At 45.3% G+C, this 72089-nt stretch overlaps 1 protein-coding gene and 1 long non-coding RNA gene across 3 annotated transcripts; both read left to right on the top strand.

Annotated features, from left to right (window-relative positions):
* Positions 1-21500: 21500 nt before the first annotated feature.
* Positions 21501-26252, top strand: LOC100125713 (probable protein phosphatase 2C 6). Its single transcript, XM_044484431.1, has 4 exons — positions 21501-22575; positions 22690-23061; positions 23166-23271; positions 25669-26252. The coding sequence occupies exons 1-4, from the start codon at positions 21955-21957 to the stop codon at positions 26007-26009; spliced, it is 1440 nt and encodes a 479-aa protein (XP_044340366.1). The 5' UTR covers positions 21501-21954; the 3' UTR covers positions 26010-26252.
* Positions 26253-37495: 11243 nt separating this feature from the next.
* LOC123058351 (uncharacterized) lies at positions 37496-39880 on the top strand. 2 transcript variants are annotated; one of them, XR_006427172.1, is made up of 4 exons: positions 37496-37655; positions 37757-37977; positions 38447-39051; positions 39144-39880. It is a non-coding gene; the product is annotated as an uncharacterized lncRNA (long non-coding RNA). The 2 variants fall into 2 exon arrangements; XR_006427171.1 differs by having other exon boundaries at positions 37503-37655; positions 38447-39880.
* Positions 39881-72089: the final 32209 nt, after the last annotated feature.

Genomic DNA, 72089 nt, shown 5'->3' with positions numbered 1-72089 from the left:
TAGGCAAAAAACAACAATTCTGGGCTGGGCCTCCGGTCAATAGGTTAGTCCCAAAAATAATATAAAAGTGGATAATAAAGCCCAACAATGTCCAAAACAGTAGATAATATAGCATGGAGCAATCAAAAATTATAGATACGTTGGAGACGTATCAAGCATCCCCAAGCTTAATTCCTGCTCCTCCTCGAGTAGGTAAATGATAAAAAAAGATAATTTTGATGCGGAGTGCTGCTTGGCATAATTTTAATGTAATTCTTCTTAATTGTGGTTTGAATATTCAGATTCGAAAGATTCAAGATAAAAGTTCATATTGACATAAAAATAATAATAATACTTCAATCATACTAACTAAGCAATTATGTCTTCTCAAAATAACATGGCCAAAGAAAGTTCATCCCTACAAAATCATATAGTTTAGTCATGCTCCATTTTCGTCACACAAGAATGCTCTCATCATGCACAACCCCGATGACAAGCCAAGCAATTGTTTCATACTTTAGTAATCTCAAACCTATAAACTTTCACGCAATATATGAGCGCGAGCCATGGACATAGCACTATGGGTGGAATAGAATATGATGATGGGGGTTATGTGGAGAAGATAAAAAGGGAGAAAGTCTCACATCAACGAGGCTAATCAATGGTCTATGGAGATGCCCATCAATTGATGTTAATGCAAGGAGTAGGGATTGCCATGCAATGGATGCATTGGAGCTATAAATGTATGAAAGCTCAACAAAAGAAACTAAGTGGATGTGCATCCAACTTGCTTCCTCACGAAGACCTAGGGCACTTGAGGAGGCCCATTGTTGGAATATACAAGCCAAGTTCTATAATGAAAAATTCTCACTAGTATATGAAAGTAACAAAACAAAAGACTCTCTATCATGAAGATTATGGTGCTACTTTGAAGCACAAGTGTGGCAAAGGATAGTAGCATTGTCCCTTCTCTCTTTCTCTCTCTTTTTTTGGGCCTTCTTTTCTTTTTTATGGCCTTTCTCTCCCTTTTTTTTAATTCCTCACTTGGGACAATGCTCTAGAAAACGATGATCATCACACTTATATTTATTTACAACTCAATGATTACAACTCGATGCTAGAACAAAAGATGACTCTATATGAATGCCTCCGGCGGTGTACCGGGATATGCAATGAACCAAGAGTGACATGTATGAAAGAATTGTGAACGGTGGCTTTGCCACAAATACTATGTCAACTACATGATCATGCTAAGCAATATGACAATGATGAATATGTCAAGATAAATGGAATGGTGGAAAGTTGCATGGCAATATATCTCGGAATGACTATGGAAATGCCATAATAGGTAGGTATGGTGGTTGTTTTGAGGAAGATATAAGGAGGTTTATGTGTGAAAGAGCGTATCATATCACGGGGTTTGGATGCACCGGCAAAGTTTGCACAAACTCTCAATGTGAGAAAGGGCAATGCACAGTACTAAAGAGGCTAGCAATGATGGAACGGTGAGAGTGTGTATAATCCATGGACTCAACATTAGTCATAAAGAACTCACATACTCATTGCAAAAATCTACTGAAGGAAATATGCCCTAGAGGCAATAATAAAGTTATTATTTATTTCCTTATATCATGATAAATGTTTATTATTCATGCTAGAATTGTATTAACCGGAAACATAATACATGTGTGAATACATAGACAAATAGAGTGTCACTAGTATGCCTCTACTTGACTAGCTCGTTGATAAAAGATGGTTATGTTTCCTAACCATAGACATGAGTTGTCATTTGATTAACGGGATCACATCATTAGGAGAATGGTGTGATTGACTTGACCCATTCCGTTAGCTTAGCACTTGATCGTTTAGTTTGTTGCTATTGCTTTCTTCATGACTTATACATGTTCCTATGACTATGAGATTATGCAACTCCCGTTTACCGAAGGAACACTTTGTGTGCCACCAAACGTCACAACGTAACTGGATGATTATAAAGGTGCTCTACAGGTGTCTCCGAAGGTACTTGTTGGGTTGGCGTATTTCGAGATTGTCGGAGAGGTATCTCTGGGCCCACTCGGTAATGCACATCACTATAAGCCTTGCAAGCATTGCAGCTAATGAGTTAGTTGCGGGATGATGTATTACAGAACGAGTAAAGAGACTTGCCGGTAACGAGATTGAACTAGGTATTGAGATACCGATGATCGAATCTCGGGCAAGTAACATACCGATGACAAAGGGAACAATGTATGTTGTTATGCGGTTTGACCGATAAAGATCTTCGTAGAATATGTGGGAACCAATATGAGCATCCAGGTTCCGCTATTGGTTATTGACCGGAGACGTGTCTCGGTCATGTCTACATAGTTCTCGAACCCGTAGGGTCCGCACGCTTAAAGTTCGATGACGGTTATATTATGAGTTTATGTGTATTGATGTACCAAAGGTAGTTCAGAGTCCCGGATGAGATTGGGGACATGACGAGGAGTCTCGAAATGGTCGAGACGTAAAGATCGATATATTGGACGACTATATTCGGACATCAGAAAGGTTCCGAGTGATTCAGGTATTTTTCGGAGTACCGGAGAGTTACGGGAATTCTCCTGGGAGTATATGGGCCTTATTGGGCTTTAGGGGAAAGAGAGAGGAGAGGTTGGGCGCCCCCCCCCAAGGCCTAGTCCGAATTGTACTAGGGGGAGGAGCTGCGCCCCCTCCTTCCTTCTCTTCTCTCTTCCCTTGCCTTGACTCCTACTCCTACTACTTGGAAGGGGGGAATCCTACTCCCGGTGGGAGTAGGACTCCTCCAGGGTGCGCCATAGGGGCCAGCCCTCTCCCCCCTCCTCCACTCCTTTATATACGTGGCCAGGGGCACCCCATAGACACAACAATTGATCTCTTGATCTCTTAGCCGTGTGCGGTGCCCCCCTCCACCATAATCCACCTCGGTCATATCGTAGCGGTGCTTAGGCGAAGCCCTACGTCGGTAGAACATCATCATCGTCACCACGCCGTCGTGCTGACGAAACTCTCCCTCAACACTCGGCTGGATCGGAGTTTGAGGAACGTCATCGAGTTGAACGTGTGCAGAACTCGGAGGTGCCGTGCGTTCGGTACTTGATCGGTCGGATCGTGAAGACATACGACTACATCAACCGCGTTGTGCTAACGCTTCCGCTTTCGGTCTACGAGGGTACGTGGACAACACTCTCCCCTCTCGTTGCTATGCATCACCATGATCTTGCATGTGCATAGGAAATTTTTGAAATTACTATGTTCCCCAACATCTACAAGTCATCAAAAACCAAGCACTACGCGCATGCTCCTAGGGGATAGATTGGTAGGAAAAGACCATCGCTCGTCCCCGACCGCCACTCATAAGGAGGACAATCAAAGAACATCTCATGTTTCAAATTTGTTACATAACGTTTACCATACGTGCATGCTACGGGACTTGCAAACTTCAGCACAAGCATTTCTCAAATTCACAACTACTCAACTAGCATGATTTTGATATTATTACCTCCATATCTCAAAACAATCATCAAGCATCAAACTTCTCTTAGTATTCAAAACACTTATAAGATTTTTTTTACTAATCTTGAATACCTAGCATATTAGGATTATTTAAGAAAATTACCATGCTATTTAAGACTCTAAAAATAATCTAAATGAAGAATGAGAGATCAATAGTTTCTATAAAACAAATCCACCACCGTGCTCTAAAAGATATAAGTGAAGTACTAGAGCAAAACTATATAACTCAAAAGATATAAGTGAAGCACATAGAGTATTCTAACAAATTCCAAATCATGTATGGCTCTCTCAAAAGGTGTGTACAGGAAGGATGATTATGGTAAACTAAAAAGCAAAGACTCAAATCATACAAGACGCTCCAAGCAAAACATATATCATGTGGTGAATAAAAATATAGCTCCAAGTAAAGTTACCGATGGAAGTAGACGAAAGAGGGGATGCCTTCCAGGGCATACCCAAGCTTTGGCTTTTAGGTGTCCTTAGATTATCTTGGGGGTGTCATGGGCATCCACAATCTTAGGCTCTTGCCACTCCTTGTTCCATAATCCATCAAATCTTTACCCAAAACTTGAAAACTTCACAACACAAAACTTAAAGTAGAAAATCTCGTGAGCTCCGTTAGCGAAAGAAAACAAAAGACCACTTCAAGGTACTGTAATGAACTCATTATTTATTTATATTGGTGTTAAACCTACTGTATTCCAACTTCTCTATGGTTTATAAACTATTTTACTAGTCATAGATTCATCAAAATAAGCAAATAACACAGGAAAAACAGAATCTGTCAAAAACAGAACAGTCTGTAGTAATCTGTAACTAGCGCAAGATCTGAACCCCAAAAATTCTAAAATAAATTTCTGGACGTGAGGAATTTATCTATTAATCATCTTCAAAAATAATTAACTAAATAGCACTTTCCAAATAAAAATGGCAGCAGTTCTCGTGAGCGCTAAAGTTTCTGTTTTTTACAGCAAGATATCAAGACTTTCCCCAAGTCTTCCCAACGGTTCTACTTGGCACAAACACTAATTAAGCACAAAAAATACAACCAAAACAGAGGCTAGGTAAATTATTTATTACTAAACAGTAGCAAAAAGCAAGGAATAAAAATAAAATTGGGTTGCCTCCCAACAAGCGCTATTGTTTAACGCATCTAGCTAGGCACAAAAAGCAAGGATAGATCTAGGTATTGCCATCTTTGGTAGGCAATCCATAAGTGGATCTCATAATAGATTCATAAGGTAATTTAATTTTATTTCTAGGAAAGTGTTCCATGCCTTTCCTTAACGAAAATTGGAATCTAATATTTCCTTCCTTCATATCAATAATTGCACCAATCGTTCTAAGGAAAGGTCTACCAAGGATAATAGGACATGAAGGATTGCAATCTATGTCAAGAACAATAAAATCTACGAGCACATAATCCTATTTGCGACAATAAGAACATCATTGATTCTTCTCATTGGTTTCTTAATAGTGGAATCCGCAAGGTGCAAGTTTAAAGAGCAATCATCAAAGTCACGGAAACCTAACAAATCAACGAAGCTATTTAGATGGGTAGCGGCATCTTCACTAGGAAGGCCGGAAAACGGATCTTTCATGACAAGATTCAGCAAAGCGGTATTAATTTCACAAGATTCAGCATCAGTAAGAGGAGCAATGAGAGTGCTAATAAAATCATTATTGTTGGTATAGGTAAAGTCACACAATTTAGTGTTATCTTGAGCCATCGTGACAAGCAGGCAATCCAACACACAAGCAAACAAAAAGCAAGTGGGCAAAAAAGGCAAATAGAGAAAGAGAGGGAGGATAGAAAGAGAGAGGGCAAATAAAACGTCAAGGGTGAAGTGGGGGAGAGGAAAGCGAGAGCAAATGGCAAATAATGTAATGCGGGAGATAAGGGTTGTGATGGGTACTTGGTATGTTGGCTTTTGCGCAGACTCCCCGACAACGGCGCCAGAAATGGCTCATTGTCGGGAGTCAAATCTTGACTTGCACGAACCTCCCCGGCAACGGCGCCAGAAATCTTCTTGCTACCTCTTGAGCACTGCGTTGGATTTCCTTGAAGAGGAAAGGATGATGCAGCAAAGTAGCGTAAGTATTTCCCTCAGTTTTTGAGAACCAAGGTATCAATCCAGTAGAAGGCTACACGCGAGTCCCTCATACCTACATGAAACAAATAACTCCTTGCAACCAACGCGATAAGGGGTTGTCAATCCCTTCACGGTCACTTACGAGAGTGAGATCTGATAGATATGATAGGATAATATTTTCGGTATTTTTGTGATAAAGATGCAAAGTAAAATAAAAGCAAAGTAAAAAAGCAAAGGAAGATTAATATGATGAAGATAAACCCAGGGGCCATAGGTTTCACTAGTGGCTTCTCTCAAGAGCATAAGTATTTTACGGTGGGTGAACGAATTACTGTCGAGCAATTGACAGAATTAAGCATAGTTATGAGAATATCTAGGTATGATCATGTATATAGGCATCACGTCCGAGACAAGTAGACCGACTCATGCCTGCATCTACTACTATTACTCCACTCATCGACCGCTATCCAACATGCATCTAGAGTATTAAGTTCATGAAAACAAAGTAACGCCTTAAGCAAGATGACATGATGTAGAGGGATAAATGAAGGAAATATGCCCTAGAGGCAATAATAATGTTATTGTTTTATTTCCTTATATCATGATAAATGTTTATTATTCATGCTAGAATTGTATTATCCGGAAACATAATACTTGTGTGAATACATAGACAAACTAAACGTCACTAGTATGCCTCTACTTGACTAGCTCATTAATCAAAGATGGTTATGTTTCCTAACCATAGACATGTGTTGTCATTTGATTAACGGGATCACATTATTAGGAGAATGATGTGATTGACATGACCCATTCCATTAGCTTAGCACCCGATCGTTTAGTATGTTGCTATTGCTTTCTTCATGACTTATACATGTTCCTATGACTATGAGATTATGCAACTCCCGTTTGCCGGAGGAACACTTTGTGTGCTACCAAACATCACAACGTAACTGGGTGATTATAAAGGAGCTCTACAGGTGTCTTCGAAGATAAATGTTGGGTTGGCATATTTCGAGATTAGGATTTGTCACTCCGATTGTCGGAGAGGTATCTCTGGGCCCTCTCGGTAATGCACATCACATAAGCCTTGCAAGCATTGCAACTAATGAGTTAGTTGCGAGATGATGTATTACGAAACGAGTAAAGAGACTTGCCGGTAACGAGTTTGAACTAGGTATTGAGATACCGACGATCGAATCTCGGGCAAGTAACATACCGATGATAAAGGGAACAACATATGTTGTTATGCAGTCTGACCGATAAAGATCTTCGTAGAATATGTAGGAGCCAATATGAGCATCCAGGTTCCGCTATTGGTTATTGATCGGATACATGTCTCGGTCATGTCTACATTGTCCTCGAACCCGTAGGGTCCGCACGCTTAAGGTTTCGATGATAGTTATATTATGAGTTTATGAGTTTTGATGTACCGAAGTTAGTTTGGAGTCCCGGATGTGATCACGGACATAACGAGGAGTCTCGAAATGGTCGAGACATAAAGATTGATATATTGGACGGCTATATTCGGACACCGGAAGTGTTCCGGGTGATTTCGAAGAAAACTGGAGTACCGGAGGGTTACCGGACCCCCCGGGAGAAGTAATGGGCCATATGGGCCTTAGTGGAGAAAGAGAAGGGCAGCCAGGGTGGGCCGCGCGCCTCCTCCCCCCTGGTCCGAATTGGACTAGGAGAGGGGGGCGGCGCCCCCCTTTCCTTCTCCCTCCCCACTTCCTTCCCCCTCCTAGTAGGAGTCCTACTCCTACTAGGAGGAGGACTCCTCCTTGGCGCGCCTATAGGGCCGGCCGGCCTCCTCCCCTTGCTCCTTTATATACGGGGGCAGGGGCACCCCTAGACACACAAGTTAATCCACGTGATCATTTTCTTAGCTGTGTGCGGTGGCCCCTTCCACCATAATCCTCGATAATATTTGTAGCGGTGCTTAGGCGAAGCCCTACGACGGTAGAACATCAAGATCGTCACCACGCCGTCGTGCTGACGGAACTCTTCCCCGACACATTGCTGGATCGGAGTCCGGGGATCGTCATCGAGCTGAACGTGTGCTAAAACTCGGAGGTGCCGTAGTTTCGGTGCTTGATCGGTCGGGCCATGAAGACGTACGACTACATCAACCGCGTTGTCATAACGCTTCCGCTGTCGGTCTACAAGGGTACGTAGATCACACTCTCCCCTCTCGTTGCTATGCATCACCATGATCTTGCGTGTGCGTAGGAATTTTTTGAAATTACTACGTTCCCCAACAATGGTATCAGAGCCTAGGTTTTATGTGTTGATGTTATATGCACGAGTAGAACACAAGTGAGTTGTGGGCGATATAAGTCATATTGCTTACCAGCATGTCATACTTTGGTTCGGCGGTATTGTTGGACGAAGCGGCCCGGACCGACATTACGCGTACGCTTACGCGAGACCGGTTCTCCCGACGTGCTTTGCACAAAGGTGGCTAGCGGGTGTCAGTTTCTCCAACTTTAGTTGAACCGAGTGTGGCTACGCCCGGTCCTTGCGAAGGTTAAAATAGCACCAACTTGACAAACTATCGTTGTGGTTTTGATGCGTAGGTAAGATTGGTTCTTGCTTAAGCCCGTAGCAGCCACGTAAAACATGCAACAACAAAGTAGAGGACGTCTAACTTGTTTTTGCAGGGCATGTTGTGATGTGATATGGTCAAGACATGATGCTAAATTTTATTGTATGAGATGATCATGTTTTGTAACCAAGTTATCGGCAACTGGCAGGAGCCATATGGTTGTCGCTTTATTGTATGCAATGCAATTGCGCTGTAATGCTTTACTTTATCACTAAGCGGTAGCGATAGTCATGGAAGCATAAGATTGGCGAGACGACAACGATGCTACGATGGTGATCAAGGTGTCACGCCCGTGACGATGGTGATCACGACGGTGCTTCAAAGATGAAGATCACAAGCACAAGATGATGATGGCCATATCATATCACTTATATTGATTGCATGTGATGTTTATCTTTTATGCATCTTATCTTGCTTTGATTGACGGTAGCATTTTAAGATGATCTCTCACTAATTATCAAGAAGTGTTCTCCCTGAGTATGCACCGTTGCGAAAGTTCTTCGTGCTGAGACACCACGTGATGATCGGGTGTGATAGGCTCTACGTTCAAATACAACGGGTGCAAAACAGTTGCACACGCGGAATACTCAGGTTATACTTGACGAGCCAAGCATATACAGATATGGCCTCGGAACACGGAGACCGAAAGGTCGAGCGTGAACCATATAGTAGATATGATCAACATAGTGATGTTCACCAATGAAACTACTCCATCTCACGTGATGATCGGACATGGTTTAGTTGATTTGGATCACGTAATCACTTAGAGGATTAGAGGGATGTCTATCTAAGTGGGAGTTATTTAGTAATATGATTAATTGAACCTAAATTTATCATGAACTTAGTACCTGATAGTATCTTGCTTGTTTATGTTTGATTGTAGATAGATGGCCCGTGTTGTTGTTCCGTTGAATTTTAATGCGTTCCTTGAGAAAGCAAAGTTGAAAGATGATGGTAGCAATTACACAGGCTGGGTCCGTAACTTGAGGATTATCCTCATTGCTGCACAGAAGAATTACGTCCTAGAAGCACCGCTGGGTGCCAGGCCTGCTGCTGGAGCAACACCAGATGTTATGAACGTCTGGCAGAGCAAAGCTGATGACTACTCGATAGTTCAGTATGCCATGCTTTACGGCTTAGAATCGGGACTTCAACGACGTTTTGAGCATCATGGAGCATATGAGATGTTCCAGGAGTTGAAGTTAATATTTCAAGCAAATGCCCGGATTGAGAGATATGAAGTCTCCAATAAGTTCTATAGCTGCAAGATGGAGGGAAACAGTTCTGTCAGTGAGCATATACTCAAAATGTCTGGGTATAATAATCACTTGATTCAATTGGGAGTTAATCTTCCAGATGATTGCGTCATTGACAGAATTCTCCAATCACTGCCACCAAGCTACAAGAGCTTCGTGATGAACTATAATATGCAAAGGATGAATAAGACTATTCCCGAGCTCTTCGCAATGCTGAAAGCTGCGGAGGTAGAAATCAAGAAGGAGCATCAAGTGTTGATGGTCAACAAGACCACTAGTTTCAAGAAAAATGGCAAAGGAAAGAAGAAGGGGAACTTCAAAAAGAACAGCAAGCAAGTTGCTACTCAAGAGAAGAAACCCAAACCTGGACCTAAGCCTGAAACTGAGTGCTTCTACTGCAAGCAGACTGGTCACTCGAAGCGGAACTGCCCCAAGTATTTGGCGGATAAGAAGGATGGCAAGGTGAACAAAGGTATATGTGATATACATGTTATTGATGTGTACCTTACTAATGCTCGCAGTAGCACCTGGGTATTTGATACTAGTTCTGTTGCTAACATTTGCAACTCGAAACAGGGACTACGGATTAAGCGAAGATTGGCTAAGGACGAGGTGACGATGCGCGTGGGAAATGGTTCCAAAGTCGATGTGATCGCGGTCGGCACGCTACCTCTACATCTACCGTCGGGATTAGTATTAGACCTAAATAATTGTTATTTGGTGCCAGCGTTAAGCATGAACATTATATCTGGATCTTGTTTGATGCGAGACGGTTATTCATTTAAATCAAAGAATAATGGTTGTTCTATTTATATGAGTAATATCTTTTATGGTCATGCACCCTTAAAGAGTGGTCTATTCTTATTAAATCTCGATAGTAGTGACACACATATTCATAATGTTGAAGCCAAAAGATGCAGAGTTGATAATGATAGTGCAACTTATTTGTGGCACTGCCGTTTGGGTCATATCGGTGTAAAGCGCATGAAGAAACTCCATACTGATGGACTTTTGGAACCACTTGATTATGAATCACTTGGTACTTGCGAACCGTGCCTTATGGGTAAGATGAAAAAACACCATTCTCCGGTACTATGGAGAGAGCAACAGATTTGTTGGAAATCATACATATAGATGTATGTGGTCTGATGAATGTTGAGGCTCGTGGCGGATATCGTTATTTTCTCACCTTCACAGATGACTTAAGCAGATATGGGTATATCTACTTAATGAAACATAAGTCTGAAATGTTTGAAAAGTTCAAAGAATTTCAGAGTGAAGTTGAAAATCATCGTAACAAGAAAATAAAATTCCTACGATCTGATCGTGGAGGAGAATATTTGAGTTACGGGTTTGGTGTACATTTGAAACAATGTGGAATAGTTTCACAACCCACGCCACCCGAAACACCACAGCGTAATGGTGTGTCCGAACGTCGTAATCGTACTTTACTAGATATGTTGCGATCTATGATGTCTCTTACTGATTTACCGCTATCGTTTTGGGGATATGCTCTAGAGACGGCCGCATTCACGTTAAATAGGGCACCATCAAAATCCGTTGAGACGACGCCTTATGAACTGTGGTTTAGCAAGAAACCAAAGTTGTCGTTTCTGAAAGTTTGGGGCGGTGATGCTTCTGTGAAAAAGCTTCAACCTGATAAGCTCGAACCCAAATCGGAGAAATGTGTCTTCATAGGATATCCAAAGGAAACTATTGGATACACCTTCTATCACAGATCCGAAGGCAAGACTTTTGTTGCTAAATTCGGAAACTTTCTAGAGAAGGAGTTTCTCTCAGAAGTGAGTGGGAGGAAAGTAGAACTTGACGAGGTAACTGTACCTGCTCCCTTATTGGAAAGTAGTACATCACAGAAACCAGTTTCTGTGACACCTACACCAATTAGTGAGGAAGCTAATGATGATGATCATGAAACTTCAGAACAAGATACTGCTGAACCTCGTAGATCAACCAGAGTAAGATCCGCACCAGAGTGGTACGGTAATCCTGTTCTGGAAGTCATGCTACTAGATCATGATGAACCTACAAACTATGAAGAAGCGATGGTGAGCCCAGATTCCGCAAAATGGCTTGAAGCCATGAAATCTGAGATGGGATCCATGTATGAGAACAAAGTATGGACTTTGGTTGACTTGCCCAATGATCAGCAAGCAATTGAGAATAAATAGATCTTCAAGAAGAAGACTGACGCTGACGGTAATATTACTGTCTACAAAGCTCAACTTGTCGCAAAAGTTTTTCGACAAGTTCAAGGGATTGACTACGATGAGACCTTCTCACCCGTAGTGATGCTTAAGTCTGTCCGAATCATGTTAGAAATTGCCGCATTTTATAATTATGAAATTTGGCAGATGGATGTCAAAACTGCATTCCCGAATGGATTTCTGGAATAAGAGTTGTATATGATGCAACCGAAAGGTTTTGTCGATCCAAAGGGAGCTAACAAAGTATGCAAGCTCCAGCGATCCATTTATGGACTGGTGCAAGCTTCTCGGAGTTGGAATAAATGCTTTGATAGTGTGATCAAAGCATTTGGTTTTGTACAGACTTTTGGAGAACCCTGTATTTACAAGAAAGTGAGTGGGAGCTCCGTAGCATTTCTGATATTATATGTAGATGACATATTACTAATCGGAAATGATATAGAATTTCTGAATAGCATAAAGGGATACTTGAATAAGAGTTTTTCAATGAAAGACCTTTGTGAAGCTGCTTACATATTGGGCATTAAGATCTATAGAGATAGATCAAGACGCTTAATTGGACTTTCACAAAGCACATACCTTGACAAAATTTTGAAGAAGTTCAAAATGGATCAAGCAAAGAAAGGATTCTTGCCTATGTTACAAGGTGTGAAATTGAGTGAGACTCAATGCCCGACCAATGTAGAAGATAGAGAGAAAATGAAAGATGTTCCCTATGCTTCAGCCATAGGCTCTATCATGTATGCAATGCTGTGTACCAGACCTGATGTGTGTCTTGCTATAAGTCTAGCAGGGAGGTACCAAAGTAATCCAGGAGTGGATCACTGGACAGCGGTCAAGAACATCCTGAAATACCTGAAAAGGACTAAGGATATGTTTCTCATATATGGAGGTGACAAAGAGCTCATAGTAAATGGTTACATTGATGCAAGCTTTGACACTGATCCAGATGATTCTAAATCGCAAACCAAATACGTGTTTACATTAAACGGTGGAGCTGTCAGTTGGTGCAGTTCTAAACAAAGCGTTGTGGCGGGATCTACATGTGAAGCGGAGTACATAGCTGCTTCGGAAGCAGCAAATGAAGGAGTCTGGATGAAGGAGTTCATATCCGATCTAGGTGTCATACCTAGTGCATCGGGTCCAATGAAAATCTTTTGTGACAATACTGGTGCAATTGCCTTGGCAAAGGAATCCAGATTTCACAAGAGAACCAAGCACATCAAGAGACGCTTCAATTCCATCCGGGATCTAGTCCAGGTGGGAGACATAGAGATTTGCAAGATACATACAGATCTAAATGTTGCAGACCCGTTGACTAAGCCTCTTCCACGAGCAAAACATGATCAGCACCAAAGCTCCATGGGTGTTAGAATCATTACTCTGTAATCTAGATTATTGACTCTAGTGCAAGTGGGAGACTGAAGGAAATATTCCCTAGAGGCAATAATAATGTTATTATTTTATTTCCTTATATCATGATAAATGTTTATTATTCATGCTAGAATTTTATTATCCGGAAACATAATACTTGTGTGAATACATAGACAAACTAAACGTCACTAGTATGCCTCTACTTGACTAGCTCATTAATCAAAGATGGTTATGTTTCCTAACCATAGACATGTGTTGTCATTTGATTAACGGGATCACATTATTAGGAGAATGATGTGATTGACATGACCCATTCCATTAGCTTAGCACCCGATCGTTTAGTATGTTGCTATTGCTTTCTTCATGACTTATATATGTTCCTATGACTATGAGATTATGCAACTCCCGTTTGCCGGAGGAACACTTTGTGTGCTACCAAATGTCACAACGTAACTGGGTGATTATAAAGGAGCTCTACAGGTGTCTCCGAAGATAAATGTTGGGTTGGCATATTTCGAGATTAGGATTTGTCACTCCGATTGTCGGAGAGGTATCTCTGGGCCCTCTCGGTAATGCACATCACATAAGCCTTGCAAGCATTGCAACTAATGAGTTAGTTGCGAGATGATGTATTACGAAACGAGTAAAGAGACTTGCCGGTAACGAGTTTGAACTAGGTATTGAGATACCGACGATCGAATCTCGGGCAAGTAACATACCGATGATAAAGGGAACAACATATGTTGTTATGCGGTCTGACCGATAAACATCTTCGTAGAATATGTAGGACCAATATGAGCATCCAAGTTCCGCTATTGGTTATTGATCGGATACATGTCTCGGTCATGTCTACATTGTCCTCGAACCCGTAGGGTCCGCACGCTTAAGGTTTCGATGATGTTATATTATGAGTTTATGAGTTTTGATGTACCGAAGTTAGTTCGGAGTCCCGGATGAGATCACGGACATAACAAGGAGTCTCGAAATGGTCGAGACATAAAGATTGATATATTGGACGGCTATATTCGGACACCGGAAGTGTTCCGGGTGATTTCGGAGAAAATCGGAGTACCGGAGGGTTACCGGAACCCCCCCGGGAGAAGTAATGGGCCATATGGGCCTTAGTGGAGAAAGAGAAGGGCAGCCAGGGTGGGCCGCGCGCCTCCTCCCCCTGGTCCGAATTGGACTAGGAGAGGGGGGGCGGCGCCCCCCTTTCCTTCTCCCTCCCCACTTCCTTCCCCCTTATAGTAGGAGTCCTACTCCTACTAGGAGGAGGACTCCTCCTTGGCGCGCCTATAGGGCCGGCCGGCCTCCTCCCCTTGCTCCTTTATATACAGGGGCAGGGGGCACCCCTAGACACACAAGTTGATCCATGTGATCGTTTTCTTAGCCGTGTGTGGTGCCCCCTTCCACCATAATCCTCGATAATATTGTAGCGGTGCTTAGGCGAAGCCCTGCGACGGTAGAACATCAAGATCGTCACCACGCCGTTGTGCTGATGGAACTCTTCCCCGACACTTTGCTGGATCGGAGTCCGGGGATCGTCATCGAGCTGAACGTGTGCTAAAACTCGGAGGTGCCGTAGTTTCGGTGCTTGATCGGTCGGGCCGTGAAGACGTACGACTACATCAACCGTGTTGTCATAACGCTTCCGCTGTCGGTCTACAAGGGTATGTAGATCACACTCTCCCCTCTCGTTGTTATGCATCACCATGATCTTGCGTGTGCGTAGGAATTTTTTTGAAATTACTACGTTCCCCAACAATAAATTCATGCAATATGATAAAAACCCATCTTGTTATCCTCGATGGCAACAATACAATATGTGCCTTGCTGCCCCTACTATCACTGGGAAAGGACACCACAAGATTGAACCCAAAGCTAAGCACTTCTCCGATTGCAAGAAAGATCAATCTAGTAGGCCAAACCAAACTGATAATTTGAAGAGACTTGCAAAGATAACCAGTCATACATAAAAGAATTCAGAGAAGATTCAAATATTGTTCATAGATAATCTTGATCATAAACCCACAATTCATCGGTCTCAACAAACACACCGCAAAAAGAAGATTACATCGAATAGATCTCCACAAGAGAGGGGGAGAACATTGTATTGAGATCCAAAAGGAGAGAAGAAGCCATCTAGCTAATAACTATGGACCCGAAGGTCTGAGGTAAACTACTCACACTTCATCGGAGAGGCTATGGTGTTGATGTAGAAGCCCTCCATGATGGATGCCCTCTCCGACGAAGCTCCGGAACAGGCCCCAAGATGGGATCTCGTGGATACAGAAGGTTGCGGCGGTGTAATTAGGTTTTTGGCTCCGTCTTTGATCGTTTGGGGGTACATAGGTATATATAGGAGGAAGGAGTACGTCAGTGGAGCAACAGGGGGCCCACGAGGGTGGAGGGGCGCCTGGGGGGTAGGCACGCCCCCTACCTCGTGGCTTCCTCCTTTATTTCTTGACGTAGGGTCCAAGTCTCCTGGATCATGTTCGTTCCGAAAATCACGTTCCCGAAGGTTTCATTCCGTTTGGACTACGTTTGATATTCCTTTTCTGCGAAACTCTGAAATAGGCAAAAAACAACAATTCTGGGTTGGGCCTCCGGTTAATAGGTTAGTCCCAAAAATAATATAAAAGTGGATAATAAAGCCCAATAATGTCCAAAACAGTAGATAATATAGCATGGAGCAATCAAAAATTATATATACGTTGGAGACGTATCACAGCTCCACCGACCTGCTTCTTTCGCCTATATATACTCTTATACCCTGAAAAGATCGGGGGGAGCCACGAAACCACTTTTCCACCACCGCAACCTTCTGTACCCGTGAGATCCCATCTGGGGACCTTTTCCCGCGATCCGCCAGAGGGGGGGATTCGATCACGAAGGGCTTCTACATCAACACCATAGCCTCTTCGATGATGTGTGAGTAGTTTACCACAGACCTTCGGGTCCATAGTTATTATCTAGATGACTTCTTCTCTCTCTTTGGATCTCAATACAAAGTTCTCCTCGATGTTCTTGGAGATCTATTCGATGTAATTCTTTTTGCGGTGTGTTTGCCGAGATCCGATGAATTGTGGGTTTATGATTAAGATTATCTATGAACAATATTTGATTCTTCTCTGAATTCTTATATGCATGATTTGATATCTTTGCAAGTCTCTTCAAATTATCAATTTGGTTTGGCCTACTAGATTGATCTTTCTTGCAATGGGAGAAGTGCTTAGCTTTGGGTTCAATCTTGGGGTGTCCTTTCCCAGTGACAACAGGGGCAGCAAGGCATGTATTGTATTGTTGCCATCGAGGATAAAAAGATGGGGTTTATATCATATTGCTTGAGTTTATCCCTCTACATCATGTCATCTTGCCTAATGCGTTACTCTGTTCTTTTGAACTTAATACTCTAGATGCATGCTGGATAGCGGTTGATGTGTGGAGTAATAGTAGTAGATGCAGGATCGTTTCGGTCTACTTGACACGGACGTGATGCCTATGTTCATGATCATGCCTAGATACCATCATAACTATGCGCTTTTCTATCAATTGCTCGGCAGTAATTTGTTCACCCACCGTAATATATGCTATCTTGAGAGAAGCCACTAGTGAAACCTATGGCCCCGGGTCTACTTTACATCATATAAGTTTCCGATCTATAATTCTAGTTTACTATTTATTTTGCAATCTTTACTTTTCAATCTATACAACAAAAATACCAAAAATATTTATCTTATTATCTTTATCAGATCTCACTTCCGTAAGTGACCATGAAGGGATTGACAACCCCTTTATCGTGTTGGTTGTGAGGTTCTTATTTGTTTGTGCAGGTACTAGGTGACTTGAGTGTAGCCTCCTGCTGGATTGATACCTTCGTTCTCAAAAACTGAGGGAAATACTTACGCTACTTTGCTGCATCACCCTTTCCTCTTCAAGGGAAAACCAATGCATGCTCAAGAGGTAGCATCTAGCTTCGCGAAGAGCACGTTGTGCTTCGAGGTTTTGTTCCTCACGACGTTGTTGCGCTTGTCGAGGGCCATCACCATCTTGGTGTTGTTGTCGATCTTGGCGTATTTGAGCTTGATCTTGGACCATAGGATCATTATCTTGTCGGCGTTGTCGTTCACGTGCTCATCGACGGTCTTGTAAACCATTGGCATGGAATGGGTTTCAGGGAGCTTGATGATCTTCATGTTCTTGGCGACGGTACGAACAAGATCAAGGAGGACTTGCATCCGAAGTAGAATGCGAAGGATGTCGACTTGAGTGGCTCTGTCTTGAGTGGGACGAAGAGGTAGAAGAGTGGTTGACCAACAAAGCTCGAATCTCGTCCATTCTTGCATTGCTCTCTTGTTTTTGTTCGTCGAGCTTGTTGTCAAAGTAGTCTCTTATACGTTGCTCAGATTGTCGCAAGTCGGTGGCGAGGTTATCAATGCGGCCGCTCAATGCTTGTTGTTCTTGGTGCAATGCTCTTTGTGCGCCAAAGAGGTGGTTCTTGGTGACATAAGTGTTCGGGTCGTCATCTTGCTCGAGGAAGAGTGTGTTCGAAGAAGTAGTTGCCCTATCCATCATTCCAAGCAAATGTGAGTGGAGAATGAAAAGAACTAGACAAAATGTACCTTACCCGATGTTGAAAATGGATCGAAGATCACTCAATGATGTAACAAGGAAATAGCACAATTGGTACCCTATCTCGTCAATCTCTCACATCTACACAAATAAAGTTGTTTTTGTGGAGTTTGGTGAGTATGGTGGCATATAATTTGATGCGAATGTTAGCAAGACTCAATAATGTTGAAAAAGATTCGCAAATTCACAAATGCAACAAGTAGACCAATAGCAATATGTGGCACACGGAAACACACACACACGAATAGATAGATGGGGTTGTGCAACCAAGGAATGAGCCAAAATGTGGAATCCAGCTCTTATTGCACAACGCTAGAGAGACGCCCGCACGATTGCACAATAGGCCGATACAAGACTTATGCACAACCTACTAAGCAAAATGCATCGACTTCTATCACAAGTATGCTATATGTATGATGTTCCGGTGAGATGATCCAAGATGACCGAGTATGACAATCTTAATGTAGTATGATGTTATGGTTCTTGCTTAAAAGCTCTTTGCTTATCTTTTCCTTTTGCTTAAAAGCTTGTTGGCTCTTTCTCATTTGAGCTGTTTTGGTGGCCACTTATGGGAAACTTCACGAACCAAGATAGCAATTGTGTATGCGCGGTGACAACTTTGTGACACAAGAGATGATATCAAGATGCTTGTACCAATATCATATGGTATGTATGCAATGGGAAACTATGATCACTAATGTGCACAAGTAACATTGCCGGCAATACTCAAATGGCTAGTCTCAATAGGAAGGTGACGCAAAATGGGATATGGGGTTATCAATGTAATGGCAAGGAGTAGACAAAGATGTCATCAAAGTTACCATCCTTGCTTATGGTCGAGGGTGTCAAAATGGTTGGATGGTTGTTGTTGAGGACGAGTCCGTGTCGAAGATGAGCGGCGGTGATGTCGATGTCGAACCGTTCCTAGTTAGCCGGAACACTCTAGGAAACGATGAACCACATCACAAATCTTCAAAACCAAATGTGTCAAATTTTGTCGGTGTCGGTAGCGGGTAAGCAGTGGTATGGGTTTGGTGTGTCGAGGGTGTAGCGGAAGTGGGTAGGTAGTGGGGGAAGTAGGAGTGCGGAGGCGAAAATGATGGCGGAGAAAAACTGCAGAAGGTGCAGTTTCGGCAGAGGAAGCCGGATGATCCGGGCCAGGAGCCGGAGGATTCGGGTCAAGGTACGGATCGTCCGGGCAGGCCAGCTGCTCGCGGGCGAGGTGCGAGGTGAACTCGAAAACGGGAAAAAATCAACGATTTCGGCGATTTTTGATGGAATTCGCGGTGGAGATGGAGGGAAAAGGTTAGATCCACTTGCAACACAATGAACCCACGGATCAAAATCAACAAAACTTCATCATACCAACAACTCACAAAAAAAATTGGGGCTATTTTTGTGGGGAATTTTTCGAAATTGGGATAAAATCAACAAAGTTAGGCTAGAAAACAAGGGGTAGGGGCTCCAAATTCGTGATCAACCAAAGGCTCATGATACCAAGATGATGCAGGGTGGAACCCTAGGGGTTGATCTTTCACGATTTGGAGGGAATCCCACAAAGAACACGGCGAACATACGAGGGGAAACACGAGGGAAGACGAGAGGAATCACTCAAATCAACGAGAAACAATCACACATGTGCTAGATCCATGAACGCAAAGAGAGATGCAGGATCCAAAAATAACAAAGGGGGATACAAGTAACCAGTTCTTCTCCAAGAGGAGGTCTTGAGTCCACTAGGGAATCTTCTCCTAGGTGGAGGGCTTGAATCCACTTGGGGGATCTTCTCCTAGATGGAGAGCTTGGCCTTCAATGGAGTAGGTATCAAGTGGATGAGCAAAGCTCTATCTCTCATGTGAGCTAAATCAATGTCAATCCTAGAAAAGTGGAGGTGGAGTCGTTTATATAGGCGAATGGGACGAAAGGGTACATGGGCCTCGACCCAACATCATGCACGCAGGTAGGGCCCGGATGACTCGGGCGGGGAGCTGGATGATTCAGGCTTCAGGGACCCGGATGATTCGGGGCGGCGTCCGGATGATCCGAACGTGGCGAGGAGGCAGGCGGTGGCCCGGATGTCTGGGTGATGGTCCGGATATCCGGCTGGGTCCGGATGATCCGGCTTCGCAGTTCAGCTTCGGGTGTCGCCGGGCGCATTAGCTGGATCGTCCGGACCGGGGTCCGGATCGTCCGGCCAACCTGGGACTTGGCTGATTTCTCCTCCGTCTTCGCGCATATCTTCCTCTCCCGATCCTTCTTGCTCTTTAGCTTCTCCATGGCCAATTCCTTGGTACCTGAGTATGCAAAGTGTCTTTGCGAGAGGTAGTAGCCATGTCTCATGTGTTTCAAAGGGGAATTGTGAGAGGAGAGATGTCACCTCGGTTTCGAGATCTCTTGCACGTGCACAAGTCATAGGTCCACTTGGCAGTTGGTGAGATGATGATAGGTCCATGGGATGACCTTGGGATGCTCCGCATCAAAAAACTTTCAACCGGACAAATAGAAAGATAGGGGCTTATAGTTTTGCCTCCCAACTTATTCACCTCAAGGGTGATGTCAACAATACTAACTCATGATCACTCATATCCAATTGAATATTTATGCCTAGATCTTTCCCCATCACATAGTGCTTGCAAAAGAGAAAATAAAAAGAAATAAAGAAGAACACTTTGACTCTTGCATAAAAAGTAATAAATACATAAAAGTAAAAATAAGGTCTGTCACAGAGAGAAGTAGCGGTTGTCATGTTGATGCGCTTTTTGGTTTTGAGGGGCGACACACTCTATATAGACCACCCCTAGCACCGAAACAAGGGTTTGAAACCCTATTGTAATCCAGACACAGGAAAAAAACAAACCTTAAGGCTCGAGACGTAGGGCTTTTACCTCTCCGCGGGCTTCTCAACTCGTAAAATCCGAGTGTCACACCTGTGCCGTAGTCAGGATCAGCGCTCGTTCGTACCCCTAATACTACTTGTTAGGTTCGTTGGCTCGGCAGATAGTACACAATCCAGACGAAAGCGGGAGATTTGAGGGTCGACATTGGAATGTCCTAAACCCGTGTAGGCTGCCCGTTACGTTGCTAGTTGGGTCGACCACGTGGCGGCAAGAGCACCCGGGGCGTGCCATTTTCATGATTTCTTTTCCGCTCTTTTTATGGGACAAGGACCTCTGTGAAAAAGATGTTGACGTCCTTCACGCAAAACACGTCTCCTCGTCCAACAGAAACAGTTATCCTTTTTGCTGCGCTAAAATATGTGGTGGACGTGTCGCAAGCAGGAGGGGTGGGCGATAATATCCGGGAGAAATCCATGCCTAATCGTGCGAAAAAATTGCGTTCGTACGCAAGAAATGGAAATGCTTGTAAGATTGGGCATCTAACACCTAAACTCCCATGACAGCATCCAGCAGGAGGGCCACATGTCTGAGTCCGACGTGCAAGCAGCAGGCCAGGTGCGACAAGCTACACACTCATTATTGCTGCTGGGCAGGCCAATGCCGAGAAGCTCCCCGAGCCCAAGCCCAACCAACCGTACAGCGCCAGCACGGCGGCACACCACATGTAGGCCTGGGACTAGGAGGAGTATACTAGTTACACTGTGCGCCCCGATGAACACGTCTCCCCAGGGCCCACCTGTAACCCCCACGCGCACGGCGTGGCGACTCGACACGCGTCCCCGGCTGCCCGCTGCTCGAGGCCCAGCAGCCGATCCGGCGATCCGCGTGTCCCATCCCACTGCCCCCTCGACATCTGTCCCCGCACACGCGCGCGCACAGGGAGGTGGACGTCAACTTTCCCCTCCCCTCCCCTCCCTCCGCCTTCATCTTCACGGCGTCACCACTCCTTTGCTTTTACTGGTAAGTTCTAAACTGCGGCTGCTGCTGCTGCTGCTACGCTCTTCCTCTTTTCTCCTCTCGCCCGCCCGCCCGCGCTCCCGCCGTTGGTTCCGCACCGCTAGCTAGCTTCCTTGCTCGCGAGGGCACCGCCCGTGAGCCGTGATTCGGGGATTTGGATCCGCGCGGACCTTGGATTTCCCCTTGTTTATAGGCCGGTCGAGCGGTGCCTGTTGCAGGCCTTGGGATTCGGCCTGGATCGGCGCAGATCTGGAGGCACATGAGGCGGCGGCGCCGGCGGGTGAGCATACGAGGATGTGAAGCGACTTGTAGAGGGAGAAGTAGCGGAGTCAGCGATGGGGTGCTTGGGCGGTGAGGCGACTCGGGGCGCTGATCCTGGACGCACCTGTGGCGCCGGAGGAGATGGAGGACGTGGCCGTGGCTGCGCTCGCCACGGCGCCCACACCTGTGTTTAGCCCCGCCACGGCCGGGCTCACGCTAATCGCCGCCGCGGCTGCGGAACCGATTGCGGCCGTTGTGGCGGGCGCCATGGAGGGGGTGCCGGTCACCTTTTCAGTGCCGCCGGTCAGAACCACCACGGATGACGGGCTGCCAGCGGCAACAGGAGGGGAAGGGGGAGAGGCGTCGGCAGCGGGGAGCCCGTGCTCGGTCACCAGCGACTGCAGCAGCGTGGCAAGCGCGGATTTCGAAGGGGTGGGTCTGGGCTTCTTCGGTGCGGGGGTCGAGGGGGGAGCGGTGGTGTTCGAGGACTCGGCGGCTTCTGCGGCCACCGTCGAGGCGGAGGCGAGGGTCGCGGCCGGGGGGAGGAGCGTCTTCGCTGTCGAATGCGTTCCACTCTGGGGGTTTACATCAATTTGCGGCCGCCGCCCGGAGATGGAGGATGCGGTCATCGCTGTGCCGCGATTCTTCGGCTTGCCCCTCTGGATGCTCACGGGCAACAATATGGTCGATGGACTCGATCCCATCTCCTTCCGCCTCCCCGCGCACTTTTTTGGTGTATATGATGGCCACGGCGGTGCACAGGTAACCCCACCATTAATGACACCTATCAACTGCCTACTGTATGACCTTGCCAGTCTCTGCCTCAATCCCAAGTGAAACTACAACTTTGTTAGATTTTGCGTCATGCCTGTGCAGGTAGCAGATTACTGTCGGGATCGGCTCCACGCAGCGCTGGTGGAGGAGCTGAGCAGGATAGAAGGGTCCGTGTCTGGTGCTAACCTGGGAGCTGTGGAGTTCAAGAAGCAGTGGGAGAAGGCGTTTGTGGATTGCTTCTCAAGGGTGGATGATGAGATAGCCGGTAAGGTGACCAGCGGAGGAGGGGGAAACGTGGGCACAAGCAGTGTCACTGCAATGGGCATGGTAGATCCTGTAGCACCCGAGACCGTCGGTTCAACGGCGGTGGTCGCTGTCATCTGCTCCTCTCATATCATTGTCTCAAATTGTGGAGACTCGAGGGCAGTGCTCTGCCGTGGCAAGCAACCCGTGCCGTTGTCAGTGGATCATAAAGTAAGTTCCCATGCTTCATGAGGCTTGTGTTATTTTCATTGTTGCCTTGAACTTTTGCTTCACATGTTAAGTAGATGTTGACTGCATTGCTCGCTGTCTTTCAGCCTAATAGGGAGGATGAGTACGCAAGGATTGAGGCAGAGGGTGGCAAGGTCATACAGTGGAATGGCTACCGAGTTTTCGGTGTCCTTGCCATGTCGCGGTCAATTGGTATGCTAGCTATTCCTTTTCGGAACATCTGTTGTACTGGCATCAGTTACTGTTGGCATGAGATGGAGTTTTGGATGTCTTTTGGATGTTCCATCAGTTCCTATTAAGCCTTGCGTTATGCCTGGTAAAAAAATCCTATCAAGGCAGTGCGATTCTGAATTTAATTGCTTGCCAAACGCCAAATGCTTTGCACTTCAGGTCTGGTGGTAAATCAATATGCAGTGGTGGTTTTAGTTAGATCTTTGTCTGCCGGTGTGCTATTTTATATGCTTACAAAGGTGCTTCTTTTTGATAGTGAACTAATGCATGCAGAGACCAACAGAAAAAAAATCATCTTCCGTGCATGAAAGTTGCTTGTTCTTGCTGGAAGCTGTTCAGGCATCTAGCAGTCTTAGCATGATTGATTTATCTTCCAAATACCAGATGGCTTTTCTAATATCCTTGAATTCAACAGTTGTTAGATCCTGGAGGACTGCATAGTTTGGTGTAACTAGTATGTGGTATTGGATAAGCATCCCGTAAAGGAAGTTATAATTCATTGAAATTGTGTAGCCTTTATTGCAATATCCAACACACAAAGTTGCTTATGCTTCAAAGGTTCTTATTCTTGCTCCACTTGTTTGGTTCTATCTTGATTCAAGCTTCCATTGGTCGAGGAAGATTTAGGTTCCCTTTTCTATATTTTGTTTCTAGTAATATTAAAGCACCAATAATTAAAGAATATACATTATCCTGAAATGGAATGTGACTTCCCTTTTGGGAAAATATGTCGAAATATGCGTCTATTAAAGTTCTCCTGATATTTAATAACGACAGCCCTGGAGTAGAATCTTGACCAACCTAGTTGCTGTTTCAATTTGGCCGTGTGAGTGCTTCATGTATCTGTGTGTGAAATGCCTGAATAATCTTCTTGCTCTAAATTCCATATGTACACCAAAACCGTTGGCAGACTGCTCAAAGGTGGTATTCATATCTATACTTTCTTTTTGTACTAAATCCCAGTTTGACCCTTGCCCTGCTTAAAGCCCGTATATATGCTAACTGTTCACATGTTAAATTTCATTGAAGATATTGCAAGTTCTTCATTACATCTTGTTCCTTCTTTTATCTGTTTTGACTTGCTATGCTACCATTGCACAATAGATGGTAATTGATCCTGTGAGATCTTTATTTTGGCACGCAGCATTTGACGTTCTAGTGCTAACACTTAATAGCCAAATGGTAATATGGTAAACCCAGCCACTACTTGTCTTTGGCTTCAATATACACATTTAGTCTTGGTTATTCTTCGCAATAAGAAGATAATGATATACTACAGTGTGATTTGTTGTTTTCTTCTGTGATTGCACCACACAATAAACACAATGGTACTACTGTACTAGGCACCTTTTAGTTGGTCCCATATAAATGTTGTTGCTAACTGCTTATGTAGTACTCCCTCTGTCCGAAAATACTTGTCATCAAAATGGACAAAAAGGGATGTATTTAGAACTAAAATACATCTAGATACATCCCCTTTTATTCATTTTGATGACAAGTATTTCCGGACGGAGGGAGTACATCTGTATGGTACTTACGCAAATACTCAGCACCTGCTGCTCCACTGTAGTATCCCTCATGGCTAATTGAAATTGGCTGTATATCTGCATCAATTTGTCTGCTAATCTTACAAAGTTCTTGCCTACCTGGATTCCCAGTTCTATGTGGAAGTCTTCTTAATTCAGTATATTATGAGAACTGTACACCGACCTTGCCTATCCCCTGTTTTCATTTACTCTGGTATTCCTACTTCCAAATTCGAATTAAGTCCCATGAGTCTGCGTGGTTGCTTTAGGTATAAAGTCCTGGTTTAGGTGTCCTATATTAACTTTTATGGTTTAATCACGGAGCATAAGAAGAATGGTTGACGATTCTTAACTAATCATAAGCTCTGTTTAAACCTAGACGCAGCAGAAGATTCAACACACAACATGACAGATGAGGTATGACCTTTAGATAGGAAATTATCACCGCTAAACGTCTACAGATGTATGCATTAGTTACTGGTGGTCTTGGTTAACTTGAGTTTGATCCTGGACCACAGGCATGATTTGTATATCTCCTGGATGAATCTTCATAACTTATCCAACCACATGAAATAGTTCACCTCTTTTAGCCTGCCCTTGTCAGTTGGCTCTTGCAGTCAATGTGCTTTCTTGCTATTGAATATGCATCCCTTTAAGATAGCATTGCTTGGTGAGCTACTACAGTTGAGGCAGTTTCTTTTATTTGGTACATCACTGTTTGATCCTCTTTTACAGTGAATTCCTACTTTTCTTGCGTAAGTTTTTTTTATCTTCCTAAATTTTTTACTAGCTAAAAAACATATTGTGGGCTGATGTTTTATACCTTCCACAGGTGACAGATATCTGAAACCATGGATAATTCCTGTCCCAGAGGTCACAATTGTTCCTCGAGCAAAGGATGACGAGTGTCTTATTCTCGCTAGTGATGGCCTCTGGGATGTACTGTCGAATGAAGAGGTATGCGATGTTGCCCGCAAGCGAATACTCTTATGGCATAAAAAGAATGGGGTAAACTTGTCATCGGCCCAACGTAGCGGTGACTCCCCAGATCCAGCGGCTCAAGCAGCTGCTGAATGCTTGTCGAAGCTTGCTCTCCAGAAGGGGAGCAAGGACAACATCACGGTTATTGTGGTAGACCTCAAGGCGCAGAGGAAGTTCAAGAGCAAAACTTAAGTCATCTTGCTTGATTGACAGCCTCTATGACAAATTCCTAGGAATCTATATAGATTTGGAGAATCCAAATTCGATCAGTTTAGACTGTTGTGTTAGTACATTACTTAGCCCAGTTCGTTCTTTTCTTCCTTTTCACCATTTGGGCTGCCAAGGGCTGTATTCTTGTATACAGTACAGATTACGAAATTCCGCATCAGGGTTTATGTTTCCTGGTGGCGTGGGTGATCCTGTTTTCTGTTCTTCCTTTGCTGCCCCTTATTCTTTTTGTTAAGCTGGGCCATCATGTATCTGGAAATGTATATTTGAGCCTGTAGGGTGCAAAAGGAACTAGTGGTATAAACTACTCCCTCCGTTCCTAAATATTTGTCTTTCTAGAGATTTCAACAAGTGACTACATACGGAGCAAAATGAATGAATCTACACTCTAAAATATGTCTATATATATCCGTATGTGGTAGTTATTTGAAATCTCTAAAAAGACAAGTATTTAGGAACGGAGGGAGTATTTTGTACTGCCTTCCCTGATACTATGAAATCCAGGTGGCAAACCTTCCTAATTATGCTGTGCCTTGGCCTGGGTAAAGCCTTTCAGTGGGTGGGATTATGACTGGTCGTTGCTAACACGAGACGCATGTCGCCTGTGAGGTCCGGGGCACGCTTGAACCACTTTGAACTTCTGAACTCCAGGATTTATGTACTGCATTTACTAGTAAGTGTGCATGTGCACATCTCAATTGTGATTAAATGATCACAAAGTACTGTATATCATAAAAGTAGAAATGTTCCAAAATTGTTGATTAAATGATCACAAAGTATATAATAAAAGTAAAAATGTTCCAAAAAATATATGAACCGAAGGAATGCACAATAGTGTAATGTCGCTTGTATTTGTCCAAAGCTCCTCGGGTAGGTTAATCCACACAAAAACCAAAATTACTATGCTAGTAGCCTATAAAAACATCAATGCATCAGTTCTCCAAATTTGACTAATGCAAGTACTTCTAATGTAATTTGTTTTGAAATAGAGCAATGTAACCCATCTTCCCTTTGATTAAACCCAATGGTTTTTAACAATGGTATTTTTGCATCGAAAACAATTTTGAACTCTCATAATTCATCAACCTGAAGAATGTTATCTTAAGAAAACAACATCTGAATAATGTTCTAAAGATATCCGCTTCAATTTCTGAATTCACTGTTAGGCTATATTTTCTAAGGGATAAAAACAGAACTCTGAATTGAAATCATACTACTACTGCTGATGCTACTACTACTAGTATGAAGTGATAGTGCAACTGCTGCTGCTGCTGCTACTACTACTACTGTGAAGTGATAGTGCAACCAGATCCACAAAACATGAGAACCAAAGGTTGCCAATCTAAAGATTGTCCATTGATTCAGTATATTTCCCCAGCATGTCGCTGTTTCTCCTCAGATGCGTTTAGTTCATTAGCAATAGAAGATTGTTCATCTGTGTTTTTGTCAGCTATGTTGGTCTGAATACGAGTGGGCAGGCTCTTGAAAATTAAAATGCTTTACCCTTGGTTATATGTGTTACGTGATCCCAGACTCCGGCCCCCGCGTCGCCAACCCTTGGTGACATAGGGGAGATCGCGCCACCGTGCCCTAGACCTCCTCTCCCCGATCTCTCCTTCCCGCCGCCGCCCGAGTTCACGCCGGCGAAGTCCGACTGTGGGCTGTGACGGAGGCGGCGGGGTCCTCTCCTCACGCGCGGTGGCGTCTTCCTCTAGCGGCGGCGACATGGTCACTCCGATGATTCGGCGGCGCGGTGCGGCATGATCCCGACGAAGGATGTGGCGGCGACAACGGCGACGCAGCCTCCCGCAGCGGAGGCACCCCTGTGGCGGTGGCCGGAATCTCGGATCTCGCCGGGCCCAGTTGGGCTTAGGCGGGCCGGTGGATCTGTTGCGCGGCGGCAAGGTGGTGCGGTGGGCCTGACGTAACCGGCTGCTCTGGCACTGTGGTGGTGCCGTTGCCAGTCAGGCGGCGGCAACTGGTTCTTTTGGTCCGGTCCCCGGCATAGAAGGTGGCGATCCATGCACAAAAAGATGGATGGAGTTCTTCGAACAGATCTGGGTGAAAACCTGCTCTCGGCTAGATGCCAAGGCCGACGATGGCGACACTCTTCGGTGTCGTTCCTTTTTTGGAGGCATCGTCATGGAGAAGTTCTAGGCCAACATCTGCTACCTCCGAGGGAAACCATAGATCAGTAGATCGGAAGACGGCGGTGCTCTTGTGTCATTTCCCTTGGGGGCGTCGTTCTTGGAGGTGTGCATGGACTCGATGGACCAGTGACCGCAACTTTGGTGGAGCGGTGCTTCATCCTACACATTGATGGCAACGGATCTCGACAGCGTGGTGCAGTGCATATTCGGCGTCCGATGTGCGGGGATGGACTCGCGCAGGAGGACGACGCTGTCTGGCGTCATGGTGGCGTCGATGGCAGAGAGGCCTGACATGATCGATGCGTCAGTTTCTGCTCTGAAGATGGATCGATGGAAGACGGTGGTGTCGGGCCTTGCAGGATGCGCATGTGGTGCCTGTTGTGACTGCGCCGGACCGGTGTGTGACCCAGTCCCGGTATGTAGTTAGGCTGGGGCATCTGACGTTAGATGTTAGACTTTGGTGCAATGTCTGTTTGGTATTAGGCTCGGACATTCGGCACCCCTTCATCAAGGGGATAGGAGTAGAAACAGGTGTTGCCTGGATAGTGGCTTCAGGCATACTGATGTTTTTTTTAGAAAAGGAGGATGTACCCCCAGCCTCTGCATTTGGACGATGCATGCAACCATATTATTAATTATTCACAAAGACCATACAATGTGATACATCAATAATCCTGAAGCCACCATCTTGGCAACGTTGTTGCTACTCCTATCCCCTTGATGAAGGCGTGTCGAATGTCTGGGCCTAATACCAAATAGACATCGCACCAAAGCCTAACATCTAAAACCTAGTGTCCCATCCAAGCCACTACTTGGATTGGATCCCACACCGGTCTGGCACACTCCCAGTGAGCACCGCACGCTGCAAGGGTCGTCACCTCCATCTTCCCTCGGTCCATCCTTAATGCAGAACTGATGCACCGACCTTACTAGGCCTCTCTACCATCAACGCCACCATGACGCCAGACAACTTCTCCTCCTGCGCGAGTCCATCTCCAATACACGCCCATCGCCGAACCTCCGCGACACCATGCCGCCGGGATCCGCCGTCGGTCTTGCGGTAGATGTAACACTGCTCCTCCTCTTGTCCCCTCCAGCCAGCACGTGCTCCAAAACGATGCCCCCAGGAGGGACAACGGGCATTGAAGGTGCCATCATTGTTCGATCCAGTAGACCCAGATCTAGGGTTTCCCTCGGAGCATCACGAGTGGGGCGCCATGACCTACAACAATGATGCCTCAAGAAGGGAACAACGTCATAGACGCCGCCATCGTCCGCCATGACCGTAGTCCGCGCGATTTTCACCGGAAATCACGCCCCCCCGAACTCGCAGGTGACTGAAACCGAACGGAGCTTCGCCGTGAAGACCAAAGCCGACGCCAGCATGCCAGCAGGGAGCCTCCAACTGCCCCTCACCGGTCCTCCACACGCCACCAGTTGCCACGCCGGGGCAGATCTAGACGGGACACCAGATTCGCGGCTTCCGTCGCCCATCTTCAAGCATAGACTCCACCGAGGGGAAGAGCACCATTCCGGCCATGGATCTGGCTGCCGCCGCATAGGCAAAGGAACGCCGCCCTACCTGCTGCTCGCGGATCCAACACCGAAGTCGCCCCTGTTGCCTCCGAGTGATCCCGCAGCCCCCGCCGTGTCCGGCCCTCCACACGCAGGACAAGGCACCGCAACACCGCGGTCGCACCTGCCCGTGCGCCGCCATGCCCCGGATGAACGCGCCGCCGCCGCCCGAGGACGCCCGCCCACTCCGAGCCCTCGCGCGAGGAGGAGATGGGGCCCCATCACCGCCAGCACCTACCGGGCTTTGCCCGGCGGTGCGGACCGACGGCGGTGAGGGGAGGAGAGGGGCGGGGGGTCCTGAGGCGCCGGCGGCTAGGGTAGCCCCCTCGGTCGCTCGCGGGGGGAGCGACACGAGAGGGTTACGCGGGGGAGCCATGTAGTGCGCTCTCTTCAGGCGTAGTGATATATTACTTTGTAAGGTCTTTGTGAATAATTAATAAAAAAGCTACATGCATCGTCTAGATGCGGAGGCCGGGGATACATCCTACAGTTACACCGACAACCCCTATTGCTACATATACTGGATGAATTATTAGAGCTCGCGCACGCCAATTAAATTACCAGGTACTTCGTTTCTTGGTAACGATTCTCATGTTCATGAGAATATGATGCTTCCTAAATTGGATGCATTTGTTTTACTTACAAATGAAGGGCCTAACATGGATAAGGATGAACATTAGAGCATGATCAAGTATGGAGGGGATGGCGCGTGCAAGGGGAACAATAATGAAGTTTTCCGTGGAGTTTTCAGCACTTTGGAGTCACCATGATGACATATAAGGACATGGATGAAATATATAATATGACCTTTTATAAATTTCGTCCATAGCTTAATATAGCTGCCGTATCACCTTATTTTTAGGCCAGGCCCATGTATTTTCGCAATACACTTAATAGGCAGTTTAGAGTTTGCATTCATAGGGAAAATGACTTAGGATAGAATTTAGTCCCACCTTACCTAGGGTGGGCAAAATTCTCCTCTATCTCCCTATAAATACAATAAATACATCCCTTAGGGCGTCGTTTTAGACTTGGGTTTTGTTTAGATTAAAGTTCTTCATAGCTGCAACTCGCGTCATTCATTTGTGTTCAACGACCAGACCAAGATGTCAGAGAACCCCACTTTCATCAATAAAGCTTTCCTTTTATAGTCGAAATATCCATATTGCAATGTCAGTTTCCTACTTGTTCTTTGTTTATGTGCAGGAAATAGACCTCGTTGTCAGTTGATCATGCTCCGGCGTGATCAATAACCTCTCGGAGTTGTCTTAGCGATTGTTAAGGCGTGACATCTTCGCATGTTCGTAGTCTGATCGTCAAAGTTGACTTCCACCAAAAACGATAGCTACCTCTCATCAAAACACCTTCGCCTTTATCAAGTGGTATCATATTTCTAGGTTGCTCGGTGAGATTTTACTAGTTTTTCGTAGTCTAGATCGCATTTGTTTCATACCTATAATCCACAAAAAAGCCAGAAAAATATGGTTAGTTCATCGTATCCAAACCAATCTAAGCCTTTGCATAATCTTTTTAGTGTTTTGCTCTATTGAATCTATGGTTGTATCGTCGCGTCGAGTTGCTGGTCTTAGCATTTGTCACATGTTTTCATGCCGCCGGCGCACCATCTTCATCGCCACTGCCAAATACCATCACTACATATCTGCCACCAATCCGAGTCCATATACACCACCCATATCCGTCGCCATCAGGCCAATAAGAGTCCATCTTCAACACATATCCAACGTCCTCACGCCAAACAGAGTCCACCTCCAGCACATATCTGCTGTGATCATGCCAATCCAAGTCCAGCTCCAACGCATATCCATCACCAGTCCGAGTTCCACCAGATTCATCTCCGCCACCAGTCCAATTCAACCAGATATACATCTCCACCACCAGTCCGCTTCAACCAGATATACATCTCCGCCGCCAGTCCGATTCAACCAGATATACATCTTCGCCACCAATCATAGTCCGAGCTCACTATCTGACTCTTTGTTATTGCTTTCAATATCACGCCATAGTACATGTCGTGATCAAGTATGTTCTAGCCTAGGACCAGCACAATACCGTTGTTGATCGTTTATTCAACTTTGCATGTCTGAATTGATTATTGCTGATCCTTTTTGCTACCATATTATAAGCCTTCCCAGCTCCACATACATCTACACACGCGTTTGACACCACCTGGCAATAGATTTGTCCAAGCTTTGAGAGTGTTAACTACAACAATTGCCGATCGCCACCTACTGCTTGTAAGAACGGGTAATAATTTCTGATTAGCTTGACGGATTTGTGGCTTTCCACCACACCACAACCTACTAGTAGTCAGTAGGACCATATTCTTGTGTGTTTCTATTGCTGCTAACCATGACAGGATCACACGCCGACGAGCTAGACTAGGCGAGCATGATGAACAAGGAGCTACATGATAAATTTCAATAAATTATGTTTGAAAAGGTGCAAGAATGTTGCTAATTTTGTGGTTGTTACTACTACCGTCGAGCACTACGATTACTATGATGGTGATTACAAAGATGATGTTGTTCAAAATCAGATTTACGTGCTGCCACCAATACCAGCACCAGCACCAACACCAACACCAGGTCATCTACATGCATATAATCGCAATGGCAGGGCTGCACCACCCCCTGAAGTACGAGATCATGACCATGTCCCTAAACTGAAATTGAATATTCCACCGTTTGATGGTAGATACATTCATGATGTCTATCTTACTTGGGAGTTAGAAACTGAACAACGTGTAGGAACAAAGTATGTCTACCAGAGGAGGGGTGAATGGGACTTCTAAAATTTCTTTCGAAACTTTAAAACTCTCGGAACCCAGGAGCAGAGCGAATGAAAACAAACTATAGCGAGCAAATAAAAACTAGCGAATGATAACAAAAATCGGCATAAAAAATGAACACATGATTGAAACATATTATACAACGCTGAGCGAATGTAAATAAGAGGAGTAGAGGAGACCAGTGATGCTCGATGGTGACAAGGTATTTGGTAGACCAGTTTGCCCTTCTGCAAAAGGACTACGTCTAGTTGGAGGGGTTGTGATTTAACACATAAGATAAACTCACTTAGCCCTATTCTCCTCAACAAATGATTCGTCAATCAATGCCGATTACTCATGGTAGATACTTGAGGTGATCTCCTAACCTTTACAATCTTCTTCTTCTTTGAGAACCACAACCAACCTTGGTTTCTAAAGAAAATGACACCTAACAGTCTAGAGAGTCGGTGGCTCTCAAGAGTAATAGGTGGAGCGTACTGGACTTAGATTCGAGTGATGTTAAACCACTACCTAATTTTTTGGCTCTGGGTTTTTTCTCTTGATGATTTTAAACTCAAATCACTCAGGAGAGAGGGTTGGTCACACAATCTTCTCGGAATCACATGGAGCAGCCAACTAACAATGTTTGTGCGGGGTGGCTATTTATAGCCGCAACCTTCCCTGGTGAGAAATGACCATTTTGGACACATGGTCCAGTCAATGGCCAACCGACACGTTCTCAGCGGTCGGATTTTGGGAGCAACTGTAACATTACTTGAGGAACAAGTAATGCTAACTCCTCGCTCTGAATAAAATCTCTCGCAGCAAAGAAGAACAACATATTTGGCTAGCGAGTATTCATTCGGAACACAAAGAGAGAAGATTTCTCTCTAATCTCACATAGGATTTGGTTTAGCATTAGAGAATCAAAGTTTTGAACTCTATACCTCTCTTAATAGTACGGTGGTCCTATGACTCGGTAAAGCGAAAGAAGAACAAAAAAATAAATGCTACATCTTCACTTCGTCTTCAACTTCTCAGTTGTAGTCAATTTCTTCGGACAAACACCAAACCAATTGATTTGCGTCAACAATTTTTGGGGGTCACTCTCGATAGCATAATCTTCGGTGATAATCCTTGCTGCCACACAAGAGATTATCTTCAGAGTTTGTACCAAACTCCACATGACTTAAGGGACTTGTTACTCTGTGTGCACTAGAAAACACATTACTCCCTCACTGTTTATGAAAACAATCTCCAAAGCATAAGGAGGCAAATTTATTGCACCAACAATCTCCCCATTTTTGGATGATTGTTGGCAAAATAGATAATCATTAAAGTAAGGATAGATAAGAAAAAAGTAAATCAATCGAGAGTGAGCAAGTGTTACTCTAGTCGAAGATGAAATGGACCCCCCTAAATGCATGCAGGGAAATATTTTTTGAGATACAATTTCCTGCAAGTGTTAATATATGGAGGAAAATTCAATCATTCAAGAATAATTGATTCGCACTGAAGAATACTATCCAATGATAGCATAGTGCAATCATCCGAAACTTCTGATAATAATTGCACCTCAAAATAGATACTTCGAGAGATATGGTGCAACAGGAGGGGTTATTAATATTACAGCACAAAAGTTTAACGAGAGTTTTACAACTTATCAAGGTCAGCCATGAGAGGTAGAAGTTTCAAACTAGAGAGAAAACACAATCAACTAAAACCAAAAGGCAAATCTACTGAACCTCGATGTAATTCTCCCCCTTTTGTCAACAAGTGGCAAAAAGGTGAAGAATAACATGAGGCTTGAAGCTAGAGACTTGTATCACTCCAAGGCATCACCGGATGAGCTATTAAAAGATTCTTCTTCGTCTTCGAATGTGACTGGAGGCACAAGAATTTCTTCGTCGTCAGCAGCAACAACTTTTCCTTCAAGTGAAATGACATGGGGCAGAGCAGATGATCCAGGCATGGTGGGATAAGCCAATGGAGGAACCCGAGTCAATGCATTGCCTTTGGTTGGTTTTACAGTTAGCCACCGGGGAGTGCTACTTCTTGAGCTTGTGTTGGTTTTTCCCTTAAAGAGGAAAGGGTGATGCAACAAAGTAGAGATAAGTATTCCCCTCAGTTTGAGAACCAAGGTATCAATCTAGTAGGAGACAACGCACAAATCACCAATACCTGCACAAACAATCAAACAACTTGCACCCAACACGATAAAGGGGTTGTCAATCCCTTGATGATTACTTGCTAAAGTGAGATCAGATAGAGATAGATAAACGACAAAGTAAATATTTTTGGTATTTTTGGTTTATAGATTGGAAAGTAAAAGATTGCAAAAATAGTAGATCGGAAACTTATATGATGGAAAATAGAAATTTATATGATGGAAAATAGACCCGGGGGCCATAGGTTTCACTAGAGGCTTATCTCAAGATAGCAAATAATACAGTGGGTGACAAATTACTGTCGAGCAATTGATAGAAAAGCGCAAAGTTATGACGATATCTAAGGCAATGATCATGAATATAGGCATCATGTCCGTGTCAAGTAGACCGAAACGATTTTGCATGTACTATATTACTCCACACATCGACCGGCTCCTACCTGCATCTAGAGTATTAAGTTCATGAAGAACAGAGTAACGCATTAAGTAAGATGAGATGATGTAGAGGAATTAACTGAAGCAATATGATGAAAACCCCATATTTTTATCCTCGACAGCAACAATACAATACTTGCCTTGCTACCCCTACTGTCACTGGGAAAGGACACCGCAAGATTGAACCCAAAGCTAAGCACTTCTCCTATTGCAAGAAAAACAAATCTAGTTGGCCAAACCAAACCGATAGTTCAAAGAGAATTACAAAGATATCAAACCATGCATAAAATAATTCAGAGAAGATTCAAATAATATTCATAGATAAACTGATCATGAATCCACAATTCATCGGATCTCGGCAAACACACCGCAAAAAAAGTATTACATTGGATAGATCTCCAAGAACATTGAGGAGACCATGGTAAGAATCAGAGAGAGAGAGAAGCCATCTAGCTACTAGCTATGGACCCATAGGTCTGTGGTAAACTAATCACGCTTCACCGGAAGGGCAATAGAGTTGATGTAGAAGCCCTCCATGATCGAATCCCCCTCCGGTAGGGTGTCAGAAAAGGTCCCTAGATGGGATCTCACGGGTACAGAAGGTTGTGGCAGTGGAAAAGTGTTTTCATGGACGCCTCTGGTGGTTTGGGGGATATTTGGGAATATACAGGCAAAATAATTAGGTCAGGAGGGTCACGGGAGGGGGGGGGCATGATAACCCACAAGTATAGGGGATCATTTGTAGCCTTTTTCGATAAATAAGAGTGTCGAACCCAATGATGAGCTAAAGGTAGAACAAATATTCCCTCAAGTTCTATCGACCACCAATACAACTCTACGCACACTTGATGTTTGCTTTACCGAAAACAAGTATGAAACTATTTTGTAGGTGTGATGCTAGAACTACTTTGCATGAATAAAACTAGAAGTGCTTTACAAGATAATAAAATTTATGTGTTTAGTAAAAGGGTTTGTGTCAACAAGAAAGTTATTTGTCCCTAGGCAATCGATAACAAGTATCATTCTTGCAATTCTATATGAGGGAGAGGCATGAGCTAACATACTTTCTCTACTTGGTTCATATGCACTTATGATTGGAACTCTAGCAAGCATCTGCTACTACTAAAGATCATTAAGGTCGTGAAACCCAACCATAGCATTAAGTATCAAGTCCTCTTTATCCCATACGCCATAGCCCACCTACTTGGGTTTAAGCTTCTGTCACTCTCGCAACCCACCTTAAGCGAACCATGAACATATTGCAACACCCTACATCGAGGGCTCCTCACATTTGCGCGAGAACGGAGGGCACCGTAGGACAACACCATAAATAAATATACAATCATACCAACCAAGATCACGATTAACCCACAAGACAAATCGGATCTATTCAAACATCATAGGATAACCATAGATCATTGGAAAATAATATATGAAGTTGAGCACCATGTTTAAGTAGAGAAGCGGGGAGAAGAGGTGTTACACCGCTGCATAGAGGGGGAGAGAGTTGGTGTTGACGGTAGCGAGATTGTTGATGTAGATTGCCATCCCGATCGTTGCCCCGACGGCACTCCGTCGCCACCGAAAGCGAGGGGGAGAGAGCCCCCCTCCTTCTTCTTCTTCCTTGGCCTCCCCCTAGATGGGAGGAGAGTTCACCCTCTGGTCCATGGCCTCCATGGCGGCGGAGGGGCGGGAGCCCCTCCGAGATTTGATCTCCTACTCTGTTCTCTTCTGTTTCGCACTCCCCAGATCTGGCCCTTCACGGTTTCTTAAATTCCCAGAGATTTGTAACTCTGATTGTGCTGAAATTTTTACACGAGTTTTTTCCATAAATTATCTTTCTTGCGCCAGAAGAAGGGCCCCAACCGACTTTCGAAGAGGGCACAAGACCCCTGGGTGCGCCAGGGGGTGCCTGGCGCGCCCTGGTGGGTTGTGGGCTCTGTGGCCCCCCGTTTGCGTTGATTCCACCTAATAAAAATCCCACCTAATAAAAATCACATATATTCCAAAATAATTCTTCGTAAATTTTTATCGCATTTGGACTTCGTTTGATATGGATTTTCTGCGAAACAAAAACATGCAACAAACAGGAACTGACACTAGGCACTGAATAAGTAAGTTAGTCCAAATAAATTATATAAAAAGTTTCCAAAAGTATGTAAAAGGTGAGAGCGCCGATATGGGTCGTACTACCATATGGTAGTACTATCCAGACCATTGAACCGCACAGATGAGGGCAGTTCGGCGCATTGAATTCCATGTGCGCGATCTCCAGAAAATGGCGTAATTCGCGAGCGGGCCACCCCAAGGAGCCGGGATACGATACGAATACGGGGGGTCACTTGGGTCGGCCCCGCATAGAACACACGAGAGCTGACGGAGTTAGACCACTGGGACAGAGCGGAAAGGGGCACTGAATTGAGGCGGGTGCGTCCTGGGAGGATACGGAAGCGGCCACCGCCGTGGCTGCCGAAGAGGTTTTCCCGGTAGATTAGGTGTGCAGGCGACCACGGCCGCCCCCACCTTCCCTCCCGTTCGCCCGACCTAGTCCACCGATTTTTTTGAATGTCTGTCCATGTTCTGTTTTGCATCTCAGGTTGCCCATCTTTCCCGACGGCGGCGTGGCGTCGGGTGGGTCCGTCCAGGATGAGATTAGCGAGGGTCCGGCTGGCGCCGTGCTGGGGTACCTGGTTCTTCTGTTGTTGGTCAAGATAACTGCGGCCAGCCATCGGGAGAAGGTAGAATCGATAGCGCTCCAGCGGAGTCCGACGAGTCAGCAATAAAGCCTGATCCGAAGGCAGCCGACTGGATAAGAAGGTACATCTCATATCATTCCCCGTAGACTAAAATTCATAGATGACAACCCAAAAAATGGACAGTTCGTGGTGGATGCCCCCTCCAGTGTTGTTTACAGGAATTTCCTTAGTGTCGGTGCTGTATATTTTTTAGGAGAGTGTTCGTAAGTCCAAAAATTAGCCGTATGGTGTGAACTGCTAAATTTGGTGAGTGTGAGGAAGAAATCAAACAAAGCCAATGTGTGTTTCAGCCTGAGAGGGGGTGATGGTAAAAGAATATGACTTTGCCATCCAAACTAAAGAATTCCTATATCATTTGTTGGGCTGCAAAGATATAGTTACGTATAGAAAATAATCTTGGCAAAAATTATCTTTTGTGTAACCAAATAGTGTGGCCCCCAAAAAGTGGTAAGATAAAATTGTGGTTCAGAGAATTCTCTTTGTGTTGACAAAAAATGTTTTACTCCTTACATTTCGCCTTGATGTCTCAGTGGTGCAGGGTCCGTGTGGGCGCAAATCCTATAGAGCGAACACCATGCCCAGGAAGGATGGGGGTGCTAGAGAAGACAATCAGGGGTTTTGCAGACAGAGACAGAGAGGAGGTTGTGAAGCTAGAATTGGGTACATCCTTCGACTCGTTGACAGAGGCTTATGATTTTTACAATTTATATTCGTGGGAGCATGGTTTTGGGATTAGATATGGGAAAAGTCGGCTGAATCCAGACAAAAGGAAGACCATACAGGAGATCGTCTGTGGATGCTCGGTACAAGCACTAGCCATTATGTGATCTTCTGTGGGTAGAATTAATATGCTTTTCCGCTAAAGGATGAACTGGTCTGTTTTTTTAAATGATGTGGAACAGGGGAAGCCCTTGCAGGAGAACACACGATCCTGTAGGTGTGAGTGTCCGGCAATGATTAGGCTTTTGTGGGCATCCGATCAGGTAGAAAAAGATGCATTGTACAAAGGGACACATACTAGGCCTGATAAATGGGAGAAATGGAGAAGAGTTGTTTTCCTGGTGAGAATGCATGACAATGGTGAACACTTTGAGTGCGAGTGTGGGCTGTCTGTACACATGCCCATGTACTCAAGGTTGTTGACTATACTTTGCATTTCAGATCAGATCACAAAGCCGATGTTTGTAAAAACCCCAATTTGTTGACAAAAATATTCATGCGTTCCAGGTGATGGATTATCCTGGGATTACTGAGATACCAAAAAAAGCATATAGTAAAAAGATGGACAAAAGAGGCTCGTGACATACTACCAGAACACCTGCAACACTACCAGCGAGATAACATTGGTGCGACCACATTGACATTCAGGCATAACCGAATGTATGTTCAGGCGCTGGAGTTGGTGAGGCTGGGGGATGCTAGTGTGAAAGCTTACGAAACTCTGATGGCTCTGTTCAATCAAGCACTGGTCCTGATGGGACCAATTGATATGGCGAGAGATGGCCTAGGACTCGAAGATCGCATGAACAACAATGGTCAGCGAAATGGAGACGAGGTTAAGTTCAGTGCATTGAAGATCAGGAAGACATGATTTCTAGGCACAACAGTTCGCTTGTCGAGTTGGCGCCTCCCAGTAAGAAGAGGAAGGAAGGGAGGCTGACGAACAGTAGAGACAAAGCTCCGTACGAGGGGATGACAAAGAGGAGTCGGTTCTGCAGCATCTGCAAGACTAAGGGGCACAAGCGCACGACTTGCCCGCAACGAGGTGATGCCCCAAAAATGCCTAGAAAAGAAGCAAAGTGCAGCAACTGCGACGTCATCGGGCATAGGAAGAACACATGCGGCAGAGCTGCTGGCCAAGGTGCTGATGGTGATGTGGTGTAGATTTAACCCAGAATTTCTGTTGTAACAAAACTTGTAAAAATGTTGCTTTGTGTTCCTAGCCAACAAGCTGGCCAGCTCGCCGGTGGACATAAATGAGTGTCACACGGCTATCATTGACGAAACTGCACTAAAACACCACCACCCAGGCGGCTCAGGTGCTACATATGCTGGTCCAAGAAAAAGCATGGAGCGAAGACCGTACTGGACCAAGTTAGATGAGCCTCGTAAATGATATCAAACAAACACATTCGCCACTGTGCAAAAATGAATTTCCAAAGTGAATACATCGGCCTTTACCTGCATGAACGTGGATCTCGAGGAGGATCAACTACTGGGATAATAGTACTATATGGCAATATGAGCCATATCAAATATTCGGTAAAAATTGAATAATATTGGCATGAAACAATCAAAAATTATAGATACGACGAAGACGTATCAGCATCCCCAACCTTAATTCCTGCTCGTCCTCGAGTAGGTAAATGATACAAAAGATAATTTTTGATGTGGAATGCTACCTAGCATAAACTTGATCATATATCTAATCATGGCATGAATATTAAGGCATAAGTGATTCAAAGCAATAGTCTATAATTTAACATAAAGAGATCAATACTCAGACATCCCAACAAACAATCATGTCTTTCAAAATATCAACGCTAAAAAAAGCTATCCCTACAAAATCATATATTCTATTCATGCTCTGTCTTCTTAACACAAAGTATTTATCATGCACAACCCTGATGACAAGCTGAGCAATTGCTTCATACTTTTTAACGCGCTTCAGCTTTTTCAACTCTCACGCAATACATGAGCGCAAGCCATGGATATAGCACTACGGGTGGAATAGAGTATGATGATAGGGGTAATATAAAGAAGACAAAAAGGTAAGAAAGTCCCACACCGGCACGGCTAACTAACAGGCTATGGAGATGCCCATCAATTGATATCAATGCGAGGAGTAGGGATTGCCATGCAACGAATGCACTGAGAGCTATAAGTCTACGAAAGCTCAATATGAAAACTAAGTGGACGTGCATCTAATCCTATAATGAAAAATTCCCACTAGTATATGAAAGTGACAACATAGGAGACTCTCCATATGAAAAACATGGTGCTACTTTTAAGCACAAGTGTGGTAAATGATACTAACAATGCCCCTTCTCACTTTGTTTATTTATTTTTTTCTTTTCCTTTTTTTCTTATTTCTTTTTCCTTTCTTATTTCTTTTTTGTCTTTTTTTCCTTTTTTCCTTTTATTTTTCTCTCATTGTTCGGAGTCTCATCCCGACTTGTGGGAAATCATAGTCTCCATCATCCTTTCCTCACCGGGGCACTGCTCTAAAAATGAATAATGATGATCATCACACTTCTATTTATTTATAACTCAAAAAAATTACATGTAACGTCTCGGATGTAACATTCCATAATTATAACCCCAACTCTTGCCATTTCTGGCTATGTTATATCCTCCGTGGTTGGGTTTTGTCCTTGTTTTGCATTTTTATTCATGTCATGCATTTCATCTCATGTCATCATGTGCATCTCATTTGCATTCGTGCTCGTCTCATGCATCCGGTCATTTTCCCCGTTGTCCATTTCGGAATCCGACACTCACACATGCACCCGTTGCACCTCTCAGATCTTGTTTCGTGAGCAGTAGAAAAACGTTCTCGGAATAGGCCGAGATTTTTCGAGTGGCCTTGGTACATCACCGGTAGTCCGCCTATCAAATTTCGTTCCATTTGGAGGTCGTTTGATACCCCAACAGTTAACCGTGTAACCGTCGAAACCCCTCTCTCTTTGCAGCCCAACACCCCTCCACAACAGCCCACTAGCTCATATAAACCCCCTCCATGTTATCCATCGTTGGATCACGATCGTGTGGGCGAAAGCCGCACCTCATTTGGACTCTCCTAGCTCCCTCTACCTATAAAAAGGCCTCCCCCTCCGAAATCACGGGCAAACCCTAGCCATTTCGCTCCCCGCGCCACCGAACACGTCCGCCGATGGCCGGGCCCGTCCAGTCGCCGCGTCCGGACCAATCAGTGGCTTCCACATCGCCTCCCGCGCCCACTTCGCCGCAAGGCCCGCCGGGCCCAGGCGGGGCCCGCCTGACCCGACCGAGCCACCCGCGCCCCCGCGCCTCTCGGCCCACGCATCGCCGCGCCGGATCTCGCCGCCCGCCGCTACCTCGGGCATCGCCGGACCTCGCCGTCCCGCTGCCGTGCCGCCACCTCACCGCGTCTTCACCGTCCCTCTGCCGTGTCGCCACCTCGCCGCTCGCCGCTGCCGAGCGCCGCCGCCCACGCCACGCCGTCCCCGTCGCCGAGAGTCGCCGCCCTCGCCGGATCCCGTCGCCGGCGCCCTACCCCACGAACCTCGTCGCCAGATCCGGCCTCGTCTGTCCTCGGTTCGTGTGCCGCCGAAGAACCCTAGATCTCGAGGTCGAATTTCTCTCCAAGTCCCCAGATCTACTATCTCATGTGTGCCCCTTTGACATGCCGTAACTTCATGCTCGTGGCTTCGATTTGTGCGTATGATATATCAAAATGTTCATCTCGTGATGATCTACATGCTACTGTCATTTGCATGCATTTTACTGTCCCTATTGATGCCCTAATATGCATTGCAAAAGTGCTAAATGATGTTGTCTGCTAGAATCCATCATAGCTTGCTGATTTGTCTTTTTCATAACATTTTGTGTGTTCATCCTTTGAGCATCATGTCTATATGTTTTAGGAGCATCCTCATGCCATCTTTAAAGTGGTGTAATCCTTGTATTTTTTTTGTGCCTTGTGGTGACTAGCACAAGCATGCCAAGTAGGCCACTTGATGTTGCTGTTTTCAACCACTTAGTTTTTCTGCCAAGTCTTTTGCTGTTACATTAGGTTGCTATGTTGACTTGTTGCCACAAATAGATCCATGCATATTTTTATGAAGTTCAGTAATGGTGTTTTGAAGATATGGTTATTCTCTATCCATTCATGCCTTTTTTGGTAATTATGGCGTACTGTATCGTGTCATTACCATGCTCTCTTTTTGCTAAATATTATTGCTGTCAGTCTGTTAATAGGAAGTGCAATTTTGCCATGTGTTTTGCTAGTGATCCATGCACCCTATGAATGTGCTCTTGACATGTTTAGTTTCATAAATGTGTCTTCTTACTGTTAGTTGCTTTGTTATGCCATGAAATGCTTTGTGGTGAGTGGCACATGCTTTCCAAGTTGCTATCATGAATCTTTTTTTGCCATGCCATTTTTTTTCTACTAAGTCTGAATCTGTTCATATCACTTGCCATGTTTGCATTGATACTACCGTCTTTTCTGTGCATCTTTGGCTCAAGTTCAGTAAGGGAGTTTTGTTAATTGCCTTTAGTACTAGCATGCCATGCTCAATTTTGCCATGATAGGTTATTGTAGCATGTAGTTTATTAGCTCTAAACATTGCTACCTGATGCTGTTTATGCCATGTTCAGTATTTTCACTAAGTCTGTGAAACTGTTGTCATTTGCATTTTTCCATGCTGTTTTAGACTTGTTCTAGCGAGTTCTAGCAGGATCTCAGTGTTCATGATTTGTGAAACTTCACGTGTACTTCATTGCCATGTGTTTTGTTGCTTTGTTGGAGTGCTGTAACATAGTTTCATGATGCATCTTAAGTGCTATGTTGCTGTTAAGCGCAGTTTTGCATCGTTGTTGTTTTGCTCGTCATTTGGAAACCATGCATCCGTTTCTAGTGATCTTTATATCGATTTGGACCGAAATCTCCTAATCTTTCCAGTGGCATGTTTGGTTTGCCAAGTTGATGCCATGGTCATATTTTCCCTTCCGGAGTACCCATATGCATTGCACATCATATCTTGCATCCCATGCCATGTCTTGCATCATGTTGCTTGTGCATTGCACCGTGATTGATTGTTGTTATGTTGCTTGTGTTCTTGCTTTGGGAAGAGCTGGGAGATGAGTTCATGAACGAGGATCCCGTCGAGTACGTTTACAAGGAGCAAGCTTTCGAAAACCCTGAGAACTTTGCAGGCAAGATGATCATTACCCCCGATATCACTTCTATCTTTACTTGCTAGTTATTCATTCTATCGCTATGTCGCGCTACCTACCACTTGTTATTAAGCCTCCCATATTGCCATGTCAAGCCTCTAACCCACCTTCCTAGCAAACCGTTGTTTGGCTATGTTACCGCTTTTGCTCAGCCCCTCTTATAGTGTTGCTAGTTGCAGGTGCAGTGCAGGTTGTTCCATGTTGGAACATGGATATGTTGGGATATCACAATATCTCTTATTTTAGTTAATGCATCTATATACTTGGCAAAGGATGGAAGGCTTGGCCTTTTGCTCGATGTTTTGTTCCACTCTTGCCGCCCTAGTTTCTGTCATACCGGTGTTATGTTCCTTGATTTTGCGTTCCTTACGCGGTTGGGGTTATGGGACCCCCTTGACAGTTTGCTTTGAATAAAACTCCTCCAGCAAGGCCCAACCTTGGATTTACCATTTGCCTAATAACAACTAAAATTTGCCTAGGGAGTAATTAAACCGAGGATTCTTAATCAACAACCCGGGCCAGTGTTCCTCTGAGTGCTGGTCCAACCTGGGCGATGTCCGGCGCCCCCTGGGCAACCAGGGTCTCAGCCAACCCGATGCCTGGCCCATCCGGTGTGCCCTGAGAACGAGATATGTGCGACTCCTTTCGGGATTTGTCGGCATATCGGGCGGTCTTACTGGTCTTGTTTTACCATTGTCGAAATGTCTTGTAATCAGGATTCCGAGTATGATCGGGTTGTTTCGAGAGAAGGAATATCCTTTATTGATTGTGAGAGTTTGTGATGGGCTAAGTTGGGACACCACTGCAGGGTATAAACTTTCGAGAGCCGTGCCCGCGGTTATGTGGCAGATGGGAATTTGTTAATATCCGGTTGTAGAGAACTTGACACTTGACTTAATTAAAATACACCAATCGCGTGGGTAACCATGATGGTCTCTTTTCGACGAGGTTCGGGAAGTGAACAAGGTTGGGTTATGTATGAACGTAAGTAGTTCAGGATCACTTCTTGATCACTTCTAGCTCTAGTCCGTTGCATAGTTTCTCATCTTACTCTTGTACTCGTATGTTAGCCACCATATTTGCTTAGTGCTTGCTGCAACTCCACCTTATAACCACATCCTACCTATAAGCTTAAATAGTCTAGATCTCATGGGTTTTGAGATTGCTGAGTCCTCGTGACTCACAGATACTACCAAAACAGTTGCAGGTGCCGATGATACCAGTGCAGGTGATGCCACTAAGCACAAGTGGGAGTTCGACGAAGACCTTGGCCGTTACTATGTTTCCTTTCTAGATGATCAGTAGTGGTGCCCAGTTGGGATGATCGGGATTTAGCATTTAGGGTTGTCTTCTTTTCATTTGGATTCGTCCGTAGTCGGACCTTGTGTGTACTCTGATTGATGTACGAATATTTTTGATCATTGTGTGATGTGGCGATTGTAAGCCAACCATTTACTTCCTTGTTCACTTACATGGGATTGTGTGAAGATGACCCTTCTTGCGACCATACCAAAATGTGGTTATGCCTCTAAGTCGTTGTAACACCCCATATGTAACCTGCCATATTTGTATTCCAACTCTTGCCATTTTTGGCACTAAGTTATGATATTCCTCGTTGTTGGGTTTTGTCTTCGTTTTGCTTTTGTCTTTGTCATGCATCTCTTATCATGTCATCATGTGCATCGCATTTGCATACGTGTTCGTCTCATGCATCCGAGCATTTTCCCCGTTGTCCGTTTTGCATTCCGGTGCTCCTATGTCCTCCGGTGTCCCCTTTTACCTCTTTTCGTGTGCGGGTGTTAAACGTTCTCAGATTGGACCGAGACTTGCCAAGCGGCCTTGGTTTACTACCGGTAGACTGCCTGTCAAGTTTCGTGCCATTTGGACTTCGTTTGATACTCCAACGGTTAACCGAGGAACCGTAAAGGCCTCGTGTGTGTTGCAGCCCAACACCTCTCCAAAGTGGCCCAAAACCCACCAAAACCCCCTCCATCATCTCGGTCGTTCGATCACGATCGCGTGGTCGAAAACCGCACCTCATTTGGAGTCTCCTAGCTCCCTCTACCTATAAATGTGTGCCCTTCCCGTCCATTTCGTGGTCCAAACCCTAGATCCATCCCCGCCACCGCCGAACACGTCCATCGCCGGCCGGACGCGTCCGCCACCGCCCGCGTCCAATCAGAATTTGACACATGTCCCCTACTGGCTCTCTCTCTCCTCCGGCCCGCCGGGCCCATCACGGACCCGCCCGGCCCGGTCGCCGCCGCCGCTCGCCCGAGGCGAGGCCGCCTCACCGCGCCGCCCGCCGGCCTCCCCTCGCGCCGCCGCCGCCACCCGGCTCTTCCGCCGCCGCCGGCTGGACTCCGCCACCCGGCTCTTCCGCCGCCGCCGGCTGGACTCCGCCACCGCTCGCCGCCCCGCCGCCTCGTCTTCCGCGCCACCTCGAGCCCACGCGCCTCACCCAAGCTCCTCTCCGTCCCGCGCCCCGCTCCTCGTGACCCCGCCGCCGGAATCGACCCTCCGCCGCCGTCTCCCACGCCTCCGACCACCTCGCCGTCGCCGGACCCGGCCCGCTCCAGATCCGGTCCGGGTGGACCAGATCTACCAGGCCCATGATCCAAACGCCTCCGCTCGTCCCCGCACGTCTCCGTCTCGGAACCCCGAGATCCAGTTTTTGCGAGGGTAAAAATCTGCTAAGTCCTGAAATTTGCATATTATATTGCCCTGTTCATTATGCCATAACTCATCATCCGTACCTCCGTTTTGGGCGTGTAGCATATCAAATTGTTCGTCTCGATGTGTACTTCATTTCATTCCATTGCACCATGTTCATTTGAGTTCATCTAGATGCCCTAAATGCTGTTGCAAGAGTGCTATGTAATGTTAGTTTCAGTTTCTTAGCAGAGATTGGACATTTGTCATTTTTGCCATGTTTAATGTGTGCCTCCTATGAACTTGAGCCCTACATGTGTTTTGAAGTATGCCATGCCATCTTTACAGGGGTGTATGCCATGTATTTTTGTGATCTATGTGGTGACTAGCACAAGCATGCAAAGTAGCTCTCGTAATGTTGCTGATTTCAGGGACTTCGAATTCTTATAAGTCTTTTCCCTGATAATATTTTTATGCCATGTATTCTTGTTGCTACAGAGTGATCCATGCCTCTTTTGAGCATGTTCAGTAAGGATGCTTTTGAGATATTTTTATGCTCTATCCATCCATGTCTTTGTTTGTAATTATGGAGCACCCTAGCATCACTCAATCTTGCTCTACTTTTGGTATAATATGTTCCTGGCAGATTGTTTACATGGTAATCAATTTTGCCGACGTTGTTGTTTGATCTATGCATTCTATGCGAGTGTTCTTGCCATGGTTAGCTTATTTATCATGTCTACTTGTTGGGTGTATGCTTAGTTTGTCATGCAATGCTTTGTGGTGAGTGCATCGAGCTCGTAAACATGCCTACGTGAATCTGTTTTGCCATGTTCCAGTTTTCTGCTAAGTCTGAATCTGTTAACCAAACTTGCTATTTTTACATGGTTGCCATTGTATTTTGTGATCCCTTTTGGCTTATGGTCAGTAAGGGACTTTTGTTGTATGCTTTGAGTAGCTTCATGCCATGCTTTGCTTTGCCATGATATGTTCCTGTAGCATGTTGTTATCTTGCTCTAAACTTTGCTTCCCAATGTTAATTCCTGACATGTTAATTTCACTAAGTCTGTGAACCTGATATCTTTTGCACTTTTGCCATGTTTGTTTGAACCTGCTTGTAAGTGCATCTAGTGCCACCCCTAGTTGGTTTTGGAGTATTGACGACAAACCTAGTTGAGGGACTAATGTGTTTGTGAGAATTGCAGGATAACACAGGTAGAAGTCCCTCATTGATTCGGTTTTCCTACTAGAGATGACCCCTAAAAATATATGAAGACATTGAAGTCAAAGGTGGTATATGAAGATATTCACATTGAAGACTTTGACAAGAGAAGTGGAGCTCAAAGACTTAGATCTTTCGTAGTTCTTTTTCTTTTGTGTTGAGTCATAGGAACCACCGTACTGTTAAGTGGGGTCCAAGAGAACCAGTCAGACTGCCTGAAGTGATGCCTAACCAAAAACCTATGTCTTCGAGTGAAGACTATGAGAGCGAATCTTGTCCAGAGTCGGACAAGTCAGCTTTGCTTGTAGCCCAAGTAAAGTTGCCGTGTGAGTTTGAAATCTGACCGTTGGAACACGTGTCAGTTCCTTAGTGACCCAGGGTCATTTCGGACAAATCAGGTCAGGTTGCCAAGTGGCTATAAATAGCCCACCCCCACAACCATAAATGGTTGGCTGCTCAGATTGAGAGTACGACTTTTGTCGTTTGAGAGCAACCCACCTTGAAGCCTTTGAGAGAGAATTCCTTGCGAGGATAAAGCCCTAACCACCCAGAGCCAGAGAGAATTGGGCATCACTTAAGTCTTCTTGTCTGTGTGATCTGAAGACTTATTACACTTGAGGACTGTGCATCCTCCAGCCGGTTAGGCGTCGCGTTCTGAGCATCCAAGAGACATTGTGGATTGCCGGTGAACGAAGTCTGTGAAGGTTTGGGAGTCTACCTTGAAGACTTACCAGAGTGATTGGGCGAGGTCTGTGTGACCTTAGCTCAAGGGGAATACGGTGAGGACTGGGTGTCCTGAGCTGCGTGTTCAGGACTGGGTGTCCGGGACTGTGTGTCCTAAGGTTTAAATACCTAGCCGCCCAACCAGACGTATAGTTGTCACAGCAACTGGAACTGGTCCAACAAATCATTGTCTTCAACGAGTCACTGGTTTCATCTTCCCTTCCCTTTACTTACTGTTGCTCCTTGTGAAGTCATTGTATGTTTGCACTATCTTTTGTCTTCACTGAGTGACTGCATGCTCTGTATGGCTTCATAATATCTTCCTACCTGATCCTTACTACATTGCTGCTATTAAGTCATTGTGCTTTCACTTCACTGAACACTTGACTATGGCTTGCCTAGTGTAGTCTACCTTCCGCTGCATGGTAATAGGTTTATTTCTATCGTTTGTCTTCATAACTTCCATGTTTTGAAGACTTTCATAAAAATCGCCTATTCGCCCCCCTCTAGTCGATATAACGCACTTTCAATTGGTATCAGAGCAAGGTGCTCCCTTGTTCTGTGTGATTCGGTTTAACCACCTGGAGTTTTAGCTATGTCGACTGCAGGGATAATTAAAGTCTCCGCTGCGTGCCCCGTCTTCGATGGAACTGAATATCCCTACTGGAAGAATAAGATGCGCATGCATCTTGAAGCCATTGATGTCGACCTATGGTATGTCGTCGAAAACGGCGTTCCCAAGGCTGGAGAAGGTGTCACTGCTGCTGACGTCAAGAAATTTGTTCAACTGGACTCTACTGCCAAGAATATCATCTGTGGTCACCTGACCAAAGGACAGTATGGCAGTGTGAGTGCTTTGAAGACATCTAAGCTGGTCTGGGACTGGCTCTCCAAGGTCAATGAAGGCATCTCAACCCAGAGAGATCAGAGAATCAGTGTCCTTCGCAACCTCTTCAACCGCTTCAAGCGAAATGACAATGAGAATGTCGAGCACACTTTTGACCGACTCACTGACATCACAAATGAGCTTCAAGCCCTCGGCGCTACTGAGATCACCAAACATGAAGTCGTCAAGACACTACTGAGATCACTTGATAGTTCGTTTGACATCCTAGCCCCGATGATTCAAGAACGTCCTGATTTCAAGACACTCGATCCATCTGACATACTTGAGAGGCTCAACACACATGAGTTTTAGCTTTCTGAGAAAAGAGATATCTACGGTCCAAACTATGGACGAACTCGTGCCTTGAAGGCAAAAGCTGTCTCCTCATCTGAAGAAGAATCTGACAGCAGTTCTGATGATCCTGAAGACATTGGAAGAGAACTTGCTATGCTTGTGAAGAAGTTCCAAAAATTCACCAAGAAGAAAGCCTTCAGAAAGTCTTCCCGATCAAGCTCAAGGAATGATGAAGCTTCTGCTCACGACTACAAGAAGAAAACATGTCACAAGTGCAAGAAACCTGGCCACTTCATCTCTGAGTATCCACAGTGGGACAATGAGAACAAAAGGAAGAATAAGAGCAAGGAATATGACTCTGACGACAAGAAGAAGAAGAAATACTCAAAGTCTTCGTCCAAGTCTTCCTCAAAGTCTTCATCACACAAGAAGAGCTCATCTGGCAAGGCACGTGCGTTTGTTGGCAAGGAAATGGACTCGGAGGAGGAGTCCGCTTCTGAGGAGGCGGAGGTGGAGTCTGAGGAGGAGTCCGATTCAGGCGTCGCAAGTCTGGCTACAACATACGTTGCCAAGTCCATCTTCAATGCTGAAGACAATGACTTCGTCACCGACACCGATGCAATTGACAATGACTACTCCGCTTCTACCTACTGCTTCATGGCACGCGGTGCCAAGGTAAACACACGCACTACTCACTATCAAACATCTAGTGATGATGACTCTGATTGTGATTCAAAACCCAGCTACAAAACACTTGCTAAAATTGCAACTGAACAGCAGAAAGCTCTGGAACATATTGAAAAACTGTTAGACAGAAGCGATGATCTATTAGGTGCTGAAATGACTCGATCTGAATCCTTAATTGAAGACATAAAAAATCTTCACGTTAAGTATCAGGAACTTGAAAGTCGTCATGAAACTCTCTCAACAACTCATGAAAAGCTTTCCTATGATTATCTTCAAAGGAAGCAAGATCTTGAGAAATTGAGAGCGGTTCATGAAGATCTTCAAAAGGAAAAGGAGTCACTTCACTCCAAACAGACCAGTCCCGCTCAGGAAGGATTTGAACCACCATGTCTTAAATGCATTGAGCGTGATAATGCTACTTCTGTTGCTGAATGTTCTACTGCTACTACTGTTGCAATATCTTCAACTTTTGATGTGGTAACTAACCCCTCTGCTAAGGATACCACTGCTATTGCTGATGAGAATGCTAGGTTGAAGACATTGCTTGAAACAGGGATGTACAAAAGTCTTAAAGGGCATCAGACACTATGTGATGTCCTCAAAAAGCAGATTCTGAACCGAAACCCGAGGAAAGAGGGTGTTGGGTTCGTAAGGAAAATGAATGCTGATGGCTCTTACTGGAAACCTGAGCAGTACCCCAAAATCATGTGGGTTGATCCAAAGGAACCTTCAGCAGACCCATCCAATCTATCCGGCTTCACCTGTGCTAACCCCATTATCATTGATGAATCCTTTGATGCAAACTATATACTATTTAAGAATCAGAATGGTGAAGTGTTTGCCAGGTACATTGGTACTAACTGCAGGAATGGACCGCCTATGAAGAAGATCTGGGTTCCGAAAAGGTGTCTGGAGAATCTTCTTGTGAATGTCATCATGACACCTCACGTGAAGAAGACAAACCTCAGACCAAAGGCTTCATACGGTCCAAAGGCTTCATACAGACAGAGGACTCACCTGAGTCGCACTAACGCAAATGTTTTGCAGGGAAACCATACTCAGGCATATGAATATGAGAGCGGTTCGTCAAACCGCCATGTTCATAAGACCAAGAACTATTCTGCTTATTCTTATGAGTACTATTGTCCGCCTGCAAGACTGTTTGCTAGGGCTCCAAAGCCAAAATTCTCAGATGCTGCACTTAGACTTATTGCTTCTCAGCCACCCTTGAAGATGTGGGTGGCTAAGAAAGCTTAACTCTCATTTGCAGGGAAAGGTCTCCAGCAGAAAACCAAAATCATCTGACGCCATTGCTGGGGACCTTAAACATCTTGTAGGGCGCAAGATCAAATGCCCGAATGGTCTTACTATGTACTTCGTTCCTGAATCGCTTTCTACTCTCCCTATTAGTCCTAATCTGGATCTTGGCTTTCATAACCCATTGGTTCGTCAAATGTTTTTGCTTCACAATGCTCTTGGTGAAGCATATCCCCCTAACTGCACTGTAGGGTACGACACCAGCGTCTTCAGAATGGATTATTGATAGTGGGTGTACAAATCACATGACTAGCAAAAGAAGTCTTCTTATGGACTCAACCTTACGTCCGTCCGACAAGAGCCACATCACATTTGCTGACATTGGTAAAAGTAAGGTATTGGGTCTAGGTAGAGTTGCAATCTCAAGGGATCAACACATGGACAAAGTCATGTTTGTTGAATCCCTTGGCTTCAACTTAATGTCTATCTCAATGCTTTGCGATTTGAACATGATCGTAATATATGGAAAATATCGTTGCCTTGTACTAATGGAATCTGACAAGTCTCTAGTGTTTGAAGTGTATCGAAAAGATGATCTGTACATAGTAGATTTCTCAGCAGGACCACAACTTGCCGTATATCTTCTAGCAAAAGCTTCAGAATGCTGGCTCTGGCATCGGAGGCTTGGGCATGCTGGCATGAGGAACCTTCACACCCTTGCGAAGAAGAAGCATGTCATAGGCATCGAGGGCGTCAAGTTCAAGAAAGACCATTTATGCGGTGCCTGTGAAGCAGGGAAGATGACAAGGGCCAAACATCCTTCGAAGACAATCATGAGCACTACTGCACCCTTCGAACTGCTTCACATGGATCTTTTCGGTCCCACTCATTACTCAACTCTTACTACTACTGCATGCCTCTATGGCTTTGTTATTGTTGATGATTACTCTAGATACACTTGGGTGCACATAATCCTTTACAAGACTAAAGTGCAGGATGTCTTCAGACGCTTCACCAATTGAGCTATGAACAATTATGGCGCCAAGATAAAGCACATCAGAAGTGACAATGGCACTGAATTCAAGAACACTAGCCTTGATACATATCTTGATACCTTGGGCATCACACATGAATTCTCAGCCCCGTACACGCCACAGTAGAATGGCGTCGTCGAACGCAAGAACAGAACACTCATTGAGATGGCCAGAACGATGCTAGATGAATACAAGACCCCAAGAAAATTCTGGCCTGAAGCCATTGATACTGCATGCCATACAATCAATCGTGTTTATCTTCACAAGCTTCTGAACAAGACATCCTATGAGCTCCTTACTGGCAAGAAGCCAAATGTCAGTTACTTCAGAGTATTTGGCACAAGGTGCTGGATCAAGGACCCACATCACACCTCAAAGTTTGCACCAAAAGCACATGAGGGTTTTATGCTTGGATATGGAAAGGATTCGCACTCCTACAGAGTCTTCAATCTCTTTCATTACAAAGTGGTTCAAACAGTGGATGTGCGGTTCGATGAGACCAATGGTTCACAAAGAGAGCAATTGCCAAATGTGCTAGATGAAGTTCCATCCAGTGAATCAATCAAGCTAATGGGAACTGGAGAAATTATACCTTCTGAAGCTCATCCTGAAGAAGAACTTATCATCTCAGCACCTGATCAACATGAAGACAATGCTCAGCCTGAAGACATTCCTTCCAACAACGACAATGATCAGCAAGAGCAAAGTCTTCGCCCTGTACATCCTCGCGTTGCCAATGAAGTGCAGATTGAAAGAATAATTGATAACATCAATGCACCCAGTCCACTCACTCATTCAAGAGCAGCTCAGCTAGCAAATTTCTGTGGGCACTTTGCATTCGTCTCACTAACAGAACCCAAGAAAGTTGAAGAAGCCTTCATGGAACCTGAATGGATTCAAGCTATGCAAGAAGAGCTTCAACAGTTCGAGCTGAATAATGTATGGGAACTAGTTAAGCATCCTGAGCACAATATAATAGGCACCAAATGGATATACCGCAACAAGCAAGATGAGCATGGTCAAGTTGTCAGAAACAAAGCTCGTCTCGTTGCTCAAGGATATACTCAAGTGGAAGGCATTGACTTCGATGAAACATTTGCTTCTGTGGCTAGACTTGAAGCCATACACATACTGCTGGCCTATGCAAATCATCACAACATACTTCTATATCAAATGGATGTAAAGAGTGCTTTTCTCAATGGCAAGATTGAAGAAGAAGTGTATGTTGCACAACCACCTGGCTTTGAAGATCCAAAACATCCTGACATGGTATACAAGCTCAACAAGGCACTGTATGGCCTCAAACAAGCCCCTCGGGCCTGGTATGACACACTCAAATACTTCCTGAAGAGCAAAGGCTTCATACCTGGTTCCCTAGACCCCACTCTCTTCACGAAGACATATGATGGTGAACTGTTTGTGTGTCAAATATATGTGGATGACATTATCTTCGGCTGCACCAATCAGAAGTACAGTGAAGAGTTTGGATATATGATGCAAGAGCAATATCAGATGTCCATGATGGGAGAGCTGAAGTTCTTCCTCGGTCTTCAAATACGACAACAACGCAACGACATCTTCATATCTCAAGAGAAGTATCTCAAAGATTGCCTGAAGAAGTTCGGTATGCAAGACTGCAAAGGCTTCACAACACCAATGCCAGCCAAACATCATCTGGGTCCCGACGACAATGGTAAAGAGTTCGATCAAAAGGTATACCGCTCCAGGATTGGTTCTTTACTTTATCTATGTGCATCTAGGCCAGATATTATGCTTAGTGTTTGCATGTGTGCTCGATTTCAAGCGGCACCAAAGGAGTCGCATCACTTAGCTGTGAAGCGAATTCTTCGATATTTGGCTCACACCCCAACTCTAGGATTATGGTATCCAAAGGGCTCAGAGTTTGATCTGGTTGGATTCTCGGATGCTGACTATGCTGGTGACAAAGTTGATCGCAAGTCTACATCAGGCACATGTCACTTTCTGGGACGATCACTTGTATGTTGGTCTTCAAAGAAGCAGAACTGTGTATCTCTCTCCACTGCTGAATCTGAATACATTGCTGCTGGATCTTGCTGCGCTTAGCTTCTGTGGATGAAGCAAACACTCAAGGACTATGGCATTCATCTGAAGCAAGTGCCACTTTACTGCAACAACGAAAGCGCCATCAAGATCACCAACAACCCAGTTCAGCACTCGAAGACAAAGCACATTGAAATTCGTCATCACTTTCTCAGAGATCATGTTGTGAAGGAAGATATTGATATCATACACGTCAACACTGAAGAGCAATTGGCAGATATCTTCACCAAGCCCTTGGATGAGAAGAGATTTTGCAAGTTATGGTGTGAGCTAAATATCCTAGAATCCTCAAATGTCCTGTGATCAGGCACACATCCTAACCCTTATGCATATTGATGACTTAGATGTGCAACACACGAAGTAAAGTATATCTTCAATCAATGAAGACATACATTCTAAGTGTGAATACATTAATGTGGAATTTGACTTCGGAGCGCCACGATAATTGTGCGCCGTGTCTGGGTCTAATACTTCCTATATGGTGGGTAACGCCACCACCAAATGTTCTATTTTGAAGTGTTTCACTCATGGCGTTACCTTGCAATGTCTTCACATTTGGTTTGGCTTCGATCTCAATATATCTTCATGATTATCTTCACTATGTTGATTATACATATATATTAGTGTTCTGTCCTCTACAGCATTCACTTATAGCTATGTCTTCATTGCTGAATCTTTTGAACTAAGTGAATGTGATCGGACCCTAACCTCTCTATGATTTCTATCTCAAATTCTATCTCTCCAAATCATATGCATTCTATTGAAACTATCGAGTGTCTTCTCTGCGTCCTTGTCAGCAGAAGATACAGAGACAACCATTAAGTCCGTTTTCAATGCTCATTCCTCCACATGAAGTAGGAACGACCACCCGACAATCAAGGCGTGCGTGGGACGTGGAACAAACCCCAAAATTCCGCATAATGGCCACGTGTTCCTCAGATGCGAATCACCAGGGGCACCTGTGTAATAGCACAGTGCCGCCCATGTACCTATAAATACACACTTCACAGCGGTCATTATCTCTTCTTCCACTCTCGCACGAACCCTAGCGCCACCGCTAGCCCTCGACGACGCCGGCGACGAAGCGCTTCGCTGCTGCAACCTCTCGGATGCCGTCTTCACGCCGACCGCGGACATCGTCCTCTCCGGCATCGCCGTAGGTGTCCTCCGTCGCCAAGTTAGGGCACGGAAGATTGAACTGCTCGGCCTCATCTTCCACTTCGTCTAGCAGTTCTTAGTGTGGTAAATAAAACTTCCTTTTTACAGCACCGTTGATCCTATGGATTTGTCACTTTCTACCAAAAGCAGTTTCTATTCACACAAGTTAGATCTCTCTCATACTGCATCTCATAACATGCCTAGTATATTCACTTATGCGTCACAAAGTAGTTAGATTCCTCACTTGTACTGATCTGTGGATTCGTACAAATCTGGAACCAACTCCTTATCTATGAGTGAATGTCTTCGCAAAATGAGGTCAATGTCTTCTAAACTGATTTATCTTCAAAATCTTCTGAGAATGCATATGACCTCTTCCCCTTCCCTCGCACCTTAATGCTGTCACAGGTACATGTCCGTGGGAGAATCCTTTGGTTCTCATAGTCTGCATTCATTTGCAGAATTCTTACAGCATCACATTAATTCTCCCGAAGCCAGTTCCTGTTGGTCCAGCAAGCGAAAACCTTTGAAGCCTTTGAACGTGTTGAAGCCTTTCAAGTTAAAGTTTATGGCTTCAGAGAAAGCAGCAAGGAAGGGTGGCAGAAAGCGTCGTGGAGAAACATCCAGAGATCTGCCAGATGAACTCTCAGAACTGTACAAGACAGATCCTGAAGAGGATTACAATCTGCGCAAGACCCGAATCCAATGGATTTGAAGATATTGGGCAGAATAATGGTTCAAATACCGATTTGTAACCCAAGAATATGCTGAGAAAAATGCCATCAAGAGACCGTGGGGAGACATCCAATACAAGAATCTTCTACCCAGGTCCAGAGATGAAGCCATTGCTCAAGGCTTCTATCCCTGCATGGTCCGTGGGCCACAGCCAGCTGATGCACACCCATCGTCACTACTATGGTGTCGTGACGACAATCTGTTCAAGCGCAACTTCCAGTTTGCCCAAAACTCAGCGAAGCAGAACAAGAAGACTTTGGGGTTAGACTTCAACCCTGGTCCCTCAGCACCAAGGGCAGATGGCACACGAGATGCAGAACCCAATGTCATCGGTCCTTTCCACAACCTTGAAGGCCTCATCACCCGCATCTTAGTTCAAGGGACTGCAGTGAATGAGCCTGCAGCTGACGCTGAATCAGAAGAAGCTCCTGCAGCACCGAAGACAAAGAAGATGAAGAAGCCTAAAGCTTCAAAGCCTGCCCCTCACCAAAAATCTCAAGGGCGAAGCCACTGGCAACTGCACCTCCTAAAGACAGTGTGCAGTCCGAAGACTTATCTCGCATCTCTAAGCCCCAGAAAGTCAAGATGCCTCTGACTCACACCGGACAAGAGCTAACTGCTGCTGCCATTCTGCGCAATGACGACATTGATCTGTCAAGTGATGAAGATCTAGCAGATGACGCTCTTGAGCAACTCATCAAGAGAAAAGAAGAAGCAGAAATCTTCAATGATCTGCCTCTCTTTGATGTGACCATCATCCACAACTTCATTGACGAGTGGTTTGACACGCCAAACATCAGCTTTGAAGATCTGCAGCTACCAATTGGCCTCAGTGTCGCCTTCCAAGGCGCCATTGCTTCAGAACTCGCTATTGCCCAGCGCATTGTTGAACTGAAGCAAAAGATTGACTATGAAAAGGCTCAGTTCAAGAAGCATATGGCCAAGCTCAGCGTGCAGGAAGTGAAGAACTTCAAGAGTATGATGCACGAGCTCAAGGAAGCCTTTGTAAAGAAACATGCAGAGGCTCAGGGTTCGCGTGAGCGCATGAAGACTCTGGCTGACAGATGTGTGCAAGCCTATAATGAGGCTGAGAAGCGCAAGGCCCTTGGGCGTCCTGGCATCGACCCCAGGATGGCCGCAAAGAAGAAGAAGAAGCCTGCTACGGCTGAACCTGACGCACCTAGGCAGGAAGCAGTTCCTATTGTCTTCCCAACTAAAATGACTGGCTCGAAGCCAAAAAGTCGGTCAACAGCTTCAGAGCTCAAGAAGACAAGGACTGCTGAGGCTGAAGCTAGGAAGAGGAAACATTCTAAAGCCTCTCCAACTGCCCCCTCCAAGAAGAAGAGGAAGACCAAGAAAGATCGGGCAGCTCCCATAGGGCCCTTGATAGTTGAACCCATTTCTATGGTCTATCCTGAAGCTGAACGCCATGAATGCCAACTGACTATCCATGAGCCTACTTCCACAGAGGCTCATGAAGCTGAAGACTTTCCAGCAGCTAATCCCATCGCTGCTGAAGACATTGGTCAACATGACAATGTAGAAGACGGTGCGGTCCTTCCTCAGAACAACGAACTCATCAACATTGGTCGTCCACTGACGCCAATTGCACATGATGCTTCATGGGCAGATCGCCCACAAGAGGAAGAAGACTATGAGGCCCAACCCACTCCAACTCCACAGGCGTCGCTCGCGTTGCACAGGCTTCGCAAAGGTCCAAGGCCTCAAGTCTCTGCTGAAGACAATCCGGCTGCATCAGACGCGGAAGATGAAGTCCCACAAGTTGCCACTCCACTGTCCCACCAAGAAGCAGTTCTCAAGGAGAACGTGCTTGAAAATCTTGCGGCTGCCACAACCACCAATGTAGCTAATGTGGAGCCCTCCCCAATGGAGAAAGAAGACAGTGAAGCCACTAATCCCGTCACTTCTGTTCCTGAGTCTGCTGCCGGTCCACAGTTCGACTATCATGTTGAGCACAGGCCTCAGGTACAGAAGCCAATCCCAAGATTGCCAAGGTTCCCAGGTCCTGCATCAACATCTGGCTCCTTCAATATCAATGGCTTCAGGGCAGACAACACATTCTTCGATAGCTCCAGGAACCCCTACTCAAGGGAAAGGATATCATCTGATCGGTTCTGGAGCTATCCTCAGCGAAGCTATTACTCATGCATTCTTTACAACCAAGGTCGCATCTTCCCACACAAGCTCCTTGACATTGAAGCCATAGCTGGTCTGCCTTGTCTGGAAGAAACTTTGGATTGCTTCAAGGAAGTTGGACTGCTGCCGTTCGTTACTGACCAAGAGCATTGGAATGAAGAGCTGCTGCTCCAATTCTATGCCACACTTCACATCTGCGGGTACATCAGAGATCCGAAGACTTGGGTCCTGGAGTGGATGGCCGGAAATGTTCATAACGAAGCCAATGCATTTGACATCATTGAGCTCACTGGTTTGCCCACTCCTGGCTATCTCTACGAGCATGGCTGTCAGCTACATAGTGAAGCTATTGAGAGCATCTTTAAGAGGCCGGAACCTGATATGAGTCAGATCCTCAGCATGATGAAGCCATTGCCCCAAGATGCTGCTTATCCAACAGAGTTCTTCGTTGAAGACCTTGAGTATCTGCCACGAACCATCTATCACATCATCAGGCGAACTCTCTGGCCCATCAAAGGGCACTCTCCAAATGCCACGCTTGAGGGTGCAATGAAGACTTTGGTCTTCTATATTCTTCATGGAAAATGCTTCAATGCACAGGACTTATTCATCCGCCAACTTGCTGCATCAGGCTCTGATCTGTTTGGCTTGAAGTTCTACGCCCCATGGGTAATGAGGCTAATTAAAATTCACTCTGATATCTCATATCAGCCATCTGCTCGCAATCATAGGATTTTTCTGCCTGATGTGGATATCTCTACTGAAGCCATCTATCCTGAGCCTGCAAAGGAACCTCTAAGTCTTCAGAATGCAGAGCATCAGAGTTTCTCACAGAACATTGAAGGAGTTGAAGCAGTCACTCGGGTGTATCCTTTGGCTGGCACTACACGTGCACCACACCCTGCGTCTACTGAAGCCACTGATAGTACAACTGCTCCAAGACCCAAGAAGTGCACTCGTGTTCTCAACGACTGAGAGCTTCTTGTGGCTCTTCATCAGAAACAGGATAGGCATCATGACTGGCTAAAGCGTCGGATGAAAAGCCTCTTGGTGAAAGTTAATCGCATTCGCAATCTTGCCACCAAGAATGCTTTCGTTGCCCATGAAACCTGTCGCCGTACATGGAAAGGGCTAACGATGATGTGTTCTGAAGATGATCTCCAAGAGGATGGCTTCACACAGCGATTCAAGTTTGACTCCACACCTCCTCGAAGAGCTGTGCTGCTAGGAACTCCACCCCTTGAAGACTGAGTTCTCTTCATCTGCTGCAATAGTGACTGCCAGAGTTATCGAGGATGAAGATGATGCTACTTCACCACCACCTCCTTCAGCACGCGTCAACTCTGCTCCAAGCTCTTCAGCACCGCCAAACACCACCAACGACCCTGCTACTTCACCTACTCCATATGGGAACGAGTAGATGCTCTATGTCTTCAAACCTTTTTGGTCCTTACTGACAAAAGGGGGAGAAGCATATGAGGTTGATAGTCTTCAAGCGGGTCCATATGGGCGGGTGCTTTATATTTTGCTTCGTGCTTACAACTCTCGTTTTGCTACATTTGGTTCTTTGAGTTGTAACACTTAAACTCGATGGTCGTCTGCTACTTATCTGCCACTTTGTTTTGCGATGATAAATTCCGCATGTGCGACGATAAATTCCGCACTTAGATCATTCTGCAGACGTCCATTTTCCATTATGCATGTCATTATCTTCATATACTTTCACATGCATAGTGGATTGTCATCATAAGTTGAAGTGGATCTCCACAAGTACAACCTGCCATGTGCATTTGCATTCCAAAAGCAAATTACCTATATGCACATCTTCAGGGGGAGCCCTTGCAACTTATGAAGACAATTCCTTATCCTTTAGAATTTCACAGATTATATTCCCCGTTGAAAACTTCAACTAGTTTGTCATCAATCACCAAAAAGGGGGAGATTGTAAGTGCATCTAGTGCCACCCATAGTTGGTTTTGGAGTATTGACGACAAACCTAGTTGAGGGACTAATGTGTTTGTGAGAATTGCAGGATAACACATGTAGAAGTCCCTCATTGATTCGGTTTTCCTACCAGAGATGACCCCTAAAAATGTATGAAGACATTGAAGTCAAAGGTGGTATATGAAGATATTCACATTGAAGACTATGACAAGAGAAGACACCACATGAAGCCTATGGAGCTCGAAGACTTAGATCTTTCGTAGTTCTTTTTCTTTTGTGTTGAGTCATAGGAACCACTGTACTGTTAAGTGGGGTCCAAGAGAACCAGTCAGACTGACTGAAGTGATGCCTAACCAAAAACCTATGTCTTCGAGTGAAGACTATGAGAGCGAATCTTGTCCAGAGTCGGACAAGTCAGCTTTGCTTGTAGCCCAAGTAAAGTTGCCGTGTGAGTTTGAAATCTGACCGTTGGAACCCGTGTCAGTTCCTTAGTGACCCAGGGTCATTTTGGACAAATCAGGTCGGGTTGCCAAGTGGCTATAAATAGCCCACCCCCCACAACCATAAACGGTTGGCTGCTTAGATTGAGAGTATGACTTTTGTCGTTTGAGAGCAACCCACCTCGAAGCCTTTGAGAGAGAATTCCTTGCGAGGATAAAGCCCTAACCACCCAGAGCCAGAGAGAATTGGGCATCACTTAAGTCTTCTTGCCTGTGTGATCTGAAGACTTATTACACTTGAGGACTGTGCATCCTCCAGCCGGTTAGGCGTCGCGTTCTGAGCATCCAAGAGACATTGTGGATTGCCGGTGAACGAAGTCTTTGAAGGTTTGGGAGTCTACCTTGAAGACTTACCAGAGTGATTGGGCGAGGTCTGTGTGACCTTAGCTAAAGGGGAATACGGTGAGGACTGGGTGTCCTGAGCTACGTGTTCAGGACTGGGTGTCCGGGACTGTGTGTCCTAAGGTTTAAATACCTAGCCGCCCCAACCAGACGTACAGTTGTCACAGCAACTGGAACTGGTCCAACAAATCATTGTCTTCAATGAGTCACTGGTTTCATCTTCCGTTCCCTTTACTTACTGTTGCTCCTTGTGAAGTCATTGTATGTTTGCACTATCTTTTGTCTTCACTGAGTGACTGCATGCTCTGTATGGCTTCATAATATCTTCCTACCTGATCCTTACTACATTGCTGCTATTAAGTCATTTTGCTTTCACTTCATTGAACACTTGACTATGGCTTGCCTAGTGTAGTCTACCTTCCGCTGCATGGTAATAGGTTTATTTCTATCGTTTGTCTTCATAACTTCCACGTTTTGAAGACTTTCATAAAAATCGCCTATTCACCCCCCTCTAGTCGATATAACGCACTTTCACTGCTATTGAGTGAATTAGCCATAGCTCAGTGTTCATCTTTTGTCAAGCATCTTGAGTGGGTAACTGCCATGTGATTTGTTGCTATGTTAGAGTGCAGTAGCTTATTGTTCTTGATGCATTTAGATGGCCTCGTGCTGTTAATCGCAGCTTCGTGCCATTATTGTTTTGCTTGCCATTTGCAAACCGTGCATCCGATTCTGGTGATCTTTATATTGATTTCGACCGAAATCAACTCATCTTTCCAGCGGCACTCTTTGTTTTCCAAGTTGAGGCTAGGCTCAATCTTTTCTGTCCGAAACATGCATATGCATTGCATATCACGTCCCGCATATCATGCCATGTTTTGCATCATGTTGCTTGTGCATTGCACCGTGGTTGATTGTGTCCCCCTTTGCTTGTGTTCTTGCTTTGGGTAGAGCCGGGAGACGAGTACGTTATTGAGGAACCCGTTGAGAACGTTTACGAGGATCAAGCTTACGTCAACTCGGAGAACTTTGCAGGCAAGATGACCATACTCTCGAAATCACTTCTATCTTTGCTTGCTAGTTGCTTGCTCTATTGCTATGCCTATGCTATGATACCTACCACTTGCTTATCATGCCTCCCATATTGCCATGTCAAACCTCTAACCCACCTTGTCCTAGCAAACCATTGTTTGGCTATGTTACCGCTTTGCTCAGCCCCTCTTATAGCGTTGCTAGTTGCAGGTGAAGATTGGAGTTTGTTCCTTGTTGGAACATGTTTATTGTTGGGATATCATTATTATATCTTGTCTACTTTAATGCATCTATATACTTGGTAAAGGATGGAAGGCTCGGCCTTATGCCTGGTGTTTTGTTCCACTCTTGCCGCCTTAGTTTCCGTCATACTGGTGATATGTTCCTTGATTTTGCGTTCCTTACACGGTTGGGTTATAATGGGAAACCCTTGACAGTTCGCCTTGAATAAAACTCCTCCAGCAAGGCCCAACCTTGGTTTTAACATTCGCCACCTAGCCTCGTTTTCCCTTGGGTTCCGCGGACTCAAGGGTCATCTTTATTTTAAACCCCCAGACCAGTGCTCCTATGAGTGTTGGTACAAACTAGAGCCCTTTGCAGCGCCCCCTCGGGGAAACTCGAGGTTTGGTTTTAGTTGTACGGAGCGCTCATCCAGTGTGCCCTGAGAACGAGATATGTGCAGCTCCTATTAGGATTTGTCGGCACATTCGGGCGGCTTTGCTGGTTTAGTTTTACCATTGCCGAGATGTCTTGTGACCAGGATTCCGAGTCTGATCGGGTTGTCTTGGGAGAAGGAATATCCTTCGTTGACGTGAAAGCTTGTGATGGGCTAAGTTGGGACACCCATGCAGGGATTTGAACTTCCGAAAGCCGTGCCCGTGGTTATGGGCAGATGGGATTTTGTTAATGTCCGGTTGCAGAAAGCCTGAAACTTAACTTCATTAAAATGGATCAATAGCGTGTGTCGCTGTGATGGTTTCTTTTTGGCGGAGTCCGGGAAGAGAACACGGTCTCGTGTTAGGCTTGAACGTAGGTTGTTCTAGGATCACTTCTTGATCATAAATTCTCGACCGTGCCTTGCCTTTCTCTTCTCGCTCTCATTTGCGTATGTTAGCCACCATATATGCTAGTGCTTGCTGCAGCTCCACCTCATATCTTTTCCCTACCTATAAGCTTAAATAGTCTTGATCGCGAGGGTGTGAGATTGCTAAGTCCCCGTGACTCACAGATTACTTCAAAACCAGATGCAGGGACCGATGATACTGTTCCAGGAGAGGCGACTGAGCTCAAGTGGGAGTTCGATGAGGACTCAGGATGATACTATGTTTCCTTTCCAGACGATCAGTAGTGGATCCCAGTTGGGGCGATCGGGGACATTATGCATTTGGGGTTGTCTTTATTTTGGTCCCGTAGTCAGACCTTGATTGTATCTGGATGATTGTAATGCTATATTTATGTATTGTTTGAAGTGGTGATGGTAAGCCAACTATGTACCTCTTTTCTTATTCAATACATGGGATGTGTAAAGATTACCCCTCTTGCGACATTGCCTACAATGCGGTTATGCCTCTAAGTCATGCTCCGACAGGTGGGAGATATAGCCGCATCGTGGGCGTTACAAGTTGGTAATCAGAGCCTTCCCGACTTAGGAGCCCCCTTCTTGATCGAATCTTTGGCGTTGTTGAGTCTAGAAAAATGTTTTGAGTCTGTTAGGATTTATATATATCGGAGAGTAGGATTCTTTTTACTCCTCAGCCCTTCGTCGCTCTGGTGAGGCATCCTGACGTAGAGTTTTGACTCTTCTCTTCTCAAATTTCACAATTTTTTTAGGATCACGCGGGTATCTTGGAATCGTTCCGATGGTTTTGTGACGAGAACATTGTTCTTGGTGCCTCCTGACATTTAGGGGTTGTGGTAGTGTCCTGGGGAGTTGAGCTCCAAGGTGTTGTCATCACAATTTTATCGTTGCAGTTCTGGAATACCTGAGTTTTGCCGACATTGAAAATCTCTTTTATGCAGTTGTTGGTGAGATAACCTCGATGCCACCCAGTACTGGGGTGGGAGTTCGGGAGTATTGCCATAACTCATATAACGGATGCTTTTTCGAAGGTTGAGGTAAATGATTTTCGAAGGTTTCTTGGTTATGTGTTGAAGGATGGATATAGCTGGATGTAGGATTTGCTAGGTTTGGGTGAGATATTATGCTTCCCCTATATCCCAACACCTGATTGCATAACCGGGAAAAGTTCGGGAGTTTCATAGGTGGGAGTTCTTGTAGCTCTAGTTTTTCTTCCGCGGATATTTGGTTTGTGATTGGGTAATCCTAACCAAGTATATGTTCATGTCCGTTCCTTGTTGTTTTATTCATCTATCTCTATCTAAGTGGCTTCTCAATTTATGGAAGTGTGACCATTTAATGTGGAATGCATTCGTTCGTTCTTGTTCGGATGTTAAGACTATATGTTGCAATTTCGATCCATTTGATTCAACTTGAATATATGTCTGTCAAGATGCTAACGGATGTCACCCTCTTCAGGATGGATCCTCCAACACGTCAGAATCCTGAACCGCCGCCACCACCTCCACCTCCGGAGGCATGGCAAGCTGTGATGGCCTCTACCAATGCCAACACGCATATGCTTATGCAACTCTTGCAAGAGCGCAACCAAGGAAATCAAGGCCATGGAAACAATCATAATCAGTTTGCTACACTCAACCAGTTCCTCGCAAACCAGCCAAAGACCTTCATGGATATCTGCAAGCATTTCGAGTGCAGCAACGTCAGGCCTGAGGACTTTGTCAAGTTTGCTTCGTTCCAACTCAAAGAACAACCTGTAGAGTGGTATCAGCAATACAAAGATTCCAGAGGAGGTCGTGTGATTACCTGGGATGAATTCCGCCAAGACTTCAGAGCTCACCACATTCCTCAGAGTGTTGTTGAGAGCAAGTGTGAGGAGTTCCGCAATCTAAAGCAAAGCAGGTTGTCTGTTTACCAGTATAACATCATGTTCCAGAAGCTCGCTCATTTCGCTAAGCAAGACGTCCCTGACGAGAAGAGCATGATTTATCAGTTCAGAGGTGGCCTCAGAGAAGATCTACAACTAGCCCTTGTGCTTTTTGAGACGAAGAAGTACGATGAGTTCTACAACATGGTACTGAAACAAGAGACTGCTCAGCTCAAGTGCGATGCTTCCAAGAAGTGAGTCAGGGATGCAACTCCTTCTTCCTCAACTCAAGTGGCAACTAAGCAGCAAAAGTATTGGTTGCCTCCTCCTCCTCCGTTCCGTCATCCTTATTAGCAGAAGAGCAAAGGTGGCAATGGATCTTCCCACCCACCCAACCCAGGCTTTCAGAACAAGACTTCGTCTCATGCTCCAAGATCAAGTGCTCCGTATCACCGTCCGCTTTCAGAGGTCACGTGCAACAAGTGTCAGAAGAAGGGTCACTATGCCAACAAATGCTTCAACCAGAGGCGTCTTCCTCCTCCTCCTCCCGTGAGATCTGCTAGCACCACAGTGATCAAGCATAATCCCAAGCATGCCAAGGTCAACTTGATGAACGCAACTCAGGCAGATGACTCGTCAGAAGTTATCATGGGTAACCTTCCTGTTAATGATGTTCCTGCAAAATTTCTTTTTGACACTGGTGCATCACATTGTTTCATTTCTAAACCTTTTGCATCAAAGTATGAGTGTGATTATCAACATTTGCCAAGATCTTTATCAATTGTGTCCCCGGGCAAGCAAATGACAACTAATATCTGCGTCCCGGATGTTACTATCACGTTGGGCGACTACAAATTTCTAGCTTCTCCTATTGTTCTTGGTGACTCGGATATTGATCTTATTCTTGAAATGGACTGGCTTTCTAAGCACAAGGCTCAGCTTGATTGTGCTGCCAGGCGGATTCAATTGACACATTCGTCTGAGGATGTAATCGTCTTTGCCGCTCATGATGATACCATTCGACTGTTTTCTCTCAATGAGAAGGGCGAGCTGCATGCCATCTCTCAGATTCCAGTCGTTTGTGAATATCAAGACGTCTTTCCAGAAGAGCTTCCAGGAATGCCTCCTCACCAGCCAGTTGAATTCGTCATCGATCTTGAGCCTGGCACTGAACCTGTTTGCAAACGTCCTTACAAGCTTGGACCTGAAGAGTTGAAGGAGCTGAAGAAACAACTCGATATTCAAGAGCGTATGGGTATCATCCGACCAAGTTCTTCTCCATGGGGTTGTGGTGTTCTTTTTGTCAAGAAGAAGGATGGAACGAACCGACTTTGTGTCGGCTACCGTCCATTGAACAAGAAGACCATAAAGAACAATTACCCACTTCCCAACATCAATGAGCTTTTCGAACAACTCAAAGGTGCTCAAGTATTATCCAAGCTTGACCTCCGTATGGGATATCATCAAATTCACATTCGTGAAGAAGATATCCCCAAGACAGCATTCAAAACAAGCTATGGTTCATATGAATACACTGTCATGTCTTTCGGCCTTGTCAATGCTCCTCCAACATTCTCTTGCATGATGAACTTCAGCTTCAACCCCTACACAAATGACTTTGTTTTGGTCTATCTTGATGACATTTTGGTCTTTTCCAAGAACAAGGAGGATCATGCCAAGCACTTAGATTGGTTCTGGACAAACTTAGAGAACATCAGTTCTATGCGAAGTTTGCAAAGTGCGAGTTTTGGCTCGATGAGGTTCTCTACCTTGGGCATATCATCTCCGCCAAGGGCATAGATGTGAATCTTGATAAGGTGTCTGCAATTGTTAATTGGGAACCGCCTCAGAATGTGAAGCAACTCCGTAGCTTCCTTGGACTCGCAAGCTATTGTCGAAGGTTCGTTGAGAATTTCTCTAAGATCGCGAAGGCTCTTTCCAACCTCCTCCAGAAGCATGTGAAGTATGTTTGGTCGCCTGAATGTGACATCGCTTTCAACACCCTCAAAGAGAAGTTAGTCACAGCTCCAGTTCTGACTCCTCCTGATGAATCCAAACCGTTTGAGGTCTTTTGTGATGCTTCCCTTCAAGGTCTCGGTGCAGTGTTGATGCAAGAGAAGAAAGTTGTGGCCTATACCTCTTGCCAGTTGAAGCCCAATGAAAAGAACTACCCCACTCACGACCTCGAGCTGGCGGCAGTTATCCATGCTCTTTTAACATGGAGACATCTCTTATTGGGAAGAAAAGTGGACATCTTCACTGATCATAAGAGTCTCAAGTACATCTTCACTCAGCCCAACCTCGACCTTAGGCAGACTTGTTGGGTCAAAATGATTCAAGAGTATAATCCGATTATCGAATATACTCTAGGCAAGGCCAATGTAATTGCTGACGCATTGAGCAGGAAGGCTTACTGCAACAGTTTGATTATCCACAAGCTTAATCTCCAAATTGTTCCTCAAGGATTCCTTGCCAACCTCGAAGTCTCTCCTACTTTGGAAGATCAGATTCGTGAGGCTCAGCTTCTTGATGCTATGGTGAATAAGGTGAAGACTGGGATTGCCAAGAGTCAACCCAAGTACAAGTGCTATCGCCTTGATGACAAGGATACTCTATTCTTCGAGGATCGCATTGTTGTTCCTAAGGGTGACCTTCGTAAAATCATTATGAATGAGGCTCACAATTCACTCCTCTCTATTCACACTAGAAGTACAAAGATGTACCATGACCTCAAGCAGTCGTATTGGTGGCTCAAATGAAGCGCGAGATTGCTCAGTTCGTGAATGAATGTGATGTCTGCAGAAGAGTGAAAGCAGAACACCAACGACCAGCTGGTCTCCTCCAACCTCTTGCCATTCCAGAATGGAAGTTTGACCATATTGAGATGGACTTCGTGACTGGATTTCCCAAGTCCAAGTGTGGCAATGATGTTATCTTTGTTGTCATCGACAAGCTCCCTAAAGTGGCTCATTTTCTTCCTATCAAAGAATCTATCACAACAACTCAGTTGGCAGAGCTATATACCTCCAGGATTGTCTCTCTGCACGGCATTCCGCAGTTGATATCTTCAGATCGTGGAAGCATTTTCACTTCTAAGTTTTGGGATTCTTTTCAGAAGGCCATGGGCACCAACATTCGCTTCAGCACAGCTTTTCATCCTCAAACCAGTGGCCAAGTCAAGCGAGTCAATCAAATTCTTGAAGATATGCTCAGGGCTTGTGTCATTTTTTTCGGCATGAAGTGGGAAGATTGTCTTCCATATGCCGAGTTCTCCTACAACAACAGCTTCCAAGCGAGTTCGGGCAAGGCCCCATTCGAGATTCTCTATGGCAGGAAGTGCCGTACTCCTCTTAACTAGTCAGAGACTTGTGAACGCCAACTTCTTGGCAATCACTTGATCACAGAGGCTGAAGAAATGTGCAAAGTCATTCGTGAAAATCTCAAAGCTGCGCAATCGCGCCAGAAGAGTTACTATGATAGCAAGCATCGTGACTTGGCTTTCGAGATCGGAGACCATGTCTACCTCCGCATCTCTCCAATGAAAGGTACTCGTCGCTTCGGTATCATTGGAAAAAGAGGCAATCTCGCCTATCAACTTGAGTTTCCATCGAACTTTGAAAACGTGCACGATGTGTTTCACGTGTCTCAGCTCCGCAAGTGGTTCAAGACTCTTGTCCGCACCATCAACTTCAAAGAGATTGATCTCCAGGAAGACCTGTCTTATCATGAGCATCCCGTTGCTATTCTCGAGGAAACTGAGCGCAAGACTTGCAACAAGTCTATCAAATTCCTGAAAGTGAAGTGGTCACATCATTCCGACCATGAAGCCACCTGGGAACGCGAGGACCACCTCCGTTCCGAATACCCGGAGTTTTTCCAGTCCTAGATCTCGGGATGAGATCCTTTCGTAGTGGTGGAGTGTTGTAACGCCCCATATGTAACCTGCCATTTGTATCCCAACTCTTGCCATTTTTGGCACTAAGTTCTGATATTCCTTGTTGTTGGTTTTGTCTTCGTTTTGTTTTTGTCTTCGTCATGCATCTCTTATCATGTCATCATGTGCATCGCATTTGCATACGTGTTCGTCTCATGCATCCGAGCATTTTCCCCGTTGTCCCTTTTGCATTCCGGCGCTCCTATGTCCTTCCGTGTCCCCTTTTACCTCTTTTCGTGTGCGGGTGTTAAACGTTCTCGGATTGGACCGAGACTTGCCAAGCGACCTCGGTTTACTACCGGTAGACTGCCTGTCAAGTTTCGTGCCATTTGGACTTCGTTTGATACTCCAACGGTTAACCGAGGAACCGTAAAGGCCTCGTGTGTGTTGCAGCCCTACACCTCTCCAAAGTGGCCCAAAACCCACCTAAACCCCCTCCATCATCTCGGTCGTTCGATCACGATCGCGTGACCGAAAACCGCACCTCATTTGGAGTCTCCTAGCTCCCTCTACCTATAAATATGTGCCCTTCCCGTCCATTTCGCGGTCCAAAACCCTAGATCCATCCCCGCCGCCGCCGGACATGTCCGCCGCTGGCCGGACGCGTCCTCCACCGCCCGCGTCCAATCAGAATTTGACACGTGTCCTTCGCCGGCTCTCTCTCTCCTCTGGCCCACCGGGCCCATCGCGGACCCGCCCGGCCCGGTCGCCGCCGCCGCTAGCCCGAGGCGAGGCCGCCCCACCGCGCCGCCTGCCGGCCTCCCCTCGCGCCGCCGCCGCCACCCGGCTCTTCCGCCGCCGCCGGCCGGACTCTGCCACCGCTCGCCGCCCCGTCGCGTCGGCTTCCGCGCCGCCCGAGCCCACGCGCCACGCTCGAGCTCCTCTCCGTCCCGCGCCCCGCTCCCCGTGACCCCACTGCCGGAATCGGCCCTCCGTCGCCGTCTCCCACGCCTCCGGCCACCTCACCATCACGGGACCCGGTCCGCTCCAGATCCGGTCTGGGTGGACCAGATCTACCAGGCCCACGATCGAAACGCCTCCGCTCGTCCCCGCACGTCTCCGTCCCGGAACCCCGAGATCTAGTTTCTGTGAGGGTAAAAATCTGCTAAGTCCTGGGATTTGCATATTATGTTGCCCTATTCATCATGCCATAACTCATCATCCGTAGCTACGTTTTGGGCGTGTAGCCTATAAAATTGTTCATCTCGATATGTAATTCATTTCATTCCATTGCACCATGTTCATTTGAGTTCATATTGATGCCCTAAATGCTGTTGCAAGAGTGCTATGTAATGTTTGTTTCAGTTTCTTAGTAGATATTGGACATTTGTCATTTTTGCCATGTTTAATGTGTGCCTCCTATGAACTTGAGCCCTACATGTGTTTTGATGTATGCCATGCCATCTTTACAGGGGTGTATGCCATGTATTTTTGTGATCTATGTGGTGACTAGCACAAGCATGCAAAGTAGCTCTCGTAATGTTGCTGATTTCAGGGAATTAGAATTGTTCTAAGTCTTTTCCTTGATAATATTTTTATGCCATGTATTCTTGTTGCTACAGAGTGATCCATGCCTCTTTTGAGCATGTTCCGTAAGGATGTTTTTCAGATATTGTTATGCTCTATCCATCCATGTCTTTGTTTGCAATTATGGTGCAACCTAGCATCACTCAATCTTGCTCTAATTTTGCTATAATATGTTCCTGGTAGATTGTTTACATGTTAATCAATTTTGCTGAGGTTGTTGTAGTTGATCTATGCATGCTATGAGAGTGTTCTTGCCATGGTTAGCTTATTTATCATGTCTACTTGTTGGGTGTATGATTAGTTTGTCAGGCAATGCTTTGTGGTGAGTGCATCGAGCTCGTAAACATGCCTACGTGAATCTGTTTTGCCATGTTCCAGTTTTCTGCTAAGTCTGAATCTGTTAACGAAACTTGCTATGTTTACATGGTTGCCATTGTATTTTCTGATCCCTTTTGGCTTATGGTTAGTAAGGGACTTTTGTTGTATGCTTTGAGTAGCTTCATGCCATGCTTTGCTTTGCCATGATATGTTCCTGTAGCATGTTGTTATCTTGCTCTAAAGTTTGCTTCTTGATGTTAATTCCTGACATGTTAATTTCACCAAGTCTGTGAACCTGATATCTTTTGCACTTTTTCCATGTTTGTTTGAACCTACTATTGAGTGAATTAGCCGTAGCTCAGTGTTCATCTTTTGTCAAGCATCTTGAGTGGGTCACTGCCATGTGATTTGTTGCTATGTTAGAGTGCAGTAGCTTATTGTTCTTGATGCATTTAGATGGCCTCATGCTGTTAATCGCAGCTTCGTGCCATTATTGTTTTGCTTGCCATTTGCAAACCGTGTATCCGATTCCGGTGATCTTTATATCGGTTTCGACCGAAATCAACTCATCTTTCCAGCGGTGCTCTTTGTTTTCCAAGTTGTGGCCTGACTCAATCTTTCCTTTCCAAAACATGCATATGCATTGCATATCACGTCCCACATATCATGCCATGTTTTTCATCATGTTGCTTGTGCATTGCACCGTGGATGATTGTGTCTCCCTTTGCTTGTGTTCTTGCTTTGGGTAGAGCCAGGAGACGAGTACGTGATCGAGGAACCCACTGAGAACATTTATGAGGATCA

This window comes from Triticum aestivum, chromosome 3A, assembly GCF_018294505.1.
Source record: "Triticum aestivum cultivar Chinese Spring chromosome 3A, IWGSC CS RefSeq v2.1, whole genome shotgun sequence".
Lineage (NCBI taxonomy): Eukaryota > Viridiplantae > Streptophyta > Magnoliopsida > Poales > Poaceae > Triticum > Triticum aestivum.
This window is presented reverse-complemented; position numbering and strand designations above follow the sequence as displayed.

What these genes read in the sequence shown, in the direction of transcription:
- LOC100125713 (XM_044484431.1), top strand. Translation starts at nt 21,955, where the DNA reads ATGGAGGACGTGGCCGTGGCTGCGCTCGCCACGGCGCCCACACCTGTG. An exon ending in ATGGCCACGGCGGTGCACAG is followed by an intron (nt 22,576 to 22,689) that starts GTAACCCCACCA and finishes ATGCCTGTGCAG; the next exon opens with GTAGCAGATTACTGTCGGGA. An exon ending in CGTTGTCAGTGGATCATAAA is followed by an intron (nt 23,062 to 23,165) that starts GTAAGTTCCCAT and finishes GCTGTCTTTCAG; the next exon opens with CCTAATAGGGAGGATGAGTA.